A 72,089-nucleotide genomic window follows, 5' to 3' on the forward strand; every position below is an offset into this window, starting at 1 on the left:
TCAAGTTCTCTGAAATTCCATTCAAAACTAAAATTAAAACATTCTAAAATCTGCAGAATCAGATATCTAAAGAATTTATGAGCAAATTCTTCAAAGAAATCTTGATCTCATGTCCTAATTCTCCTGTGCACCAATGTAGCTTCCTTGTCGCCTGTGCGCCCTTCCACCCTGTCCCCTCACTGGTGCAGTGTTTTTTGCTTTTTCTCAAGTGTTAACACTCACATCTCATCCCAGTGTCTTGACCTGAATTTTGCCTCGCATGGCCATTTGTTAATGAAAATGAGCCCTTTCCTCTGACTATCATATTCTCATGAACGGCAGGGTTCAAAGTTGCATGTCCTGTGACTTGGGTTGTTAATGGACATTGATGGGTTTAAATTGGAATAAAACAGCTGACAATCAGTTACCAGCTGGTATATGCTGACCAATCTTCATTCCCTTGGAAGTCAGAAGAAAAGAAACCAAGCATGCTGTTAAATTGTTTCCATTGGCTGAAAAACAAATTTCAGACCTACTGATCAAATCTAGTTTCAAAATTTCACAGGACGATACCATTTAGCCCATCATAATTCAGCCAATTTTTTGAAAGGCCTCCCCAATTAGATTCACTCTTCTGATCTTTCTTCATAGTGCAGTGTAATTTTTCCTTCATTGCCATTTGAAGGCTCCCTTTGCATCTACACTCAGATTGCTTGCTCCTTGTTGTATCAGGAAAATAATCTCTCCTCATCTGAACCCCCTGCCCCCAACGCCCCACTGAATCTTAAATCTGTGCCCAGTTCTGTAACCTACCCCGGTCCCCTCAAAGGTAATACACCTCTTAACTTTTTTCTTTAAATATATGCAGATATTATAGACAGAATGCTTCCAATAATTCACTTTCCGATATTGGACACCATTAATTGAAAACAATAGGCTGTATTAGTTTCTACAAATTTTCTTCCTTAACGTATTTAAAGATTACACTCAGTGCATATTTCATCCCATTTTTCAGTTCCTCTCTGAACTTAGACTGCGTCACCGCATAAGTACAAATGTGAGATTAAAATAATGACCATAAATAATAATTAACATTTAAGCTGCTACTTTCAAACCATTTTATGATAACATTGCATCTGCCAGTTTCACAGTAAAGACTGTTGTGCAGTAAAGAGCTCAATTTACAAAGAGTTGAACAGTAACCATAACAACCTCACAATAAGAGCTGGGAATTTCTCCAGAATTATGAATTTAATGCAAGATGGATGTAAATTTTATGCATAAAAACTCACCAAATGGATTGACAACAGAATGACTTCATCATTTATATTCTGACTGTCAATATCGTTCTCATTACATATGACCATATATACAAAACAGTACCATTGTCTTTATATTAACACAAATGCAGGTTCCAGTGCTTCCAACTAAGCTGAACTTGCAACCTCTTACTGAGGCAATAACGCTTCTGCTGAGCCATTGCTCATGTCCAGATGTTATCAGATATTATTGAGATTGCATTTGAATAGTTTTATATGATTATTGTCACAACTGAGTGATGTTGGTGCTGGCTAGCATAGCACTTTCTACCCCAATACCCAAAAGTAGTATCAAACGTTCCTAGGTCAGGCACAGCAGGGTGAAGGTCCCTCTACTGCAAATATGGTTGTATCTAGTCTACCACAACCAATTTATTGCTGATTCACCTGCCCCTCTCCTCAGTTGGCCTTTTTGACATGATGAAATGAAAACAGCTTTATTCTTGATTATATCATCTCATTAAAACCAAAGGCAGTGAAGTCTGTTGTCTGATCACTAGGAATAATTTGAGTTGTGGATCCTGAGAAGTGACTCATCAGAGCTCGCTCTCCTTGTTCCAAGCAGCTTTACGTCCGTATTGACAGAGAGGGCACAGAATCCAAGTAAAATTATTTTCTCAGAACAAGCACAGGCTAAATGTTAGCCTCCTGGCATGCAGGTTTCTGTGTTTTAATGAAAGTCATGGTACATTGTTGCTGAACATAACTGTTGTATTGGACATGGACTACCCACATTATTTAAATTTAACCCATCCCTCTAATATAATCTTTTACATGTTTCATTTATCAGCTAAGACCATCTTTAGTAAATAGACCAGCAGTTAAACAATCCCTAAACTGACTGCCTGCGATCAAAATAATGGTGCTCAAGTCTGCATGTTTTTATCTAGTGTTGGTCATGCCAATACAAGCTTACAATTTAAAAAGTGGGGATTACTAAATCATCTGCTCTGTGTTGTTTTCCTTAAATTCGAAACCACCTCTTTGTTCCATTAAAAGTTTTTTGTGAGGAATATTTGACACTGAATGATTTAAACACAGAAAGCCTCTGCAGAAGTGATGCAGAATTAGAGTGTGTGCACTTTTATTAACAGTAAAACCATACCTGATCCTTGCATTTACTGGTTGGAAGAGTTCAACAAGTTGGCTTGAGTGCTTTATTAAAAACATTTTTTAAAGTATTTTCTTTCAACCTGTGCAAAGTATCTTAAAGTACTTTTTCCTTTCTGTTTGAATAAATTTGGAGTTCCAGTGTAACTGTTTCATGACAGCAATTGAAAGGTGACAGATCTTGCCATTATTGCCTACACTAATCTAACAGAAATAAACTAGTTGCAAATGATGCTGCAAGTATGGACTATAACCTATCATCTAAGGTTTGTGTTGGGTTTGAGCTGTTTAGTTGCTTGCAAAATATACAGAGCTATAAGATAGGTTAAACAGTCAAATATATATTTTTTTAGCAGATGTTTTTGTGACATTTGAATTTTTAAATTGTGACAATGTTCTGGCGGGAGTACGCTTCTGTAAAGGGCTTTCATTTGACCCTGACGGTCTTCTCCAAACAGAAACTGCCAGCAACAGTGGTCTTTTACTTTTTAAAGTTATTTACATTGCTAATGTTTTTAAATCCTTCAGTTGGGCAATGCAAGTTCAAAGAGAAGTCATCTAACATATCAAGAAATTGGAAATTGTGTCAGAGGGAGATTTCTTTATGAGGAACTGCATTGACACCTGCACAATTGTACAGGGACACTTTAGGAGAGGGTTGGTAGACACAACGACTTTGTTATCTATTTGTCTTTTGGTGTCTTCATCACTAAAGACACTGCAATGATAAGAGATGGTCACCACTCTCACCTTCAGGTTGTGAATATATTTAAATATTTCTAAAACAGGTGATATACTTGATTCTGTATGTATTCAATTATGTTAATTTTATTGGGACATTTTCTAATGTTTTTGTAAATACTTGTGAATAAACAATTGAATTTGGTTATAAATGGATATTATTGTTGTGCTGTCCAGATCTTTGAATGCTTGGTGTTTGAAGGTGTCCACCGTCAGCAATAGAGAAACCAATTAACATTTTAGAAAGAAAATTAAATGTTGCAATTTTTTAATGCCTTTGTTAATTTGCTGTGTTTAATGATAAATTACTCCAAACTTCAAGATCCCGTTGTTCCAAAATGCACCACTTCACAGTTGCCTCTGTGTAGATTCATATTACCTTTGAGCAAATGATGAACCATGAGCCCACCATTAATCTGTCAGACTCCACACCCATTCTTTTGCCAAATGCCCTCAATCCTGACTTAGCCATCATTTCCCCAGTTCTGTTTTCAAATCATAATTCCTGAATCCAACTCATTTTGAGAGTAACAATTACTAAAATAATTAAAACATCTGATTTTGGCAGAATCGAGAGTAAATTTGTCACACATGAATGATCCTGTGATTTTTTTTTTTCCCATCTGCAATCCGCTGGCTGCAGAGATTCCAAGCACACTGATGGCCAACACATCTGACCACCTAGCCATAAACAATGCTGTGGAAGAGAGGCCAACAGGCAAGAATTATACACCCTTTGTTAATCTCCTGTGCTGGAACCATGAATGGCCATTGTGGTCAGACGAAAAGTAGACTTCTACGATAACCCTCCAACATTATTGCATTTATGCCTACACTGAGGCCAAAGATCAGCATAGAAATGATGTAGAGCTGACAATTTAAGAATTGATCCCTCGAGTAGTTTAGCTGGGGCCTGTGTACATTTGGAAACATTTCACATGGAGCCAAAAGCAACGCACTGAAATTTTCAGCCAACACATTAGTAAGCAAACCAAAAACGTTACATAATTTGTTGCTTATCTAGTCCTAAGGCAGTCCCACAGCATTCTCTACCCTTCTCTCTCCCACCTGATTCATCTGGCAATTAACCCTTCTTTACCTGGATCTACCTATCACTTGCCACCCTTCCACCACCCCTTCCCTCCTCTCTCTCTACCTGCTATCTATGAAGAAAAGTCTCTGACCAAAACATCGTCAGCCCATTTCCCAGCACTAACCACTGTTAATCCACCAGCAGTTTGTATTTTGATGCAAAGCCATTTAAGAAGGAGCTGTTGTGATATGTCATCCAGGATCTCGGTTAAAGTGAGGGATTTGGAGGCAGCTGAAGAAATGACTGCCAGTGGAGTTTTTAACCTCAGAAATTACAGGAGTGTGGAGATCAATAAGATCTGTGAGGGCTGGAGAAGCTTATCAAGAGTGGTATTGAGGGAGCTCCCCTTCATTTCATAGCGCTAACTGAAGTCTTACCCATCATTCGCAGGGCAACATAGCCCTTTCACACCTGATTCTGTGTTCAGCTGAACAAAAGTAGCTAAAGCATCGAGTGGAGAAAACAAAATTAAAACAGATGGTACGAGGCCTTTGCATGAAGTGGAGCAAATACTGAAACAGCTTCCTTGTCTACAGCCCTCTCCTTCTGGACTCATTAGACATGATCACCCAGCAGCTGCTGAGAGCTAACAACGTTTTGCCCAATTAAGTCAATGTCTGTGTAAAGGTATTGATGCCTAGGTCAACTCTTCCCTGCCATGAACCAAGACTGGCATAACTATACTAACCACTTAATGCTGCTGTCATCTTTGGAAGTATGATGTTGTGGCGATCAGTGAAACATGGTTGCAGGAGGGCTGTGATTGGAAACTAAATATTCCAGGATTTTGTTGCTTCAGGTGTGATAGAATTGGAGGGGCAAGAGGTGGAGGTGTTGCATTGCTTGTCAGGGAAGATATTACAGCAGTGCTTTGGCAGGATAGTTTAGAGGGCTCGTCTAGGGAGGCTATTTGGGTGGAACTGAGAAATGGGAAAGGTATAGCAACGCTTAAAGTGGTGTATTATAGACCGCCTAATGAGGAGCGAGAATTGGAAGAGCAAATATGTAAGGAGATCGCAGATATTAGTAGTAAGCACAAGGTAGTGATTGTGGGAGATTTCAATTTTCCACATATAGACTGGGAAACACATTCTGTAAATGGGTTGGATAGTTTGGAGTTTGTAAAATGTGTGCAGGATAGTTTTTTGCAGCAATACATAGGGTACCTACTAGAGAAGGGGCAGTGCTGGACCTCCTGTTAGGAAATGAGACGGGTCAGGTGGCGGAGGTATGTGTTGGGGAACACTTTGGGTCCAGTAATCACAATACCATTAGTTTCAATATAATTATGGAGAGGGTCAGAACTGGACCTAGGGTTGAGATTTTTGATTGGAGAAAGGCTAACTTTGAGGAGATGCGAAAGGATTTAAAAAGAGTGAATTGGGACATTTTGTTTGATGGGAAGGATGTGGAGGAGAAATGGAGGACATTTTAAAGTACAGAATCTATATGTCCATGTTCGGTTGAAAGGAAATAGTAAAAAGTGGAAAGAGCCATGGTTTTCAAGGGAAACCATTAGAGAGTCAGAGTGGACAGCTATCTGCAGAGCCAAAAGAGATGGGGGAGGTATTGAACAATTTATTTTCTTCGGTATTCACCAAGGAGAAAGATATTGAATTATGTGAGGTAAGAGAAACAAGTAGAGTAGCTATGGAAACTATGAGATTCAAAGAAGAGGAAGTACTGACACTTTTGAAAAATATAAAAGTGGATAAGTCTCCAGGCCCTGACAGGATATTTCCTCGGACATTGAGGGAAGTTAGTGTAGAAATAGCAGGGGCTATGACAGAAATATTTCAATTGTCATTAGAAACAGGAATAGTGCCGGAGGATTGGCGTACTGCGAATGTTGTTCCATTGTTTAAAAAGGGTTCTCAGAGTAAACCTAGCAATTATAGACCTGTTAGTTTGACGTCAGTGGTGGGCAGATTGATGGAAAGGATACTTAGAGATAATATATATAAGCATCTGGATAAACAGGGTCTGATTAGGAACAGTCAACATGGATTTGTGCCTGGAAGACCATGTTTGACTAATCTTCTTGAATTTTTTGAAGAGGTTACTCGGGGAAATTGATGAGGGTAAAGCAGTGGATGTTGTATATATGGACTTCAGTAAGGCCTTTGACAAGGTTCCTCATGGAAGGTTGGTTAAGAAGGTTCAATTGTTTGGGTATTAATGGTGGAGTAGCAAGATGGATTCAATAGTGGCTGAATGGGAGATGCCAGAAGGTAATGGTGGATGGCTGTTTGTCAGGTTGGTGGCCGGTGACTAGTGGGGTGCCACAGGGATCTGTGTTGGGTCCACTGTTGTTTGTCATGTACTTCAATGATCTGGATGATGGTGTGGTAAATTGGATTAGTAAGTATGCAGATGATACTAAGTGTGAGGTGCTACGTCTTGGCAGGACAAATCAAAATAGGACGTGCATGGTAAATGATAGTGAGTTGAGGAATGCAGTTGAACAGAGGGATCTAGGAATAACTGCACAGTTTCCTGAAGGTGGAATCTCATGTAGATAGGGTGGTAAAGAAACCTTTTGGTGTGCTGGCCTTTATAAATCAGAGCATTGAGTATAGAAGTTGGGATGTAATATTAAAATTGTACAAGGCATTGGTGAGGCCAATTCTGGAATATGGTGTACAGTTTTGGTCGCCTAATTATAGGAAGGATGTCAACAAAATAGAGAGAGTACAGAGAAGACTTACTAGAATGTTGCCTGGGTTTCAGCAACTAAGTTACAGAGAAAGGTTGAACAAGTTAGGTCTTTATTCTTTGGAGCGCAGAAGTTTAAGGGGGGACTTGATAGAGGTATTTAAAATGATGAGAGGGATAGACAGAGTTGACGTGGATATGCTTTTCCCATTGAGAGTAGGGAAGATTCAAACAAGAGGACATGACTTCAGAATTAAGGGACAGAAGTTTAGGGATAACATGAGGGGGAACTTCTTTACTCAGATAGTGGTAGCTGTGTGGAATGAGATTCCAGTGGAAATGGTGGAGGCAGGTTTGATTTTATCATTTAAAAATAAATTGGATAGGTATATGGACAGGAAAGGAATGGAGGGTTATGTTCTGAGTGCAGGTAGATGGGACTAGGGGAGAATAAGTGTTCGGCATGGACTAGAAGGGCCTAGTTGGCCTATTTCCATGCTGTAATGGTTATATGGTTATCTTCCACAGGCAAACAATGAATGGACATATACTTGCTTTTAGATTACATAATTGGTAGACTAAAACTAAATACACCTTAAATATTCAAGTGAAAGTTATCTTTAGAGTTGACACTGAGGCCCCTTCCTTCAGCTGGATCTTTGTGTTATCTGGATGAATTGCAATAAGGATGGCGGCTTGATGGCTTTATAATATTTTCTGCTTGTTTTCCTGAGATTGTATTGTATTCAAATTTATTGGCATTGTCTCAATTTGAGACAACAAAATGAATTTCCCTTACAGGCAGTATCATAAAAAAAAAAATCACAAAAAAATAAATAAATAATAAATAAATAATAAAACATATTAAAAATAAAATTGAAATTGAATTAAAAAAAAGCACAAACACTGAAAGTCCACGACACAACATAACATAAATGGCACCAAGGTGAGTATGGCACCATAGTCCAGCCAGCCTCCCTCCCCTCCGTGTTCATCCGTGGTCGGGGCCTTCCGAGCACCCGCAGTCGCCGCCCCGGGTGGCCCGATGTTCAGGCCCTCACGCCGGGCTGGTGGAACGCCGACACCGCACCCCAACGGTGAGCATCCTGCTCCTCAGCGGCCCGGACCTCCTGATCAGCCGCCTCCCGCTGCCGGTGTCTGCAGCTCCTGAGTCCGCAGGCCGAGCCGGGCAGAGTCGCAGGACCCCGCGCTGTTCATCAGCGCCACCCGCGTTGGGAGCTCCGCAAACCGCAGCTCCAGGATGTCGGTGCAGCAGGTCCAGCACTCCAGGCTCCAGACGGCGACCCCCGGTAAGGCATCGCCAGCCCCGCGATGTTTCAGCGCTGTCCCGCCGCTGCTGGAGCTCCGGTCGATCCCGGCAGGAAAGGCTGCGCCAATCCAGGTAGGTAGGCCGCTGTGGGGGGGGGGGGGGGGAGGTGGGGGGGCGAGGACGCGACTCGAATAATAGTCGCGTCCTCACCAGGAAGCGGCTGAAGGACGGTATCCCTGATCTCTGACGTTGCCCATCAATTCTACATTAGGCAGCTGAAGGTTGAAAGAAGTGTGAAATTCTGGATTTCATCCCTAAACCTTTTTAGCAAAGTAATTTCTTGGTCACCCATCTTAATGTTTTCTGATGCAATGCAGCATGAGTTTTTGTGTTACAAAGCTACATTGTTGTACCATGATGTGCTTTAAAGAAAAAAAGAAATGAACATTTCCATTTAAATAATTTTCTCATTTTTAACACTGATTTCTTTGAATATTTAATGAACCAGGAAAATTAGTTGCAAACTGCCATTTAAGGCTGGCTCAGAAAATGATGATGTTACTTTTGTTTGTGAACCAGTCACCCAGTTGAAGTATTAGTATGTGGGCACTAGATGGCAATGTCTGAGCAAAAAATAATCTGCTGGTGGAACTCATTGGGTCAGGCTGCATGTGTTTCTTTGATTGAAAGCTACAGCATGGAAACAGTCGCCTGAGGCCCATTGAGTGCACGTCAACCATCGATCACCCATTCACACTAGTTCCATGCTATCCCACATTCTTATCCACTCCCTAGAGGCATTTTACCGAGGCCAATTAACCTACAAACCTGAATGCCTCTGGGATGTGGGAGAAAACGGGAGCTACTGGAAGAAACTGGGCTATCACTACTTATCACTACAGACGGGTTCAACGTTTTTGATCTTTGCAAATATTTATGTAGTGAAGCCGCAATTCAGGCTTCAGATGACCTCCGAGAATGCAGCCACTTCTCAGCCTCAAGCCTCCAGATGGTACTAAATGTACTGATGGTACTGAACTCAGATGATATGCTGAGCCTGTTCACTGACCAATGCATGTAACACAAAATAACTGGTCTTGTTACAAAAATAAGTGGATATATTTTCAACTAATAAAAATAATTGTATTCAGTTTTTTTGCAGCCTAAAGGGCCTGTCCCACTTTGCAATTTTTGCCGGTGTCATATCAGTGTCGCCAAAAGATTTTGAACATTTCGAAATCCAATGGCGACAAAACAAAAGTTGCGATACTTGAAAAAACACCGCGAGTCATACGTCATCGCGCCGAGTCGCCGCCGCATCGCGCTGCAAAATTTTCGTTGACCTGATATACGTCAGTCAATGATGCCGGCAGTCGCCGAAAGAATCGCCAAGTGGGACAGGCCCTTAAAAAGCTCTGGCAGCTTCTGCAAAGTGAGGTAGATTTTACTTTGGAGTCACGTGTGTGACTACGTGAAGAAGGCCGTCCAGGCGCACGCGCGTCATCTCGTCAGGCGCATTGCGCTGCGACCGCGGTAGGAGGACGGACCTCCAAGCGGTGAGTGAAAGAAAACCTGAATGCAAGTATTTTCTACTTTTACTTTCAGGCTGCTTTTCTTCGGAGACTGCTTGACACAGACAAGTCTTATGTATGGAGAAAGGTGGGAGGAAGAATAGTAAGCGCACCGCAGTCAGCACTCTATAAGACAAAGTGTCTGAGAGTAGCGGGCGCCCGACTAAAAAGTCGATTGTAAAGAAATAACTATTTTACACGGGGATGGGGGGGGGGGTCCTGTTGAAACTCCCATAGGGAGCAAGGCCATAAAGAAATAACAGGCCTGGAAGACTCTGAGGAGTCTGAAATATAGAATTTACTAGACCAAGTGCAGACCCGTTGGGTTTGCTCCCCCAACGCACCGGTTTCCTACCCATAGCCCCCATGGGAGGCGTGGTCCTCCAACTCAAACCGTTCCCGAATGTAAGATTCCAGCACTCCCCTTGCCTCCCTCAACAGTGCTCTTTAAAAAAAATTCCAATTGCACTTGCCCTGTGTGTTGCAATAGCAATTCGCCCTCCCCCTGCTAGTCTATCCATTGTGACGTCATCAGTTGAAGCTGGTCGGTTTGAAATTCAAGGTATTTTGGGTTTTTTTAACTTTAGTCAGTAATAAGTCGAGAAATAAAGCATAAAATGTTCAGTAAATGTGATCTCTGCTTAGAGGGGAAAAATGTAAATCAGAATATGTAAAGATCTCGTGAAAGTTGGCATTTTTAAAGCTTTAATCACAAATAATGTGTCAAATATAGGATGAAATCTTCACTGAGGCTGTTCACTGCTAGCCTAGCCATCGTGACGTCATCAATTGAAGCTGGTGACTTTTTAATTTTTTAGACTTTTAATCGTAATTTCGAGAATAAATCGAGAAATAAAGCATAAAATGTTCAGATAAGGTGTTCCCGGCCTCGATGGGAAATATGTAAATTGGAATATTCGTAAAAATGTTATCGTTACCGTGTAGTGTTTTCGCAAAGATGTAAAGACAACCACATATACACACACATATACGCACGTACAAGATCAGACTTTTAATATATGATATATATCTATATACTAGGCCAAGTGCAGACCCGTTGGGTCTGTTCCCCCAATGTGCGGTTGTGGGGGGGGGGGGGGGGAGGCGGCATGCAGCGTCACACACACTAACTTTCCCCCACCCCCCTCGCACTCACGCTAATTACCCCCCTTGATATATTAATATTATAAATTTGCTCCTTTTACCCCATAACCACCCTATCTACTGACGCATAGCCCCCAACTTGCAGTCACATCTAGAGAGGGGGGGGAGGCAGCGTTAGAGAGTAAGGGTAGAAAGAGAAGGGGCAGAGACAGAGAGAGAGATACAGGGACACAGAGAGAGGGGCAAGAGAGATAGGGGGGCGGAGAGGAGGAGAAGAAGGAGGGTGGGTGAGGGGGGAAAAGGTGGGGGAGGAGGGGAGGAGAGCGAGAGGGTGAGAGTGAGGTGCAGAGAGAGGGGGTGCTGAGAGGTGCGGTGAGGGGGAAAGAGTGGGGGAGCAGGGATGGAGGGGAGGATGGAGGGAAGAGGGTAGGGGGTGTGGAGGGGAGGGGGTTTAAGGGAGGGAGGGGGGGGTGGGGGAGGGGATGGAGGGGAGATGGGGGGGAGGAGAGAGGGGGGAGGAGAGAGAGGAGGGGGGAGAGAGAGAGAGGGGGGGGGGAGGAGGAGAGAGGGGGGAGGAGAGAGGGGGGGGGAGGGAGGCGAGGGGAGGGGGGGGGGAGGGGGGGGTAGGGGGGGGTGGGGAGGGGGGGGGGAGGGGGAGGGAGAGGGAGGGTGGGTGGGGGGGGGTAGGGGTGTGTGGAGGGGAGGGGGGGGTTTAGGGGAGGGGACGGTGGGGGAGGGGGGGGATGGAGGGGAGGAGGGGGAGGGGGGGAGGGGGAGAGAAAGGGAGGGAGGGAGGGGGGGGGGGGGGAGGGGGGGGGGGGGTGGGGGGGGGGGGGGGGGAGGGGGGGGGGGGGGGGAGGGGGGGAGGGGAGGGGGAGGGGGGGGGGGGGGGGGGGGGGGGGGGGGGGGGGGGGGGGGAGGGGGAGGGGGGGGGGGGGGGGGGAGGAGGAGAGGGGGGAGAGGAGAGGGTGCCTTTTTACTTCAACCCAAACAACCATTTGCAGACAGTGCTTTTTTCCCCTCAAACTAACCATATTTTCATTTTGAAACCACATTATGGGTACTCACAGCTGTGGAGACATTTGTTCAGTGTTATTCAGAGCTCTGATTGAGGCACACCACTTGCAGAGACTGATTGAGGCACACCACTTCCTGGTTTTATAGTCCCTTCCCCTGCCTCCAGCGGGGGCAGCAGAGAGAATGGGGAATTTTGTAAAAACGTTAATATCTCTGTCATTTTTCATCAACGGGAAATATCCTCGGTACACATACGGCGGAGGGGGGCTCTGAGGGAGGAGGCCAAAAATGACGGCCGTAGGTGGCGGCGTTCTCTCAGAAATCGCAGCACAGATGGCCAAAACCGGACAAGAACAGACTTTTAGTAATATAGATAAACTGGAATTCCTCATGGGTAAAACAAAGTCCAGATGGAGTATAAAAGACGCGGGCTTAAAGAGCAACCGCATGGAACACCCAGAAGAGGTTCTGGGAAAGTTGGCCCAGATTTGAGCCAGCGACCGAAATGCCTGATGATTCAGATTCAATTTTAATTCAGATTCAATTTTAATTGTCATTGTCAGTGTACAGTGCAGAGACAACAAAATGCATTTAGCATCTCCCTTGAAGAGCGACATAGCGAAAAATAGATAAAGATGAATATATGGGCTGACCTGACAGGGAGGCAGCACCAGAAATGTCTGAAAGACAATACAGGCGTTGGTCTACAGGAGACCCAGAATATGGAGCAGCACCCAAAAGTGGGCTGCCAATATACAGCTCAATGGAAGAGCTTGATGTAACCCAAAGAGGGACAAAAAAGCGTAGGCCTATCATAGAGCCATCGCATGTAATACCTGATATGAAAATCCAGGTGAAACCCATTATGAGGAGGAATATCCAGAATACTCTGATAACGAATTAGTTGAGGACCAGAGCCAATGCAAAGAAGAAAAGTGCCAGGGCTGGCCCAAAGGTTCTCTAGTCCCAGAAACAAGGGACAACCTCTATCAGAGGAGATAGCAGAGAGTATAAATTACCTGCTTTCCCATCAGTTGGAAGACCAACGATGGATGAAATTGTGAACAAATATAAAATCCTGCGGAACTGTGCTCGGTTAGGAGGTCCAGCTGTTAACAAAGAAGTGTGGAATTATATGGGCACTGCAGTAAGAGCTCAAGAAATGAGATTACAGCGGGTATTAAAATTAATGGGGCCAAGCATTATGGCATTTGCCAGAGATCTGGAAGAAGGAAATGTGACAACGTCACAACAGGATGTGATGGGAATGATGTGTAATGCACATTTTTGGAGTAAGTCTGTGATAAGACCTAACATACATCCTAAGTTCGCAGGGCTTTGTAAACCATCTAATATATAATTGTCACACTTACTCTTTGGAGTGGTGCTTGCCAAAAAACTGAAGGTTCTCAATGAAGAATCAATAACCATTGGGATGATGAAGCCACCGATGTTTGGCAGCACAGCTAGAAGGCAATATCCATACCGAAGGGGAACTGAATAAAACCCCAGGACGTGGAGGACATGGTATTCCCACAAGGGGCAAGGTACAAATAGTGATACTGGTAAACCCTGAGGTAGGTGGTTTTGGTTCTGAAAGAATATCAGATGTGTCCTACTTACAAATTGGGGGTAGGTTACAATTCTTTTAAAAGAATGGAAACTAATAACATCTGATGCATATATACTGTGCAGTATAATGAGGTTTAGAATTGAATTTTAACAGAATGAAATTCCCCTACTCAACATATTCCAAAAAGTGTTCAATTTTCTCTAAAGAAGAGATTATAAAATTCAAATAGAAATTGATATTTTTGAGTAAAAAAGGGATAATAGAGAAAACAATATAAAAAAAAAACCTCACAAATCTCAAACCTTTTTTGTACAGTATAAACATTTCAAAATGGAGATTTTACTAATGCTTTGCAATTAATTTCAACAGAATGCTATATGGCTAGCATACATCTCCAAGATAAAGATCATAGAGATTTCAAATTTGGCTGGATGACTCAATTGTGGCAATTCAAAGCATTGCCTAATGTGTTAACTTCAGCTCCTAGTATTTTTGTGTACCTTCGATTTTCCAGCATCTGCAGTTCCTTCTTAAAAACTCTGTGTGAAGAAAGATAGTCTGATGACAGCCTTGCACACTTGATAACAGAGATGTGGGGTACCGTGTGAGCATGCCACTCGGCAGAGGCTTGTGTTTTGTGACTGTTTTCTGCTGCAATGTGAAATCTTTCCCCTGTGGAGTTTTATAACATGTTCCTTGGTCACAACACACATCGACAAAACAACATGGTTTTGTGAAGTACTTGCTGTGTCTTTCCCAGCTGTGGTAGTTCTTAGAGAAAGATACCGAAGGGACAGGTAGATGGAGTGCTTACAGAACTAACTCCCCAATACGTTTCTCTCTCCCCACATCTCACAATCCCTGTCATGAAGTGGACAGAGCTGTCATTCCTGGACCAGCTTCATTCACACTGACAAACTCCAGAAGCATGAAGGGTAGACCTTTGCATACCTCTGGGGAGCAAAAGGGAGATGTATTGCTACAGCATCTTTCCTGATCAAGGGTCGGACAGCTAAAACCTTGACTGGTTCTCTCATCACGGATGCTGCATGATTGACTGAGTGTTCCCAGCATTTTCTGTTCAGTTTCCAGGATTCCTCAAAGAGCCGGGCAGGTGAAATTCATTTTGTGTTTTAAATCTTTTTACATTTAACAAAAATATGAATGCATGTTAAATCATCCTATGTAAATCCATTACCTGATTCAATACAAATAATATAAAGCACATTGGATTTCTCAGCCAAAGGGAAACATTATACTCTATGATTTACTCATCCCTGAAATTAGAGTCAATTGATGTAGCCAAATCAATACAAACCCTTTGAAAATGCTGGAAACACTTAGCAGGTTCAGACAGCATCTCTGCAAAGTGAAACTGAGTTAATATTTCAGGTTGTACAATCTTTGCTCATTCTGAGGATTTGAGGATTTGCTCATTCAAAAGGATTTGAGTATAGGAGCAGGGAGGTTCTACTGCAGTTGTACAGGGTCTTGGTGAGACCACACCTGGAGTATTGCGTGCAGTTTTGGTCTCCTAATCTGAGGAAGGGCATTCTTGCCATAGAGGGAGTACAGAGAAGGTTCACCAGACTGATTCCTGGGATGTCAGGACTTTCATATGAAGAAAGACTGGATTGACTCGGCTTGTACTCGCTAGAATTTAGAATATTGAGGGGGGATCTTATAGAAACTTACAAAATTCTTAAGGGGTTGGAAAGGCTAGATGCAGGAAGATTGTTCCCGATGTTGGGGAAGTCCAGATCAAGGGGTCACAGTTTAAGGATAAAGGGGAAATCTTTTAGGACTGAGATGAGAAAAACATTTTTTTACATTTTTACACAGAGATAGTCATTGGTAAGAGGGAGTTAGCTGGGGCCCTTGTGGCTGCAGAAAGCAGGTACAGGATTTGGATGATCAGCCATGATCTATGATGGCGCAGGCTCGAAGGCTCCTGCACCTATTTTTCTATGTTTCTATGACGAGTGACTTCAGTCTGAAACATTAACTCTGTTGGAAAATACTGGAGTATCTCATCAGGTTTGGCAGCATCTCTGTAGAGCATGAAAAGGTGACGTTTTTGACCTGACCCATGTTCAGACCAGCACTTTGTGTCCTTGTGTGGATTCATCAGCATTCTGCAGTTCATTGTTTTTACATTAATTCTGTTTCTCCCTCCACAGATGCTGCCTGACCTCTGAGTATAGCCAGCGTTTAAATGGATGTGTTTTATGCACAGCAAGCTCCCTCGGCATGCAGTGCTAAAATGAATATCACTACAGCATACAACGCTGTAAGTGATATTCTCAGGGGATTTCTCAGTGCTGGCACAGACATAGTGGACCAAGACCTAGTGGAGCCTCTGTACCCTCTCACTCCATTAAATTCTTCAAGAACACGCATCAAAAGTTTATTATTTAACACAGTGAGCTCCACCAATATGTATCCATTTAATATAATTCATTAAAAATATTTATTTTGAAATGTGTTATTTAAATAATCATTCTGTAGAAAATCCAATTTGAAAACCGGCAGCCAAAAGTCTTCCTTTTGTAGCAAGTTATTCACAGTTTACAAAACATCATAATCACATGTTAAGCAGTCTTAGTCAATCCAATGCTTGTTTTAATTAAAAAAATACATAGAACATATAAACAGCTTTTGCCAGGGTTGTTTCAGTGAGAGCAGTGTCCTGCACCCTGTGAGTTAGTCTCCGGCGTGTGAATGGATCTCAGCTACCGTCTTGAATCGTCTCTTGCTTTGCCCTGTGTTAGGATCAGCAGAAGCAACAGGCAACTATTGCACATTTTGGAACCAAATCTGCACTTTGAGAAGTGGACCCTTTTGCTGGAAGTTGCCCTTTGTCAGTCCTGCCCAGCGTAGCATTGCTTAAATTAGTTAACAGGGAGTATGTTGAAAGGTTCAAAGGCAAAGTCTAAAAACAGCAATAACTCATTGTGTTCTTTTCCTGGGGCCTCTCTCATTGTAATGTAAAAATCATTCCACTTGATATTTAATATTTATGGCAGCATATTCTGTGTCTTCGTTGTCAACAAACTTCATTGATGGTTTTCTGCTTAACATGGATTCTTTCAGTGAGGCATAGATTATCGTATCTTGCTGAGGTGTGTCGGAGAACTTTGTATTCTCTGTCCGATTCTGAGGTGATTTGCGTTCATTAACAGTCAAAGGATTGGGACTTGATGAGCTGACACCTTCAGAAAATTTATTCATATTTTCGTAGATTGTAGATTTTCCATTCATTTCAGTCATACCCTTAAAGTAAAAAAATAAAATATAGCTTTCAGCGCAGATAATACACAATGCAATGAAATTTAAAGTGAGCATGGCTAATGTCTTAAATCCAAACAGTTCAATTGAAAAGGCATTATTGCATGTTAAAATCAAATTGCTGGATACAGGGGCACGCTAAACGTGTGAGCGAATGCATGCAATGGATCAGTTTGTTGCATTTCTTCCTCGCAGATGGAAGTGGCAAAGGCCATTCAGCCCTTTGAGGCTGTTCTTATAAAAGAACATGCAGGAACCATTCAGCCCCTCTAGTCTGTGACATTGAATGAGAGGAAGCCATTTAGCCCTTTGAGCCTGTTGCCCAAGAGAAGGCGGAGACCAACCAGCCACTGTAGTCTGTGAGGCCATTCAGTCCTTTGCTGCTGTTCCACTGGTAGATGCCATTCATATCTGTGATGTTGAATGAGAGGAGACCCTCATGTCTCCTGAGCCAGCCATACTGGAATGGGAGAGGCTAATCAGCCCTTCAATTCTGCTGTGCCACAGTTGTTCTGTCTTTGAGCTCTATATGCCCACATTGACTTTCTTAGTCCACCACCCAACAGCCACCTCTAGGTAGACATCCAGTTTTAGTGACACCTGTGGCGCTTTTGCCAGATTACTAGCCGTTTCTCTGTCCTGCTGCCGGCCTCATTGTTGGCTCTGATACAAACGCAAACCCATTTATTGGCCAAGACGCCGTGTTTGATGAAGGGCTTTGCCGAAGATGAAGAGGGGTGAGGGTGGAAGCAAGTTAAGTCTCTGTGATAGGACCTGACCTAACAGCCTGGTTCCCACTGAGCCAAGGCAGTCATAAACCATCCAGACTATTACCGCTCATCCACTTAATATCTACAGTCTAATGCCATTCTCCCCTCACTTCCCACACCCTTTAATACCCTGCCTGTTCTAGTCCCATTTCCCCCTTACTCCCTGCACCCTTTAACATCTCACAGTCTAATCTCCCTCTCCCCTCACTTCCCACACTATTTAATATCTTCCAGTCTAATCCCACTCTCCCTTATTCCCTACACCCTTTAATTTCCCCACAGTCTAATCCCATTCTCGCCTCACTCCCTTTAATCTTTAATATCCCCAGTCAATTCCCACTCACCCCTTCATCCCTGCACCCTCTAATATCCCGCCTGGCCTAACACCACATGTCCCTCATTCCCTACATCCAACATATTCCACTGTTGCTTCATTCTTCCCCCTCAATACCGGTATCCCTTTAATGACCTCTCTGTCCTGGGTCTCCTCCATTGCCAGAGTGAGCAACACCGGAGATTGGAGGAACAGCACGTCATATTCCGCCTGGGTAGCCTGCGGCCGGCGGGCATGAACGTTGAATTCTCCCAATTTTGCCAGCCCTTGCTGTCTCCTCCCCTTCCTTAACCCTCGAGCTGTCTCCTTCCATCCCCCCGTCCTCGGGCTCCTCCTCCTCCCCTTTTTTATTCCTCCCCCCACCCCCTATCAGTCTGAAGAAGGGTTTCGGCCCGAAACGTCACCCTATTTCCTTCGCTCCGTAGATGCTGCTGCACCCGCTGAATTTCTCCAGCATTTTTGTGTACCTTCCCTTTAACATCCCATCTTTTCGACCAACCTTCCCTTTTATATCAGAATCCCAACACAGCCATTGTATGTGGCTGAGATATCCACATTCAAACCACATAAGGATAGTTTACCCATTTGTTGGCCTTTCGGTATCATTGTTTTATTGTTTTGATGAAACATAATCTGTAGCTTCATATCTATGGGGAAATCACCATGAAGACTCCCATCAGCTCAGCGCTTAATATTGAACACCACTTCATCACAGCAGGGCGAACATTCTCAGCACTATCTCTACATAAAGTGTTTAAATTGGACATATTGTCTTGAGCTAATCTTATTCATGATTTAGGAAAACAAATAACGCTAACATAAATATCTAAGGCTCTCTTCACTAGGATAAAACACCTGATAGTTGCACTTCCTCATTCTCTGAACTTCTCTCAGTTCTCTACAGATTTACAGCGATGGAACTGGAAACAAATTAAAAAAAAACGTTATTTAATAACTGCACCAATGATCTCCAAGTTTGTAGTGCCCCAGATAGACTCGGGGAGAGATGTAAACAGGTGAGGGAATGGGCTTAGTGGGGTGTATGGGACGAGGTGGTGTGGTATAGGTGGTCGGCAGGGCTGGTGTGATGTGTAGGGGGGATGAGGTGGGTGTGTGTGTGGGAGAGAGCCTGGTGTGGCGTCAATGGCGTGGGGAGTGGGCGGTGTGGTGTGTGTATGGGGGAGGTGGTGGGGATGGTGTGTAGGATAGGCAGTGGTGTGGTATGGGTGGTCGGCAGGGCTGGTGTGATGTATAGGGGGATGTGGTGGGGTGGTGTGTGGGGGAGAGCCTGGTGTGGTGTCAATGGCGTGGGGAGTAGATGGTGTGATGTGAATGGGGGAGATGGTGGTTGTGGTGTGTGTGGGGGGGGTACAGTATGTATGTGCTTTGGAGAGGGGTTCAGTGGTATGTTGGGGGACTGAGGGTAGTGGTGGGGATTGTTGATGGTGTGGGGAAGGGTTGGATGGTGTATGTGACAGGATGTGGGGTGGTGTGATGGTGTAGGGAGGGGTGGGGTGGAATGGTGGGTTTGTGTGGAGTGAAGCTGGATGGTGTGCGAGTGTGAGGACTATGTGTGAGTGTGCAAGTGTGTGAGAGTGTACAAATATGCACGTGAGTGTGCAAGAGTGTGTGAATGTGTGCGGAAGTGTGCGTGTGTGTGAAAGTGTTTGAACATGTGTGTAAGAATGTGTGTGTGTGTGTGTGAGAGTGTGTGCGTTTATGCATGTATGTGGTTTGAGTGATGAGAGCAATGGGGACAGTGCTGGGTCATTGACCTGAAAACATGGTACCGACAAGGGAATCAGCCTCAGATGAGTTGTGGTGTGGGTGGACACTGTGATATTACTGAGGTGGAAATCATGGCTTTGTAGGGAAATTGCATCGAGTCATCTTGAGGAAAAACAGGGAGGATGTCGACATCAGGTCAAAGAGTCATCAGTGGTGTCGAAAACAGGTGAGATGTTAACCGACGGTGGTGTGATATTGTATCTTCAATACTATCATCTAAAGTCAATTTAAAACTACAATCCCCTGAGATTGATTTCTCCTCTTTTTAATATTTAACCTTTAAAAATCTTTGTCCAGCCTATTTGGTTCAGTAGATCCATCCTGAGCCCAGTACTATTGAGGGGGTGTGTATGCCCATTATTGATCATTGAAGATCCTCAAAATGTCCAATGTAAGTGCAATTGTGAGATCCAACAAATATTTTGCAAAGTTTTTCTGAAGTTGACAACCTGGTGCTCAGAAAACAATCTGGCTCTGAACACCAGGAAAACAAAAGAGCTCATTGTCGACTTCAGGAGGCACAGCACCGACTTAGCCCCCCTACACATCAACGGCGAGTGTGTGGAGAGGGTCAATACCTTCCGGTTTCTCGGCGTCCATATCGCTGCTGATATCTCCTGGACGGACAACACGACAGCGGTCATCAAGAAGGCTCAGCAGCGGCTGCACTTCCTGAGGGTCCTCAGGAAGCACAACCTGGACTCTAACCTGCTGCTGACCTTCTACCGCTCGTCCATCGAGAGCCTGCTGACATACTGCATTAAAGCATGGTATGGCAGCTGCACCATGGCAGACAGGGAGAGGCTTCAGAGGGTAACTAGGACAGCGCAGAGGATCATTGGCTGCCCTCTCCCCTCCCTGATGGACATCTACACCTCCCGCTGCCTTAGCAGGGCAAAGAAGATCATCAAGGACAGCTCCCATCCTGCGTTTGGACTGTTCGACCTGCTGCCCTCTGGAAGGTGCTATAGGTGCATCAAATCCAGGACAAATAGACTCAGAAATAGTTGCTTTCCGAGAATTATAACTACTATTAATTCTAATTCACACATGCACTGACTTCACTGCCCAACACCACGGACTTCCATCTGTATATATGTTTATATGTATGTAGCGCCGCAGAAATTGTGCACCTATCCAGTTTATCCAGTAACCAGTAAAAACAATGGAATGTTTTTCTCATCTCGGTCCTAAAAGATTTCCCCCTTACCCTTAAAGGGGTCACAGTTTAAGGATAAGGGGGAAATCTTTTAGGACCGACATTTTTCACACAGAGAGTGGTGAATCCGTGGAATTCTCTGCCACAGAAGGTAGTTGAGGCCAGTTCATTGGCTATATTTAAGAGGGAGTTAGATGTGGCCCTTGTGGCTAAAGGGATCAGGGGATATGGAGAGAAGGCAGGTACAGGATACTGAGTTGGATGATCAGCCATGATCATATTGAATGGCGGTGCAGGCTCGAAGGGCCGAATGGCCTACCCCTGCACCTATTTCTATGTTTCTATGTTTCTATCCCCGCATCCTTTCTGACCAAGGATGTAGCATTTGCAGTTTTAGTCACACACCACCCCTAACCTTTAAGAGTTTGAAGATTATAGAAACATAGAAATTTGCAGCACAAAAATTGGTTCTTCCAGTCCACCTTGTCCATGTTGACCATGATGCCTATCGACTCTGATGCTATTTGCCTACATTAAACCCATATCCCTCAATGCCTTTCCAATCCATGTCCAAACAGCTTTTAAACATGGTAATTGTATCTGCTTTCACCACTTCCTCTGGTAGCACATTCCAGATTTTTACCAACCTCTGACTGATAAACGCACCCTTCAGTTCTCCTTTAAATTTATCTCCTTTCACCTTGAATTGCTGCCCTCTAGTTCCAGACTCCCCTGTCCTGTGAAAAAAAACCTATCTATTTTCCTAATAAATTTAGAAACATTTGTAAGCTCATCTCTCAGCCTCCAATATTGCAATGAGAACAAACCTAGTCTATATAATGTCTCCATATAACTCCAATCCTCCATTCCAAGCAACATGCTGGTGAATCTCTTCTAAAGTTCAGGGGAGGTGGAACAGAGACGTACAAAATCGTGATGTTTATTACTGGAGTAAGTGAGAAGAAACAATTCCAGGTGTGAGGGAGTGCCCGGGGCAATTGGAGTGAAAGGAACTGACAGAAAAACTGGAGGGAAGAGGAGGGGAATGGTTTACACGTTAAATTGTGGCGATCTGGGATGTGGGCAAAATTCTGTGCAAAGTTTCCAAAGGGATTTGGAGAAAGCTTCACATAAGGAAATTCAAAGCCTGCGGGCAGCGGGTTGGGTCTGACTGCAGACTCCTTCAGAGGGCTAGCACAGGCCAGATGGGCCAAACGGCCTCCCGCTGTGGCTGGAGGCGGTGTGACTTTTGAATTCAGTGGGAGAAGCCTTGCAGAAGAGGTAGGAATCCCCAGACCTAATTTCAAATCTACACCCTCGTTAAGTCAGTGGAATACAGACTCACATGACATTGGCTTCCTTGACAGCTATTCCTGGGCTCGACTGTCTCCAGGGGTTCTGGAAAAGATGTGGAAAAGTCTGGTTACACATTAAGTTTGAAAGGAAACGCGCGGGGAAAAGAAAGGCAACGTTGCCGAGCCGTGCACTCACCCTGAAAGTTTCTGATACAGAAGTACGTCATCATTACAAGGAAGACAACCGCACCCACGATCCCCACGAGAATAACACCGTAAAAAATCCAGAGAGGGGTACTGTCAGGATTTGGAACTGTCATTGTGGCATTTGTTGGAGTCACTGCAAAATACACATGTACAGGGTCAAGAGCAGGCATCACGTGCAGAGCTGGGCAGATGGGAACATTAAAATAAAAGTTATGCCCCTGTCCCACTTAGGAAACCTGAACGGAAACCTCTGGAGACTTTGCGCCCCACCCAAGGTTTCCGTGCGGTTCCCGGAGGTTCCAGGAGGTTTTTGTCAGTCTCCCTACCTGCTTCCACCACCTGCAACCTCCGGCAACCACCTGCAACCTCCGGGAACCGCACGGAAACCTTGGGTGGGGCGCAAAGTCTCCAGAGGTGTCCGTTCAGGTTTCCTAAGTGGGACAGGGGCATTACACGTTCCTGCAACAGCCTCAGAACTTAAGGAATTGGACAGGCTAGATGCAGGAAAAATGTTCTCCATGTTGGGGGAGTCCAGAATCAGGGGTCACATAATAAGGGGTAGGCCATTAAGGTCTGAGATGAGGAAAAACATTTTCAGCCAGAGTTGTGAATCTGTGAAATTCTCCGCCACAGAAGGCAGTGGAGGCCAATTCACTGGATGTATTCAAGGGAGAGTTAGATATAGCTCTTAGGGGTAACGGAATCAAGGGATATGGGGAGAAAGCAGGAACAGGGTCCTGATTCTGGATGATCAGACATGATCATATTGAATGGTGGTGCTGGCTTGTGTTCAAACTGAGCAAACTTATACATGAAGCCCAGCAGTTAATATGTGCACAACAAGATTTAACAATCATAATACATTGATGAGATGATGAGCAAATCATTTGCTTTGGGCACTAATTATGGAATGAATATTGGCTGGGTCCTCTCCTAGCGCAAGGCTGACTCGGTACTGCCCATCCCATAGTGCGCTGCTCGGAGGTGCGGGTACTGGAGCTCTTGCGAAAACACGCAATTTCATTGTTTGAAACATCTTTGAGACTTCAGAGGAGATACAGCGGAATTTATAAACATGGACTGTACATCTGTGTCCGGAACAACCCCCTCCTTACTGCCTCGTCGTTACTGACCAGGCGGGATCTCACCATCTTCTGGACGTCGGAGTGCCCAAGGTGCCATGCCTGAAAGGAAGTGGGACATATTCGGAGGAATTGCCCCAAATCCTGGGCGGAGGCCTCTGCCTCTGGTGTCATTAACTCCCACCTCCCCCCACTTTCACTCCCCCTGTAATTCAGTCAGGGAACCCTGAGGTTGCGGAGAGGGTGGGGCTGGGGAGGATCAAAAAGAGGGGGGGGGGGGGGGGGGGCAATGTGGTCAAGAAGGTTAAGCACCGAGAGAACCAGCCTCCTGAGGTCCGCAAGGTTCCACCTGTCCCTTCACCTCCCAATAGGGAGTCGGCAAGCCCCGTTATCTAGCCAGGGGTTGACTCGGTCGTGAGAGGGTCCTCCAATGGGGGTCTCTCTAGGCAGGGATTCTCTCCCTCTACATCGGGGACCTGGGGTGGAGGGTATTGCACCGAGGAGTCCTTTGCAACCTGTTTCTCTCGCGGTGCACAGACTCGCCATGCGCCTGCCACTGTTGCGGGCTGGAAGAGCCTGTGTTCCACGTGTACATGGAGTGTGTGAGGTTGCAGCCCCTGTTCCAATATCTAAAGGGGCTGCTCCTTGCCTTCTGGCTGCATTTCTCAGCCACCATCCTCATAGAAACATAGAAACATAGAAATTAGGTGCAGGAGTAGGCCATTCGGCCCTTCGAGCCTGCACCGCCATTCAATATGATCATCCAACTCAGTATCCCGTACCTGCCTTCTCTCCATACCCTCTGATCCCCTTAGCCAGAAGGGCCACATCTAACTCCCTCTTAAATATAGCCAATGAACTGGCCTCAACTACCCTCTGTGGCAGAGAGTTCCAGAGATTTACCACTCTGTGTGAAAAACGTTCTTCTCATCTCGGTTTTAAATGATTTCCCTCTTATCCTTAAGCTGTGACCCCTTGTCCTTGACTTCCCCAACATCGGGAGCAATCTTCCTGCATCAAGCCTGTCCAACCCCTTAAGAATTTTGTAAGTTTCTATAAGATCCCCTCTCAATCTCCTAAATTCTAGAGAGTATAAACCAAGTCTATCCAGTCTTTCTTCATAAGACAGTCCTTACATCCCAGGAATCAGTCTGGTGAACCGTCTCTGCATTCCCTCTATGGCAATAATGTCCTTCCTCTTTGGACACCCTGTGCGTAGGGAAGACGGTAGGGCTGAAGATGTCCTAGTTGGGTTGCTCCTGGGTCTGGCCAAGCTGGCCATCCGTGAGTTACAGCGACAGGCGGATGTGGGCTCTGCCTGAGTGAGCTGCCTGCCCCTTTACCGGGGTTACGTCTGCACCCGGGTGGTATTGGAAAGGAACTACACGCTGTCCATGGGCTCCATGGGGGATTTCCGGGACCATTGGGCACCACGTGGGGTGGAGGGCATCCTCGATAAGGATGGGGAAATAGTAATATAATATTTAAGAATATATGTTTATTTTGTATTATGGTGGTGGGCTTGTTTGTAATTTTGTGTGTATTTTTCGTAAATAATAAATTTAAATTATTTTTAGAAAAAAAAATGTAAACTGTGTGGTGCTCCCTCAGTACTGCCCCTTCCACAGTGCTCCTCTCTTCATTGACATTGAACGTGAGGGGAGAGTACAGAAAGCCAATTGGTGCCTGTGGTTGGAGTGGAAGGGTGAATGGTGCGGTGTAAGTTGCACGGTGTAAATTGTCCAATTTGTCAGCATGATTGGTAACGATTCATTTGGTAATGATTCTGATGGGCTGAAAGGTCAGCAGATTTTCAGGGTGAACTCTGCACTGGATGCTCCTGGTGTCCGTGTCCCCAGACTGGGAGCACCATCTATAGTTCCAGGACCACATCATGGATCAGAGCAGAGGAAGAGACCAGGGGTGCTCCTGTCCAGTTTTATAGACTAGTGTACTTCTTCCTGAGGAATCTGGACTTAGGGCTCAGAGAGACCTGGAAATGCAGCACTACCTCCACCATGGGGCAACGTTTCCTTCAGGGCCCTTCTAACACCTTGATCTCGCGTGAAGCTTGTGTATTGTTGCACTTCCCTTTGTTCTGCGCTAAGGTCCCACAGCAACACTGGAGTGCAGTCTTAAACCCCTCAGATCTTATTTCTTTATCTCTTTACTAGTGCTCTTTATCTCAGCACTGGTCTCCACTTTGGTTTCACAGCACAAACTCAATAGAAATCTCAGTTGTTCCACTCTCCATAGGCCCCGAGTGACTTTGAGGACAGGGATTCAGGTCCCCATCTCTGTGTGCAGGGAAGAGCTTCCCAGCATCACTCTGAATGAGCTTCATGGATATTAAACATACACCAATAGAAGGGTCTGAAGAAGGGTTTTGGCCTGAAAAGTTGCCTATTTCCTTCGCTCCATAGATGCTGCTGCACCCGCTGAGTTTCTCCAGCATTTTTGTGTACATACAACAAGCACAGGAATAGGCCCTCCTGCTCACATGTCTGTGTCAAATATGATGCCAAGTTAAACTAATCTCACTGTCGCTCACATCTTCATAAATTCATATGTTAGGGGAGCAGAATTAGGCCTTTTGGCCCATCAAGTCCACTCATCTGATAGATCATGTCTGATCTATCTTTCCCTCACAACCTCATTCTCCTGCCTTCTACCCATAACCCTTGACACCCATACTAATCAAGAATATGTTAATCTCAATGTCAATGTTAATCTTAAAAATGTCCATTGACTTGGTCTCCACAGCCATCTGTGGTAATGAATTCCACAGATACACCACCCTCTGACTAAAAAAATTCCTCCTCATCTCCATCCTCTTTAAACTATGCCTTCTAGTCATTGACATTTCCACCCGAGGAAAAGGTTCTGGCTGTCTATGTGTGGCTCATAATTATATAAACTTCTTTCAGGTCTCCCTCGGCCTCGCACGATTCAGAGAAAGCAATCTAAGTTTGTCCAAAGGTACACAAAAATGCTGGAGAAACTCAACGGGTGCAGCAGCATCTATGGAGCGAAGGAAATAGGCAATGTTTCGGGCCGAAACTCTTCTTCATACTTTCAGAGTTTCTCCAGCATTTTTGTGTACCTTCGATTTTGCAGCATCTGCAGTTCCTTCTTAAACACAATAGTGGCAGGACCTGATGCCGATCAGAATGGACTGAGATAATTGATGGTCTCATTTCAGAAGAATCTTGGTCGTTTATGCGAGGAGGGGTGAACTGGGATGAGAAACAGGGTGGTGGTGGTGAGAACTGCCTGAGGAGATAGTTGAGGCAGAAATTATAGTAACATTTAAAGAGATTTGAACAGGTATATATGCATAGAAAAGGGTTTGAGGGATATGGGTCAATTGCGGGCAGGTGGGACTAGTATAGATGGGGCACCTTGGTCAGCATGGGGAAACTGGGACGAAGGGCCTGTTTCCATGCTGTATGACATGCTGTATAACAGTTTACCAACATCATCCAGGAAATGTGAGAACAGGAAAGCAAAGTCACGCATGAATTTGCCAAAGATTGTAGATTCAGACTCACCAGTCGTAGAGGTCTCATAAGAATCTGGCTTCACACCTTGGAAATGAGATAAATGTAATTTAAAAAAAAATACTTTGACTTTTAAGTTATGATAATCTTGCATTTTATATCCACAGGTCTGGATTCTGGTCCTGAACTCAAATCTTGGTCAAAGCAACGCAGATACAGAGCCACGACCACTGGGAGTCACCCGAATTGAGGGTACCTGCCTGTGATAATAACCAGATGATACTAGTTGTGAAGTCTCTGTACAATCGCAGTTCAACCACTTCCTCTGTCAGTCGCTCCACCAACAACACACAATGGGTTGCAGTGTGCACCATCTATAAAACACACTGCAGTTACTCTCCTGGGCAACTCGAACATCGCTTCCTAATCAACAACACGAGCAGGAGATGTAACTGGAACACCATCTTTCAGGTCTACAATCAACTCCCACACCACCCTAACTTGGCAATATACTACCATTGTTTCCTCTTTATTGGGTTTAATTCCTGGAACTCCCTCTCCATCAGCACAGTGGGATCGCTTGCACCAGATAGAACGGCAGTGGTTGGAGGGGGTGGTTCATCCCCCACCTTCTCTGGGGCAGTTAGGGATGGGCAGTAAATGCTGGCCTTGCCAATGTGGCATATGGATCCCATACACTGATCAAAGAGAAACAATCTCACCTGCACCCCAGAATACCTGGCCACAATACAATGTGGATGTGGCTGTGGAATTAAAACATTGACTCTAGCATTTAAGGATCCAAATTTGAGATCCTTTGCTGAGAGGCCTGAACCTTTCACAATGTGAATGAATCTGAACCCTTCTCCATCTCACTTTCATATTGTGTGCATGGGGCTGGTTATCACGAAGGGCGGCCCTGATTGTGATATCACCTGGATTAGCATCATCAAGAGAATCCATTCTGATGTAACAATAAAGGAATTTATGGGTAGAGGGAGGGAAGAGAAGTGAGGAAAGGTTAATTTAACAACAGCGCCCATTGAAATGGAACTGTAACCAAGTGCTGGATGAAACCATTTTAGATCTTTGGGCCCGGATGGAATTGGAGACTTTTCTGTTTTTATTTAGCAGGCACCTGGAGGCTTTCCAAAGTCTAGCTACAGTTCCATAGTGAATTTCTTTAGTTAGTCAGGAGATCTTTTTACACAAAGGGTGGTGGGTGTATGGAACGAGCTGTCGGAGGAGGTAGTTGAGGCAGGTACTGTTGCAATGTTTAATAAATATTTGAACAGGTACATGGAAAGGACAGGTTTAGATGGATATGGGGCCAAATGCAGTGTAGATGGGGCATGTTGGTCGATGTGGGCAAGTTGGGTCAAAGGGCCTGTTTCCATGCAGTATCACTCTATGACTCTATCTGGGCATTGCAGGCAAGGCCAGCATTTATTACCCATCCGAGTGCGGAGGTCGGAGGCCCAAGTCCTCAGGCCGCCAAAGACAAAGGGAGATCCGTGTGGGTGGGCCGCCGTGAATTAAGGGGGAGACCATTGGGGCAAGAAAGGGTACTTGGTGCCCTGTACGTGCCGACTCTTTGTATGCCTAAGTATGCAAAACAAGTTATTTCAGTATGACTTGCGGCAATAAAAGTATCTCATCTCATCTCATCTCATCTCACCTTAATTGTCATTTGAAGGCTGGTGGAACTGCCACAAGTCTGTTGGAAGGGAGTCCCAGGATTTAGACTCAATGAAGAAGTGGCGATATATTTCCAAGGTGGGATTGCAGAGGAGCTGCAGTGGGTGGTGTAACTTGTATTGGCTGCCTTGGCCTTTGTGGTAGAGATTGTTGATTTACGAGGTGCCGTAGGAGTAGCCCAGTGAGTAACTGCAATGCCATTCAGGTGGAATTTATTGTCATACTAGACCAAGTGCAGACCCGTTGGGTCTGTTCCCGCAAAGCGCGGTTGCGATGGGAGGGGGCGGCCTGAGGCGTCACACACACACTAACCAACCTCTCACACACACACTAACCAGCCCCATTGATATTATATTAATTAAGAAGGGAGGGAGGAGAGGGGTAGGGCCGCCCAGCAGCCGTCGGCCTCAGAGTGAGCCTCAGCTCCATGGCCTCGCATCCTCGACGCTTCAGACAGGAGCAGAACAAAGCCATTCGGCCCATCTAATCTACTCCGCCATTCAATCGTGGCTAATCTATCATTCCCTCCTAACCCCTTTTTCCTGCCTTCTCCCCATAACCCCTGACACCCATACTAATCACAAATCTATCTATCTCTGCGTTAAAAATATCCATGCCTCCACAGCCTTCCGTGACAATGAATTCCACAGGTTTGATACCCTCTGACTGCAGATGATAAGGGAACATTAGCAGCAACACAGGCACATACACTCAGACAGCGCATAAAAACATCTTATACTTAAATTATACATAATTTATGCATCAATTGTAGGACAGTGAAATTAACGTCCTTGTGCTAAAAACAATAAATGAGTGCAAAATGACACAATTAGAGAACAAATGCATGGTAGTGTAATGATTGTCTGTAGCGTTCCATTGTTGAGGTCAGATTAACGTTGTGCAGATTGGTTCAAGAATCTGGCGAAGTGGGACTTCACCCCCTGTCCAATGGTGAAAAGAGGGAACGGCTCTGATGACAGGGATTCTTGAATCTAGCTGCACCTGCTCGAGGCAGTGCTTCATTAGATGCTTGTGATGGACTGGACTGAGTGGATTTTAGAGGGTACATACTGTGGTGCACTGGTGGTGGCGGGAGTACCTGTTGAAGGTGGTGCATGGGGTATCAATCAAATGGGCTGATTTGAACTGGATAGTCTAGAACTTCTTGAGAGTTGTTGGGAGTTTCACTCCCCTAGGCAGCTGGAGAGTGTTCCATCACTCTCCTGACATGCCTTCTGTGGGCGAGGGGGTGTCAGGAGGTGAGTCACTCATCACAGGATACTTGCTACTCACAGGATATTTCAGCATGTGAGCATGATCTATTTTGGTTTGGTTTAGTTTAGAGCTACATCGCGGAAACCTTCAGCCCACCTAGTCCGTGTCGACCAGTGATCTCCGTACATTAACACTATCTTACACACCCGAGGGACAATTTACAATTATACCGAGCCAATTAACCTACAAAACTGTACATCTTTGGATAGTGGGAGATCCCGGAGAAAACCCTCGCAGGTCACATGGAGAACGTACAAACTCCATACAGACAGCACCCGTAGGCAGGATCGAGCCCGGGTCTCTGGTGCTGTACAGCAGAAACTGTGTCACTGTTTCCGCCCCATATTAACGGGACACATGCAGTTAAACTCTGGTCAATGGCTCTGCCGTGGTAAAGTCATTAAATAACCATGGTTGGTGGGGAGACTCCCCTGAGATGGTCACAGCTTGACCTGATCAAGTATGTATTTATTTATTTATTTATGAAGGTGCAGTTTCTTTATTGTATATTTATCTGTCCCATTGTTGTGCTAATCGGCAGCAAGTAAGAATTTAATTGTTCCATTCTCAGTGCATATCGCAATGCCTTGACTCTCATGACTCTTGGCTCTTGGCTCTTGACCTCCAACGACCACAACCATCTTCTGTTGTGTGTATTTTGACTCCACCCACCTGAGTGCTTCCCTTTGATGCCCATTGATTACAGTTTTAACAAGGCTCCTTGAAATCAAACATGGGCACATGCGGTCTTGATGTCACGGGCCCTCCCCTCTGCAATTCAGTTCTTTCCTCCACCTTTGACCAAGGCTGCGATGAGGCCCAGAGCCGAGGGGTCCTGGTGAAACCCTAATGCCCCTGTCCCACTTAGGAAACCTGAACGAAAACCTCTGGAGACTTTGCGCCCCGCCCAAGGTTGCTGTGCTGTTCCCAGAGGTTTTTGTCAGTCTCCCTACCTGCTTCCACTACCTGCAACCTCCGGCAACCACCTGCAACCTCCGGGAACCGCATGGAAACCTCGGGTGGGGCGCAAAGTCTCCAGAGGTTTCCGTTCAGGTTTCCTAAGTGGGACAGGGGCATAACTGGGCAACGGCGAGCAGATTATTGGTGAGTGAGTGCCGCCTGATGGCAGTGTCAACCACACTCCCCCCCCCCAGTCAGTTTGGATGGTGAGACTGGGCAAGGTGTGGTTCAGCACCATCAACACACCCAGATCATACCTGGTCAGTTTAAATTTTATTCAATACAAAGATGTTTCAGTCAATAACTTTCCACAGTTAAGAATCACAGTACTCACCATGTACGTTGACAGTGATAATGTGCCCCTGTGCGATTCGAAGACCTTGTGCAGCTATACATTGATACTTGCCACTGTCAGTCAGGTTAACAGACGAGACTGTGTAAGCCACAAATATCACCGAGCTGGAATTTATCACGTTTTTCACATCTATTTTTTCAGAATTGTTTGCACTCATCTTATACCAAGTTATGGAATTTGGTATTAATTTACAAAGCTGTACTGAACAATTTAAAACTAGAGTGTCTCCAATGGAATAGTTGTATGTAGCTTTAGGATAAACCACAGAGGGAAGGCAAGTTTTGTTTCCTGCAAATGAAAAAAATGAGATAATTAGAAAGGCAGTTACAAATAGTGGCCTAGACATCTAATCAGTTTTGTTTCCTTCGAGTTCAATGACTGCTATTTGTACTTATTTTACTACATCATGTGCTACTGGAGGGGTCTTTTGTGTCCAAATCGCTCATTACAACTGGGCAGAGCTCAGCTGCAGTTTGGAAATATGAGCCACAGGTAAGTCATAGATCTAAGCTAGGAAACAGAGTTCCATGACAATAACGTGCAAGATCCTCTAATACTGAATCACATTTACTGTGTGTCACAATTATACCAATACCTGTATGCTTGATGTAGGCTGCAGTGTTTACAAGTCGACTATTAAGTTCACCTGCATTTCCCCCAACCTCATCTATTGCATCCGCTGCTCTAGATGTCAGCTGATCTATATCGGTGAGACCAAGCGGAGGCTGGGCGATCGTTTCGCCGAACACCTCCGCTCGGTCCACAATAACCAACCTGACCTCCCGGTGGCTCAGCACTTCAACTCCCCCTCCCATTCCATATCCGACCTCTCTGTCCTGGGTCTCCTCCATGGCCAGAGCGAGCAACACCGGAAATTGGAGGAACAGCACCTCATATTCCGCTTGGGGAGTCTGCATCCTGGGGGCATGAACATTGAATTCTCCCAATTTTGTTAGCCCTTGCTGTCTCCTCCCCTTCCTCAGCCCTCAGACTGTCTCCTCCCATCCCTCAGCCCTTGGGCTCCTCCTCCTTTTTCCTTTCTTCTCCCTGCCACCCCCCCCCCCATCAGTCTGAAGAAGGGTTTTGGGTCGAAACGTTGCCTATTTCCTTCACTCCATAGATGCTGCTGCACCCGCTGAGTTTCTCCAGCATTTTTGTGTACCATCGATTTTCCAGCATCTGCAGTTCCTTCTTAAAGGCTATTAAGTTCATGTTGTCAATGCAACATTGGCATAAATATATGTAGAAACATGTAAAGGGCAGAGATATCCACAGAGCTGTAGAGGGGTAATGAGTGGATGGTTGGAGAGTATTTTCAAGAGCTAGCATAGACTCGATGGGCTGAACATTCGTGTTCCGTGTTAATTTAATCTATGAGTTTGTACCTGTTATCCAAAGAACACAGTGGATTTTATTTGCACAAGTTCCTCTGAGAGAAAAACAATTAAATGAATGGTTTCCACATTTGACAATGGAACGCCGCAGCATGTCATATCTTCAATGCAATTGTTTTTTGTCAATGCAAGAAATGACCAACATTTTACTTTCAGTATTAATCTTTATGTGTTAAATCCTATGTCAATCTCCTGTCTGGGGCTTGACCTGTGAAGTGTATTTTCCAGAGGTTTGCATTGTGCTCTTTACCCCGACTTTACAGAACAGGATGTGAGTCAGTGAAGCTCATGAGTTCCTCCAAAACAACCACCTACCAGCCCTGGTTTCACCAAACCTTTCTGTTCTCTCTCTCCACCAAAGTTTCCACTCTGGTTCTTACAAGCTACATCTATGCTGGTCTCAAGTCATTGCAACCCTGCAAATGATTTGCAAAAGGTTATACCCACTAAACCTCTCTGGATTTAATTTTTGGATATATTTGTACAAAAACACTTTAAAAATTGTTTCCTGCATAAAACTTCATAAATTCTGGTGCGATATTTTTGATATATTTACAAAATTATTGAAGATAAAAATGGAGCCTAACACTGAAATTATTATACTTGGTGATGGGAATAAATTAAACACATTTCAAATTTCAATTTTTAATTATGGGTTAATAATAGCAAAAAAACTTATACTCAAATTTTGGAAAATTACACCCATACCAACGCTTAAAATGTGGATTATAAATATGTTGGATACAGCACATCTTGAAGAAATGCAATTCATCCTAATAGATAAACCAGACCAATTCTTAACAAGTTGGTCTCCATTTAAGTCCATTTGACTTCATGGATTTTTAGTGCCTTCCCTCACAGTGAATTCTGCTGTGGGGGGACGTTTCTTGTTGATTTCTATAGTGTACTGTTCTGTGTCTTTTTTTCTTTTTCTTTTTTATTTTGTATGGATTTATTGACATTTCATCTGTTCAATTAGTTTAATCAATCTCTGTAAAGCACTTTGGTTCAAATTGATTTTGTTGAAAAGTGCTATATAAATAAACATTATTATACATGTGGTGCAACTGAATCGTAAAAAAAAACTGTTTCAGGTCTCGGTGAAAGATGGTCAAGAATACAAATACTCATCTCCTATCTCCTATTTTCTACTCTTTCTCTGTCTCTTTTTTCTTTTCTACTTTTCTCCCTCACACTCTCTCTCTTTGCGTTTTGTTTTTCTTTTCACACACTACGCGTTTTCAGCTCTCTATTATCTATTTTCTTTTTCTCTCTCTCATTTCTAAAAAAAAATTAAAAATGAAGCTGTACATAAAATGAAACATGTCAACATATATTTGGCACCTGAAAAAAGGTACCACTGTATTGTATAACCATATAACCATATAACCATATAACAATTACAGCACAGAAACAGGCCATCTCGGCCCTACAAGTCCGTGCCGAACAAATTTTTTTTTTCCCCCTTAGTCCCACCTGCCTGCACTCATACCATAACCCTCCATCCCCTTCTCATCCACATGCCTATCCAATTTATTTTTAAATGATACCAATGAACCTGCCTCCACCACTTCCACGGGAAGCTCATTCCACACCGCTACCACTCTCTGAGTAAAGAAGTTCCCCCTCATATTACCCCTAAACTTCTGTCCCTTAATTCTGAAGTCATGTCCTCTTGTTTGAATCTTCCCTATTCTCAAAGGGAAAAGCTTGTCCACATCAACTCTGTCTATCCCTCTCATCATTTTAAAGACCTCTATCAGGTCCCCCCTTAACCTTCTGCGCTCCAGAGAATAAAGACCTAACTTATTCAACCTATCTCTGTAACTTTGTACTTACTTCTAATAAATTAAAAAAACAAAAAAACAAAAACACTTAAAAAAAAACATGAAAATCATAATGCAAATACAGACGGACTCCCGTAGATGTACAGGGTGTAAGCGTGAACCTCAGGGTTGGGACAGAAGGAGAATGGACGATAGTCGTGTTTCATGGACAGGCAATTGTGTGTGAGGAGCAGGAGAGAAAGGAAGAGAGAAGAAAAAAAGGAAGTGTGTGAGAGAGCGTGCGGGAGTGTAAGAGCGAGAGAGAGGGATAGAGAGAGGGATAGAGAGAGGGATAGAGAGAGGGATAGAGAGAAAGGTGGGTAGAAAAAGGAAAAAATAAAAAGAAGGAAAGTAAATTGATTTTGAAGAAAGAAAATGTGAAGAGAGAGTTAGAGTTAAATAAGGAGAAGGAAAACTAAATCTGAAAGTGAACGGATGAGTCAGTGACAGACGTTAGGCATAAAAGGAGTAAGAAGTTAGAGAGTGAGTGAAGTGGGTGTAGGAAGGAACTGCAGATGCTGGTTTAAGCTGAAGATAGTCACAAAAAACTGGAGTAACTTAGTTGGTCAAACAGCAACTCAGGAGAAAAAGAATAGGTGATGTTTTGGGTCATAGAAACAGAAATATAGAATATCAATCAATCAATCAAATATGCAAGCAACAGGTGTAGGACGAGGCCGTTTGGCCCTTCGAGACAGCACCACCATTCATTGTGATCATGGCTGATAATCCACAATCAGTAGCTCGTTCCTGCCTTCTCCCCGTACCCCATGATTCCACTAGACCCAAGAACTCTATCTAACTCTCTTTTAAATTCACCCAGTGAATTGGCCTCCACTGCTTTCTGTGGCAGAGTATTCCACATGAAAAAGTTTATTCTCATCTCAGTTTTAAATGGCCTCCCCTTTATTCTTAGACTGTGGCCCCTGGTTCTGGACTCCCCCAACATTGGGAACATTTTTCCTGCATCGATCTAGTCCAGCCCTCTTATAATTTTATCTGTTTCCATAAGGTATCCTCTCATCCTTCTAAACTCCAGTGAATACAAGTCCAGGGGAAAGAGAAATGAGAGATGTAGACGGTGATATAGACATATATAAAACAAATGAATGAAAGATATGTGAAGAGGCATCTCTCACACTGTTGTGAGCTTCCTGACAGGGATTTAGTGCATACTGTGATCATGGCTGATCATCCCCAATCATTACCCTGTTCCTGCCTTCTCCTCATATCCCCTGACTCCGCTATCTTTAAGAACTCTATCGAGATGATCCTCTAGCTTCAGTCTCCTGTTCCTGCTTTCTCCCCCCATGCAGTCATCTTTGTGGCAAGTAGATTAACACTCACTGAGTCTTGAACCTAATTAATGATTTGGACTCCACCGCTCCCTGTCGTGGGGAATTCTACCGGCTCGCCACTCATTGTAAGTAGGTTTTCCTCATCCTTGTCCTAAACCTCTTGGATAACACACAGGTCACTGACTCCGTGCTGACAGAGATGGTCCTTAGACTGCGATGCCTGGTCCCAGACTCCTGGTCATCTGAAACATCTTCCTGCATCCAGTCTGTCAGTAATATTTAGATTTTGTAGCCTTATGAGTTCAAAGTTCAAAGTTCAAAGTAACTTTATTGTCAATTCAATTATGCAACAGTAGTTACACATAGGATCGAAATTACGTTTCCCCATACTCCAAATGTACAGTAATATTAAAAACACAGACAGACAACATACCAATAAAAATAGACAATAGACATACATTATTTAAAATATTAAAATATTCACAGTATGCCAAATGTAGCAAAAACTTTGAGGTATTTTAAACAGGGTGCACCAATGAAAAGTGCAATATAGAAAAAAGTGCAAATTTCGTACTGGAGACATTGAGCCAAAGTTATTTTTCACAGTTTGTTGTCTTTGTTTGGGCACTGTTCATGGAATTTTCTTAAGTGTGTTGAGTAGTCTGATGGCCTGAGGGAAAAAGCTGTTTTTGAATCTGGTGGTTTTGCTCCGCATGCTGCGGTAGCATGCTGCGGTAGCATGCTGCGGGACATCGAGATCCCCCCTCATTCATCTAAACTCTGGTGGGCCGAGTCGACCCATCAGACCTGCCATCCCTGGAATCAGCTGACTGTCCTCCTAACACAGGAGGACTGTCCTTCCCCAAGGAAGGAGAGACCAAAACTACACACGGTACCCCCAGGTGGAACATCACTGTTACACCTTTCTGAATGCCGAGGTCTTGAAAAGAACTGGTTTAAGTGCTGAAATCTGTATGAACGGGTGGTGTGTGAAATAGACACAAAAAGCTGAAGTAACAGCAAATCAGGCAGAATCTCATGAAGAAAATAACTAGTCGACGTTTTGGGTAACGAGACCCTTCTTCACACTGAGAGTCGGGAGAGGGGGAAACTGGGAGATATGAAAAGGACTTAGAACAAAAGAATGAAAGATATGCAAAAAAAAATTGCAAAACCAGCAACGATGATCAAGGAAATGTGGAGCCCACAATGGTCCGTTGTTGGGTGCTAATGCTAATAATACATGTTTCAATTTTGAGCTGAACGCCTTATTTCTGGGCAAGTTCTAACGGAATGTATAAGATATCCCTGCATATCCATGTTCCCCTCTAAAAGCCTCTTAAACCCCTCTATCATATCCATTGATAGGACAGCCGTAGATTGCAGCAGAGTGGTAGAGAGGGGCTTGAGGATGTCGTTGCTGCAGCTGGTCGAGGTGTATTTTCCAGTCTGCGACACATTCCATGTCACTCTGAGTCAGTGGGCCTGTGGTTAAACCACCTCCGTCAGCCTGAGTCTATCACCCGTGCCCTACCCTCTCCCTCAGCCGGTGAAACTCAGGTGACTCAGTGGATGAATCCAAAGTTAGATGTGAACAAACAGAGAGAGGTTGGCTTTCTCCTATTCACCCATCACTCACTTTCAGGCTCATCACATCAACTGCGACTTGACTCATTTAAAAACTCTGAGATGAGTTCATACGTTCATAAGTTCATAGGAGCAGAATTAAGCCACTCGGCCCACTGAGTCAACTCCGCCATTCAACCCTGGATGATCTATCTTTCCCTCTCAACCCCATTCTCCTGCCTTCACCCCCATAACCCCTGACACCCGCACTAATCAGACCTTCTTTTGTCTCCAGCTGTGGCTGTTGTCCTGGGGAGTTCGGCACTGTGAGAGGGTCAATGCCGAGGGAGTGCTGCACTGCAGGAGGGCAGTTCAGAGGGAGAGCTGCACTAAGGAGGGGCAGCACTGGGGGAGTGCTGCACAATGGGACGTTCAAAACCCAGGGGGAGTTGCACAGTTTTTTTTGTTTTTTTATCAAAATTTATTAAATTATTTAAAAAATAATATTGACACTACATTGAAACAAGCCAGAACCCACCACCGTTATACAATACAAACATATATCCATATTAAACTACTGTACAACTATGTTACAATCCTTGGTACACAAAAATGCTGGAGAAACTCAGCGGGTGCAGCAGCATCTATGGAGCGAAGGAAATAGGCAACGTTTCGGGCCGAAACCCTTCTTCAGACTCACAATCGTATGTTACAATCCTTATTGAGGATACATTCAAGTGTTGTACTTCCGGTGGAGCTGGTGCCAGCAGCCTCCACCTACAGCCCGGTATCTTTTTGTTTTTTTTGTTTATTTAGTTATGTAAAAGTGTGTTTTTTTGTGTTTTTTGGTGTCTTTATGTGGGGGAAGAGGGCACGGTGCGGGGGATACCGTCCTTCAGCCGCTTCCTGGTGAGGACGCGACTATTATTCGAGTTGCGTCCTCGCCTCCCCCTCCCCCCACAGCGGCCTACCTACCTGGATTGGCGCGGCCTTTCCTGCCGGGATCGACCGGAGCTCCAGCAGTGGCGGGACAGCGCTGGAACATCGCGGGGCTGGCGATGCCTTACCAGGGGGTTGCCGTCTGGAGCCCACAGAGTGCTGGAGGGTGCTGCACTGACATCCCCTGGAGCTGCGGTTTGTGGACCTCCCAACGCGGGGCGGCGCTGATAGACAGCGTGGGGTCCTGCAACTCTGCCCGGCTCGGCCTGCGGACTCAGGAGCTGCAGACTCCGGCAGCGGGAGGCGGCTGATCAGGAGGTCCGGGCCGCTGAGGAGGAGGATGCTCACCGTCGGGGTTCTGCGTCGGCGTTCCACCAGTCCAGCGTGCGGGCCTGAACATCGGGCCACCCGGGGCGGCGACTGCGGGTGCTCGGAAGGCCCCGACCACGGATGAACACGGAGGGGAGGCTGGCTGGACTATGGTGCCATCCTCACCTTGGTGCCATTTATGTTATGTTGTGTCGTGAACTTTCTGTGTTTGTGCTTTTTTTAAATTCAATTTCAATTTTATTTTTAATATGTTTTATTATTTATTATTTATTTCTATTTTTTTGTGATTTTTTTAATGATACTGCCTGTAAGGGAAATTCATTTCGTTGAGATGAAATTGAGACAATGACAATAAATTTGAATACAATACAATACAATACAACACCCTGCGGTCCCGGAACTCCCCCCAGGGTGCCCGTGGACAGGGTGTATTCCCTTTCTAATCCCACCCGGGCATGGACGTAACCCCGGAAAAGGGGCAGGCAGCTGGCCCGGGTAGAGCCCTCCACCGCCTGGCGACTTGACTCGCGGATGGCCAGCTTGGCCAGGCCCAGGAGCAACCGAACCAGGACATCGAGAATTGCACTGTTGGAGGGTCAGCACTAAGGAAGCACCGCACTGTAGGGGGGTCAATACCGAGCGAGCACCACATTACTGAGTGGGAGATCTGAGGGAAAGCCACACTGTAGGATTTTCAGTACTGGGGGCCCACAGAGCCATCGAGGGTCAGTCCTCAGATCCCCTTTAGTCTATGGGTGGTGAACCAATGGAATTCATTGCCACAGATGTCTGTAGAGAGCAAGGCAATGGATATTATTAAGTCGGAGTTTGACAAATTCTTGATTGGTAAGGGTGTCAAGGAGTTGGGGAGCAGGAGAAAGGGGTGAGAGGGAAACATAGAAACATAGAAAATAGGTGCAGGAGTAGGTCATTCGGCCCTTCGAGCCTGCACCGCCATTCAATATGATCATGGCTGATCATCCAACTCAGTATCCTGTACCTGCCTTCTCTCCATACCTCCCGATCCCTTTAGCCACAAGGGCCACATCTAACTCCCTCTTAAATATAGCCAATGAACTGGCCTCAACTACCTTCTGTGGCAGAGAATTCCAGAGATTCACCACTGTGTGAAAAATGTTTTCAACATATTAAAGTTGGTACAATAGTTCTTGACATTCTCAAAGAAAAAAATCCAAAGCAAACATGTATTTGTATTTTCCCCAAATACTAAACATTTATAAGCATGAAAAGAAAAAGTATAATGCATAGTGAATACACATGGCCTTTTAATAACCCTGAAGTGTTACCTCCCAAAGTCAGGGATAGAGATACAGCATGTAATTCAGCCCACTGAGTCCATACTATCAAACATCCATTTTTACATGAATCTGACTCTAACCCATTTTATTCTCCCCATTAATCCCAAAGACACACAAGTGTGCAGGTTAATTAGCTTCGGTAAGAATTGTAAATTGCCCCTCATGTGTAGGGTAGCGTTAGTGTTAGTGTAAGGGTTGGCACGGTCTCGGTGGGCCGAAGGGCCTTTTATCTCTCGACTGAACTAAACTCAGTTGGGTATAAATGATCCTGCAGTATTATTTATCGGCAGTGGACAACTTCTGCCTGGCACTCTGGATGATATCTGGTATTGGTATTAGTTTATTACTATCATGTGTACCAAGATATTGTGGAAAACTGCTCCCCATGCAGATCATTTCATTCATAAGTACATCAGATAGTGCAAAGGAGAAAATAAACAGAGTGCTGAATATAATGTTATACTCAAAGCGTAGATTAAAAAAATCGCAATGGGTGCAATAGATTGGGATATCAATAATCTATATCTATCTATCTATATTTAAAACTGTGTGTGTGTGTGTGTGTGTGTTTCTGCCTGTCTTGTGGCTGCCAGCCTTTGATTTGTTGCTACGCCAACACCACACGCAGAAACGCTGAGATTTTTTCCATTTCGGTAGAGATTTCACTTTTCATTCCAAGTATCCACTCCTGATTAAATTTTGTCGTGTTTATGTACACTTTTTTAATAAAATCCTTCTCCCCCCACCCCCACTCACTCATTTTGTCGCCTCCTGCTGGCCAGCGACCATAACGGCTGCTGGCGCCCGCCTCTCGCCTCAAAGACGCCATTTAAAAACAGCCGCACTGCTGAGTGCTGCAATCTTACGTTCGGGAACGGCTTGATTTGGAGGACCACGTCTCCCGTGGGGGCTACGGGTAGGGAACGGCTGCGTTGGGGGAGCAGACCCAACGGGTCTGAACTTAGCCTAGTTAACATATAAAAGAGGTCCGATAACGAGTCAGATAACAGCAGGGGAGAAGCTGTTTCTGGATCTAGTGGCTCTTGCTTTCAAGCTTTTGTATTTTCCATCTGATGGGAGAGGAGAAAAGAGAGGATGACTGGGGTGAGAGTGATCCTTGATAATGTTGGCTGCTGACACAAGGCAATGTGAAGTGTTGATGCAGGAGTCTGGTTTGGATGATGAACTGGGCTGCGTCCACAACTCTCTGCAAATTCTTGCGATCTTGGGCTATCTACGGCAGATTTTCCAACTGTGTGTTTGAGGGATCTTGATGTGAAAATCTGTACCCGTGTTTTCTACATAAGGCCATGGGAACCAGAGTAGGCCCTTTGGTCGCATCACACCTGCCATTGTTCATTGAGATCATGCTGATGTCCTACCTCAACACCATGCTCTGACCTAATCCCATAACCCTTGCTTTACCAGGAATTTCTCCTTATCCTCTGCCCCTGAAGTTACAACTCTCACTGGCAAAGAAGCACTCTGCAATGTTTGGAGGTCATGAAGGATGCAAGTGTCTTTTTCCGAAACGGTGAGGTTGAATTTTTTTCCCCTCACTTCTCTATAAATGCCATCAGGTAATTTAAGGGAGGAATTGAAATCACAGTTCAACAAAATTGTGTCAAAAAGTGAAGTATGACAGGAAGTCATGTTACACGATACTTCCTCAATATCAACCCCGACCACAGATGCATGGAGTGATAACAGAATAGAATGCCATTTATTGTCATTCAAATATACAAGGTTCAAACGAAATTTCGTTCCTGCAGTCATAACGGCAAAAAAACCCGAAAAACACACAATTAACACAATTCCACACAAACATCCAACACAATGAATTTCCAAACACCTCCTTGGAAGGCAAAAGTCTTATCTCTTCCCTGTTCTCTGTTCTTTATTCTTCTTCCGCAGTCAGGCATTCAAACTGCTGCATCGATCTAATCAAGGCTCTTGATGTTAGAGCCCCCGGTGGGCGATGGTAAGTCGTGCCGGGCGATGTAAGGCCCTGCTCCGGGTCGATTTAAACCCCTTGGTTCAGGCGGCAGAAGTTGCCGTTGCGGTCTCCCACCAGGTACCCACGAGCTCCCGATGTTACCGTCCACAGGCCTGCAGCCGAAGCCTCCGAGCTCCGAAGTCGGGTCGCAGCCGCCCGCCACCACAACGCTCCGCGCCCCGCGCCCCGCGCTCCGAAATCAGCCAGCTCCGCGATGGTGAGTCTGCAGGCTCTGCGACTGGAGCCCCCAGGTCGATTCCAGTTGGAGGCCGCCGGCTCCACGATGTCAGGCCTAACGACAACGGAGACTTGACAGGGAAAAGGTCGAGTCCCCGTACGAGGAAGAGATTTAAAAGTTCCCCCCGCCCCCCCCCACATATACACAGCTGAAAATAAAATAAAACTAAAACCAAAAACACACACCTAACAGGACCAAAAGAAAGAAAAGACAGACGGACTGCAGTCGAGCCATTGCCACAAGGTGCCGCCACACCGAACCAATTAGAATGGCCACGCTTGGATCAATTCTCTCTCAACTGTTACTGGGGTTATTTTAAGACAGATCATTTGTGTGATCAAACTGTCTTTCATTCATTGTATTTGACTGGAAAAGTAGAAGACTAACCAGGTATAGAAGTAAACTCGACCAGAATACAGACTGAACACAACTAATACAAACCCAAATGACGTTATTGCTGCGTCCATATATCCTGAAGGCATATATAGAGAAGTGAGAAAAAAAACTTGCAATGTTGCCAATGCGTTCCCAGTGTTCAAACACGGAGGACATAGATAGGACAGTCTGAAGAAGGGTTTCGACCCGAAACGTTGCCTATTTCCTTCGCTCCATAGATGCTGCCTCACCCGCTGAGTTTCTCCAGCGGGTGAGACTTTTTGTCTACCTTGGATAGGACAGGTTTGGAGGGATATGGACCAAACGCAAGCAGGTGGGACTAGTGTAGCAGGGGCATGTGGGAGAAGGGCCTGTTTCCACACTGTATCACTCTATGACTATATGACATACGTAGAGTTCCAAGCAAATGTTTTAGCCAAATATTTATCTGACCAAGACAGGATTCTGAGAGCATTATCTTCTTTTTCAGACGTTTTGGTCTTTTCTGTTTGATGCAGTTATGGAGTCATACAGTCATAACATCATAGAGCACAGAAAAAAAACCCTTTGGCTCAACTCTTCCGGGCCGACTAATGTGCCCCATCAAAGTCAGTCCCATTTGTCTGCATTTGATCCATATCCTTCCAAACGTTTCCTATTCATACACCTGTCCACATCATTTTAAATACTGTTAATGTACTCCATCCTCTGGCAATTAGTTCCATATACCCACCAGCCTCTGCGTGAAAGAAAATGCCCCTTAGGTGTCTATTAAATCTATACCCTCTAGTTCTTGATTTTCCAAAAGACTGTGTGCATTCAACTTAGTTATGCCCCTCATGATTTTATACATGTCTATAATATTAACCCTCAGTGTCCTGTGCTCCAGGAACAAAATCCAAACCCGTTCAACATCTTTTTATAATTCAGGCCCTTGAGTCCTGGCAACATCTTTGTAAATCTTCTCTGCACGCTTTCCAACTTATAGGCATCTTTCTTATAACAGGGCAATAAAACTGCACACAGTACTTCAAGTGTGGCCTGACCATCGTCTTGGACAGCTATATAACATCCCAACTTCTTCACTCAAATCCCCGATCAATGAATGTCAGCATGCCAAAAGCCTTCTTTATCACCCTGTCTACCTGTAACACCACTTTCAGGAATCTATGTACTTGTACTCCTTGAAGTGGAAACAAGGAACCAGGGATTCCTTGGGATGTCAGGACTTTCATATGAAGAAAGACTGGATAGACTCGGCTTGTACTCGCTAGAATTTAGGAGATTGAGGGGGGAATCTTATAGAAACTTACAAAATTCTTAAGGGGTTGGACAGGCTAGATGCAGGAAGATTGTTCCCGATGTTGGGGAAGTCCAGAACAAGGGGTCACAGTTTAAGGATAAGGGGGAAATCTTTTAGGAGTGAGATGAGAAAAACATTTTTCACACAGACAGTGGTGAATCCCTGGAATTCTCTGCCACAGACTGTAGTTGAGGCCAGTTCATTGGCTATATTTAAGAGGGAGTTAGATGTGGCCCTTGTGGCTAAAGGGATCAAGGGGTATGGAGAGAAGGCAGGTACGGGATAATGAGTGGATGATCAGCCATGATCATATTGTATTGATACCGACTGGCAGTTCTTACATAAATAAATCCCTAAAGTCGAAAATGACTATCAAATATTGATCTGTTGTAAAAATAGAACAGCCTGGGATCCCGTTGAGTGACCATATTTGTCCATGAGCCGCATGGTTTGCAGTATGATGCTCAGGTTTGTGGTCAGATACTTTCAGTGGTGTCTGTGTGGAGATCACTCACGCACACAGAGGCCTTCCTCTGCTATACCTTGGTCATAAAGTGAACGGCATTTACTGTTTGATTATAGTTACCAGTACATGCGACCCAGAACCCGACTAATTATGACTTTCAAAGGACATTTGAATAGATATATGTATAGGAAGGGTTGAGTCTAGGTCAAATGCAGGCAAATGGTACTAGCTCAGAATGCCAACTTGGTCGGCATGGACCAGTTGGGCCAAATGGCCTGCTTCTGCCCTACAGCTTTATGACTCTACAACCCCTCCCCAGCTGGACAATGGAAGTGGCTTCAACAAGAAATTTCAAGAGATGAATACCTGAAAAGAAGAAATAAATTGCCATTTGGCCCTTTGAGCCAGCACCGCCATTCAATGTGATCATGGCTGATCATCCACAATCAGCACCCCATTCCTGCCTTCTCCCCATACCCCTTGATTCCGCTAGCCCTAAGAGCTCTATCTAACTCTCTTTTGAATGCATCCAGTGAATCGGTCCCCACTGCCTTCTGAGGCAGAGAATTCCACAAATTCACAACTCTCTGGGTGAAAAAGTTTTCCTCATCTCAATTCTTAATGGACTACCCCTTATCCTTAAACTGTGGCCCCTGGTTCTGGACTCCCCCAACATCGGGAACATGTTTCCTGCATCTAGCATGTCAAATCCCTTAATAATTTTATATGTTTCTATAAGATCCCCTCTCATTCTTCTAAACTCCAGTGAATACAAGCCCAGTCGATCCATTCTTTCCTCATATGACAGTCCCACCATCCCGGGAATTAACCTTGTGAACCTATGCTGAACTCCCTCAATAGCAAGAATGTCCTTCCTCAAATTAGGATACCAAAACTGCACACAATACTCCAGGTGTGGTCTTACCAGGGCCCTGTACAACTGCAGAAGGACATCTTTGCTCCTATACTCAGCTCCTCTAGTTATGAAGGCCAACATGCCCATTAGCTTTCTTCACTGCCTGTTGCACCTGTCAGCTTATTTCAGGCACATGCTGCACTGGCACGTAGGCACTGAGCACTAGGCAGTCAGTCGACTTTTAAAAATTGTACAAATCCGCGCATGCACAGAAAATCGTGAAAACCGTGCATGCGCAGATCGATCCTGTAAACAGTCAGACGACTTTAAAAAAATCTTTTCAAACCACGCATGCACAGTTTGGTTTCCACTCCTGTAGGCATGCACAGCACCCTGCGCGCAGTCACACGGTGCAAAGGCAGAATTTCAGCTGCCTTTATTGCCCATTGTAAGTGAAGGCTTGAAGCAGTGTCCACGGCACGCGAGTTGAACATAGTTACGTGTATTACGCGTACTGCGGATGAAAGGCACGGGAGAATTATGTCTACTTAAGATCGATTATTGAAATAATAACCATTTAATAATAAATACAGAATTTAGTAAATTAATTGGGAAATTTTTACTATTTATATTTAATAATTACCTTTTTATAATTTTAGTTAGGATAAGCACTGCCTACCTTGCCTACCCAGACGGCACATGCCTGGCATACTCTCAGTGACTGATGTACTAGGACACCCGGGTCTCATTGTACTTCCCCTTTTCCTAACCAGACACCATGCAGATAATAATCTGCCTTCCCGTTCTTGCCACCAAAGTGGATAACCTCACATTTATCCACATTATACTGCATCTGCCATCCATCTGCCTACTCACCCAACCTGTCCAAGTCCCTGCATCCTCATAGCATCCTCTTCACAGTTCACACTGTCACCCAGCTTTGTGTCATCTGCAAATTTGCTAATGTTACTTTTAATTCCTTCATCTAAATCATTAATGTCTATTGTAAATAGCTGCAGTCTCAGCACCGAGCCTTGCGGGGCCCCACTAGTCACTGCGTGCCATTCTGAAAGGGACCTGTTAATCCCTACTCTTTGTTTGTTGTCTGCCAACCAATTTTCTATCCATGTCAATACCTTACCTCCAATACCATGTGCATTAATTTTGCCCACTAATCTCCTATGTGGGACCTTATCAAAGGATTTCTGAAAGTCCAGTTACACTATATCCACTGGCTCTCCCTTGTCCATTTTAATTGTTACATCCTCAACAAATTCCAGAAGGTTAGTCAAGCATGATTTCCCCTTCATACTATAAATCCATGTTGACTTGGACCGATCCTGTTACTGCTATCCAAATGTGATGCTATTACATCCTTGATAATCAACACCAGCATCTTCCCCCCCCACCGATGTCAGGCTTACTGGTCTATAATTCCCTGCTTTCTCTCTCCCTCCTTTCTTGAAAAGTGGAATAACATTAGCAATCCACAGGAACTGATCCTGAATCTATAGAACATTGGAAAATGATCACCAATACGTCAACAATTTCTGGGGCCACCTCCTTGAGTACCCTGGGATGCAGACCATCAGGCCCTGGGGATTTATCAGCCTTCAGTCCCATCAGTCTACCCAACACCATTTCCTGACTAAAGTGAATTTCGTTCAGTTCCTCCGTCACCCTAGGTCCTCTGTCCCCCAGTACATCTGGGGTATTATTTGTGTCTTCCTTAGTGAAGACAGAACCAAAGTGCCTGTTCAACTCATCTTCATCTGATCTGAAGTGCCTGTTCACTCTCAGCAAACCCTCATGGCTGGACACTGGTCAGAAATCACTTCGCATCTGGCCCCATTCCCTCGTGCCCTCAGTGTTCCACCCTCTGCATGGCGGAAGGAATGGCATGGCCTTGATTGACCACTCCTCCTGCATGTTGTTCAGCTGCAGCACAGGCCCCCAGTCACTGGGAACATTGAGGTGGGGCACTAACCTGAGGATTCACCTATTATAGACACAAAATGTTGGAGTAACTCAGCAGGTCAAGCAACATCTCTGGGGGAAAGGAATTTTGGGTTGAGACCTTTCTTCAGACTGAGAGTCGGGGGTGTTTAGAGATACAGTGTGTAAACAGGCCCCTTGGCCCACTGAGTCTGCGCCGACCAGCGATCCCCGTACACCTACATTATCCTACACACACAAGGGATAATTTACAATCTTTACGGAAGCCAATTCACCTACAAACTTGTACGTCTTTGGAGTGTGGAAGACAGTACCTGCCATTCTGAAAGGGACACATTAATCCCTACTCTTTGTTTCCTGTCTGCCAACCAATTTTCTATCCATGTCAATACCCTATCCCCAATACCATGTGCTCTAATTTTGCCCACTAATCCCCTGTGAGGGACCTTATTATAGGCTCCCTGAAAGTCCAGCTACACTACATCCACTTGCACTCCCTTGACCATTTTATTTGTTACATCCTCAAAAGAATCCAGAAGATTTGTCAAGCATGATTTCCCTTCATAAATCCATGCTGACTCGGACTGATCCTATTACTGCTATCAAAATGTGCCGCTATTACATCTTTGATAATCGACTCCAGCATCTTCCCCACCACCGATGTCAGGCTAACTGGTCTATAATTCCCTGCTTTATCTCTCCCTCCTTTCTTGAAAAGTGGGATAACTTTAGCTACCCTCCAATCCACAGGAACTGATCCAGAATCTATAGAACATTGGAAAATGATCACCAATGCGTCCATAATTTCTGGAGCCATCTCCTTGAGTTCCCTGGGATGCAGACCAGCGATCCTCGTACACCTACACTATCCTACACACACAAGGGATAATTTACAATCTTTACGGAAGCCAATTCGCCTACAATTTCCAGAAGATTTGTCAAGCGTGATATTCCTTCGTAAATCCATGCTGACTCGGACCGATCCTGTTACTACTATCCAAATGTGCCGCTATTACATCTGTGGGATTTATCAGCCTTCAGTCCCATCAGTCTATCCAACACCATTTATTGACTAATGTGAATGTCCTTCAGTTCCTCTGTCACCCTAGGTCCTCTGTGTCCTAGTATAGGTCCCTTGCAGTCAGAAACAGGTGAATTGATCATGGGGAACAAGGACATCGCAGACCAATTGAATAACTACTTTGGTTCTGTCTTCACTAAGGAAGACATAAATAATCGGCCGGAAATAGCAGGGGACCGGGGGTCAAATGAGATGGAGGAACTGAGTGAAATCCAGGTTAGCCGGGAAGTGGTGTTAGGTAAATTGAATGGATTAAAGGCCGATAAATCCCCAGGGCCAGATAGGCTGCATCCCAGAGTACTTAAGGAAGTAGCCCCAGAAATAGTGGATGCATTAGTGACAATTTTTCAAAACTCTTTAGATTTTGGAGTTTTTCCTGAGGATTGGAGGGTAGCTAATGTAACCCCATTTTTTAAAAAGGGAGGGAGAGAGAAAACGGGGAATTACAGACCAGTTAGTCTAACGTCGGTAGTGGGGAAACTGCTAGAATCAGTTATTAAAGATGGGATAGCAGCACATTTGGAAAGTGGTGAAATCATTGGACAAAGTCAGCATGGATTTAGGAAAGGTAAATCATGTCTGACGAATCTTATAGAATTTTTCGAGGATGTAACTAGTAGAGTGGATAACGGAGAACCAGTGGATGTGTTATATCTGGACTTTCAGAAGGCTTTCGACAAGGTCCCACATAAGAGATTACTATACAAACTTAAAGCACACGGTATTGGGGGTTCAGTATTGATGTGGATAGAGAACTGGCAGGAAGCAAAGAGTAGGAGTAAACGGGTCCATTTCACAATGGCAGGCAGTGACTAGTGGGGTACCGCAAGGCTCAATGCTGGGACCCCAGCTATTTACGATATAGATTCATGATTTGGACGAGGGAATTGAATGCAACATGTTCAAGTTTGCGGATGACACAAAGCTGGGGGGCAGTGTTAGCTGTATGGAGGATGCTAGGAGGCTGCAAGGTGACTTGGATAGGCTGGGTGAGTGGGCAAATGCATAGCAGATGCAGTATAATGTGGATAAATGTGAGGTTATCCACTTTGGTGGCAAAAACAGGAAAGTAGACTATTACCTGAATGGTGGCCGATTAGGAAAAGGAGAGATGCAACGAGACCTGGGTGGCATGGTACACCAGTGATTAAAAGTAGGCATGCAGATGCAGCAGGCAGTGAAGAAGGCGAATGGTAGGTTAGCTTTCATAGCAAAAGGATTTGAGTATAGGAGCAGGGAGGTTCTACTGCAGTTGTACAGGGTCTTGGTGAGACCACACCTGGAGTATTGCGTACAATTTTGGTCTCCTAATCTGAGGAAATACATTCTTGCCGTAGAGGGAGTACAGAGAAGATTCACAAGACTGATTCCTGGGATGTCAGGACTTTCATATGAAGAAAGACTGGATAGACTCGATTTGTACTCGCTACAATTTAGAAGATTGAGGGGGGATCTTATAGAAACGTACAACATTCTTAAGAGGTTGGACAGGCTAGATGCAGGAAGATTGTTCCCGATGTTGGGGAAGTCCAGAACAAGGGGTCACAGTTTAAGGATAAGGGGGAAATCTTTTTGGACCGAGATGAGGAAAATATATTTCACACAGAGTGGTGAATCTCTGGAATTCTCTGCCACAGAAGGTAGTTGAGGCCAGTTCATTGGCTATATTTAAGAGGGAGTTAGATGTGGCCCATGTGGCTAAAGGGATCAGGGGGTATGGAGGGAAGGCAGGTACAGGATACTGAGTTGGATGATGTGCCATGATCATATTGAATGGCGGTGCAGGCTCGAAGGGCTGAATGGCCTCCTCATGCACCTATTTTCTATGTTTCTATGTCTATGTTTCTATGTATATCTGACAGATTATTTGTATCTTCCTTAGTGAAGACAGAACCAAAGTACCTGTTCAACTCCTCTGAATCTGATCTGATTGACTGCAATGTGGCTCCAAAATGAGGAACGGTCACAGGCGGAGAGACTGGGAAATGATTTTGCACACTTTATGCATTTTAACCACCACTTTACCCACACATTTAAATGTCATGTAATGAACAAGGGGAAGGAGACAATTGGAAAAATAATTTGCTTCTGCATTTCACACGAGATCATTATGTTCACTCTCAGCAAACCCTCATGGCTGGACACTGGTCTGAAATCACTTCGCATCTGGCCCCATCCCCTCGTTCCACCCTCTGCATGGCGGAAGGAATGGCATGGCCTTGATTGACCACTCCTCCTCCATGTTGTTCAGCTGCAGCACAGGCCCCCAGTCACTGGGAAAATTCAAGTGGGGCACTACCCTGAGGATTCACCTATTATAGACTCAAATGCTGTAGTAACTCAGCAGGTCAAGCAACATCTCTAGAGAAAATGGATTTTGGGTTGAGACCTTTCTTCAGACTGAGAGTCGGGGGTGTTTCGAGATACAGTGTGTAAACAGGCCCCTTGGCCCACTGAGTCCGCGCCGACCAGCGATCCCCGTACACCTACACTATCCTACACACACAAGGGATAATTTACAATCTTTACGGAAGCCAATTCACCTACAAACTTGTACGTCTTTGGAGTGTGGACGTCACTACCTGCCATTCTGAAAGGGACACATTAATCCCTACTCTTTGTTTCCTGTCTGCCAACCAATTTTCTAACCATGTCAATACCCTATCCCCAATACCATGTGCTCTAATTTTGCCCACTAATCTCCTCTGTGGGACCTTATTATAGGCTCTCTGAAAGTCCAGCTACACTACATCCACTTGCACTCCCTTGACCATTTTACTTGTTATATCCTCAAAAAAATCCAGAAGATTTGTCAAGCATGATCTTCCTTCGTAAATCCATGCTGACTCGGACCGATCCTGTTTCTGCTATCCAAATGTGCCGCTATTACATCTTTGATAATCAACTCCAGCATCTTCCCCACCACCGATGTCAGGCTAACTGGTCTATAATTCCCTGCTTTATCTCTCCCTCCTTTCTTGAATAGTGGGATAACATTAGCTACCCTCCAACCCACAGGAACTAATCCAGAATCTATGGAACATTGAAAAATGATCACCAATGCGTCCACAATTTCTGGAGCCACCTCCTTGAGTACCCTGGGATGCAGACCATCAGGCCACTGGGATTTATCAGCCTTCAGTCCCATCAGTCTATCCAACACCCTTTACTGACTAATGTGAATTTCCTTCAGTTCCTCTGTCACCCTAGGTCCTCTGTCCCCAGTACATCTGGGGTATTATTTGTGGCTTCCTTAATGAAGACAGAACCAAAGTACCTGTTCAACTCATCTACATGTGATCTGAAGGACTGCAATGTGGCTCCAGAATGAGGAACGGTCACAGGCGGAGAGACTGGGAAATGATTTTGCACACGTTATGCATTTTAACCACTACTTTAACCACACATTTAAATATTGCGTGATGAACAAGGGGGAGGAGACAAATGGAAAAATAATTCGCTTCTGCATTTCACACGAGATCATTATGTTCACTCTCAGCAAACCCTCAAGGCTGGACACTGGCCAGAAATCACTTCGCATCTGGCCCCATCCCCCCGTGCGCTCAGTGTTCCACCCTCTGCATGGCGGAAGGAATGGCATGGCCTTGATTTACCACTCCTCCTGCATGTTGTTCAGCTACAGCACAGGCCCCCTGTCACTGGGAGCATTGAGGTGGGGCACTAACCTGAGGATTCACCTATTATAGACACAAAATGCTGGAGTAACTCAGCAGGTCAAGCAACATCTCTGGGGAAAAGGCATTTTGGGTTGAGACCTTTCTTCAGACTGAGACCGGATTCGGAATCGGAGGGGGAGTTGAAGTGCTGAGCCACCGGGAGATCAGGTTGGTTAATGCGGACCGAGTGGAGGTCCGCATTCCTTTCTCCTTTCTTCTCCCACTCTTCCTTTCTCCTTTCTTCCCCCATTCCGAATCCGACCTCTCTGTCCTGGGCCTCCTCCATGGCCAGAGTGAGCACCACCGGAAATTGGAGCAGCACCACCTCATATTCCGCTTGGGCAGTCTGCACCCTAGCGGCATAAACATTGACTTCTCCAAAATTCAGTAGTCCTTGCTGTCTCCTCCGCTTCTCAGCTCTCCCTCAGCCCTCGGGCTCCTCCTCTTCCAGTCTCCTTTCTTCTCCCCGCCCACACCCCCACCCTACATCCACCTCCTCAGTACTCCTACCGTTGTGTTGAAAACTGTCCAAGCGAAATATGAGGTGCTGTTCCTCCAACTTGTATGTGGCCTCACTTTGCTCAAGCTTCACCCATTTCTGACACCTGAGCCCAGCTTCCCCTGAACGAGTTACCCTAGTGATCTGGACTGGTACGTATTCCCCAACATCAGTAAAAATATCTAATCAATGCAGGCAGTGAAGAAAGCTAATGGCATGTCGGCCTTCATTGCGAGAGGATTTGACTTTAGGAGCAAGGAGGTCCTAACTGAGGGATGAGGAGGGGAGTATCTTTACGCAGCGAGTTAATGTGATCTTGGATGGATGGTGGAAGTGGATTCAATGGGAACTTTCAGGAGGGAACTGGGGAGATGCTGAAAAGGGGAGGAATACTGGGGAAAGAGCAGATACAAGGAACTGCAAATGCTGGATTACAAAATAAGACACAAAGTGCTGGAGTAACTCAGTGGGTCGGGCTGCATCTCTGGAGAACATGGATAGATGACATTTCAGGTCGGGACCCTTTGTCACTTATCCCTGATTCCAGAGATGCTGCTCTAACCACTGCATTACTCCAGCACCTTGTGTCATTTTTGGGGGGGGGGGGGGGGGGGGGGGGAAGAGCAGGTATGAGCCACTTTCAGTGAAGGTGGCAGGGCAGGTTCTGTTAGACCAGTGCTTATTATTCTGCAAGGGTGTGAAGAGTCCATAGGCCTCTGCAAATGGAACAAACAGCTTTTTAACAAAAAAACAAAGGTCCCACGCAGAGAGAGCTTCACAGGTTCCATCACACCCGGCCCAATCCCTTTGTGTTCTCATAGTCTTCACACTCACCCACGGCACCCACTGAACCAAGAGCTACAAACTGTCCTGGTTGCACCATGGACTTTGGGATTTTGCTTTGTTTCCCCACTAATATTGGGGTATTTTATTAGTCCTCTTGTTTTGTCTGCTTATTAAGTTATCTATTAAGTACTGTGTTTGCAGACCTGCTGTGCTGATGCAAGGAAGCATTTTATGGTTCAGTTTGGTACACCTGACACTTTGACCACTACATCTCACTGCTCACTGCCCCCACCTGCACCAAAGCCCAGGTAGCTCTATCAACTCAGGCAATTGACGAAGTTGTCAGAGCAAGCAGTCACCACATCATATTTTCTCAGAACCTTCGTAAGACTGAACCCCTCAATTAAATCTCCCTGAAATTTGCTGCTCTAATGAGAACAGGAACCCTCTCCGCAAAGCTGAAGACTCTAATCCTTGATCCCATTCTGGAAAACCTACGGCTTTATATTTTGGGAAGTGTGCAGCCTAGAATTGGACACGCTGCTCCTGATGGGGTCAAATTCTGAATTTTTTTAATAATAGTATTGCAGTTATTAGTTTATTGATTATTTTTATTCAAAACATATCTGTTTGTATTGAGTTTACAGGCCCTTTATGCTGCTGCAAGTAGGAATTTTATTGTTCCGTTGTAGCTACACACATCAATTAAACACTCTTGATTCTCATTTTCAGTTTAATAATAATAATAATAATAATAATTTTATTTATAGAGCACTTTAAAAACAAACATAGCTGCAACAAAGTGCTGTACATCACTAATCATTGACAAAAAAGTTAATACACACCAAAAATAACAATCAAAAGAAATAGTAGGAAAAGACACGTAAAATAAAGAAACATCAAAAACACCACAAACAGAAGCAAAGTCTCAGGCATGGTCAAAAGCCAGGGAGTACAAATGTGTTTTAACACTGGATTTGAAGATGGACAGTGAGGGGGCCTGTCTGATGTGCAACGGCAGGGTGTTCCAGAGTGCCGGAGCAGCAACAGAGAAGGCTCTATCCCCTCTGAGTCTCTGACTAGACCTCGGTACCTCCAGGAGCAGCTGACCAGCTGACCTGAGGGACCGGGCAGTAGCGTATGGGTGGAGCAACTCAGAGAGGTAAGGCGGGGCGAGCCCATTCAGAGATTTAAAAACAAATAACAGTATCTTAAAATGAACTCGAAAATGCACCGGGAGCCAGTGTAGGGAGGCCAGAATTGGCGATATGTGCTCCCTCTTTCGAGTCCCTGTTAAAAGGCGAGCAGCAGCATTCTGAACCAACTGGAGACGAGCCAGTGAAGAACGAGCAACACCAAAATAGAGCGCGTTACAGTAATCCAACCTAGATGTAATCCAGCCTAGTTTAGTCTCGTTTAGCGTGGAAACAGGCCCTTCGGCCCAACGAGTCTGCTCTAACCAGCAAACCCCGTACACATGCACTATCCTACACGATATGGACAATTTACAATTTACTGAAGTCAATTAACCTACAAACCTGTACGTGTTTGGAATGTGGGAGGAAACTGGAGAACCCGGAGAAAACCCACGCGGTTACGGGGAAAACGTACAATCGCTGTACAAGAGAGCACCTGCAGTCAGGATCGAATCTGGGTCTCTGGCGCTGTAAGGCAGCAACTCTACTGTCCTGCCACTGTGTCTCCCATAACCATGCGTTTACACTTTAACAGAACTTCCTTGCTTCGGTGAAGAATGCTTCTGTTTCCAGTAACACAGATTCTGCAAACTCTCTTAACCACTTCATCACGTCTTATCTACCTCCAAAACCAGTCGAATAATAAAAGGCCCAGATAGAGTGGAGAGGACACAGCTTCAGGATAAAAGGTCACACCTTTAGAATGGAGATTAGGAGGGATTTTGTTAGCTAGAAGGTGGTGAATCTGTGGAATTAATTGCCAGAGATGGCTGTGGAGGCCGACATTGGGTATTTTTAAAGCCGAGATATATAGGTTCTTGATTGGGCGGGGCGTCAAAGGTTACGGGGTAAAGGCAGAATAACGGGGTTGAGGGAGAAAAAATAGATCAGCTATGGTTGAATGTTGGAGTAGACTCGATGGGTCGAATGGCTTAATTCTGGTCCAATGTCTTATGAACTTACAAACCTCAAGAATTTGATCAGTCTCGTTTTAAACTGTTTGTCTGTGATAAGTAAACAATGGGAATGGCAATTGCTGAAAGACTTCCCATTGATATAGTTAGTAACATAGAAACATACAAAATAGATGCAGGAGTAGCCCATTCGGCCCTTTGAGCCTGCACCGCCATTCAATATGATCATGGCTGATCATCCAACTCAGTACCCTGTACCTGCCTTCTCTCCATACCCCCTGACCCCTTTAGTCACAAGGGCCACATCTAACTCCCTCTTAAATATAGCCAATGAACTGGCCTCAACTACCTTCTGTGGCAGAGAATTCCAGAGATTCACCACTCTCTGTGTGAAAAATGTTTTTCTCATCTTGGTCCTAAAAGATTTCCCCCTTATCCTTAAACTGTGACCCCTTGTTCTGGACTTCCCCAACATCGGGAACAATCTTTTTATTTAGGAAGGAACTGCAGATGTTAGAAAATCGAAGGTACACAAAAAAGCTGGAGAAACTCAGCGGATGCAGCAGCATCTATGGAGCGAAGGAAATAGGTGACGTTTTGGGCCGAAATCCTTCTTCATAGAAGCCCGAAATGTTGCCTATTTCATTCGCTCCATAGATGCTGCTGCACCCGCTGAGTTTCTCCAGCTTTTTTGTGTACCATCGGGAACAATCTTCCTGCATCTAGCCTGTCCAACCCCTTAAGAATTTTGTAAGTTTCTACAAGATCCCCCCTCAATCTTCTAAATTCTATAGAGTACAAGCCGAGTCTATCCAGTCTTTCTTCATATGAAAGTCCTGACATCCCAGGAATCAGTCTGGCGAACCTTCTCTGTACTCCCTCTATGGCAAGAATGTCTTTCCTCAGATTAGGAGACCAAAACTGTACGCAATACTCCAGGCGTGGTCTCGCCAATACCTTGTACAACCGCAGTAGAACCTCCCTGCTCCTGTTGATGCTGACTACATGTTTGTCGTAGTTGCACTAACTGTGTCGAGTCACGAAACATATTGTTTGTGTTAACATCAGCTAAAACATTTACTGCAAGTCACCTGGACTAAGACTAAATCTAAACTAGTTTTCAGAATTGAAAGGAACAAGAGTCCTCCTGCAAGATTGCAAAGTCTGCAACATATAACAACAATTACAGCACGGAAACAGGCCATCTCGGCCCTACAATGTCTTTGCTCTCAATGTAGAAATCAACGTTAAAGTTGAACTGCAGAAATTCCCAGACAACCAAATAGGGTCTGACTAGATTTTGAAATCTGAAGATCCTTTGGTGGTCGAAGTCAAGATGTTTTCAGCAGATAGATTCACTGTGTCATGCGGTTGTACAGCACAAAAACGGGCCCTATGGCCAAATGTGCCCTGTGGACCAAGATACCTCATCTACGCTAGTCCCACCTTCCCCTATTTGGGCCATTAGACTATGAGCCAAATGCCAGCGAGTGGTACTAGTATTTTCTATCCATGTACCTGTCCAAATGTCTATTAAATGTTATAGTAACTTAAATGTTGCTATAGTATTTACCTCAGAGATGCTTTGAAAGGAGATTGTGCCTCACTAGATCATACCTCACTATTTCTACGTTCAGTATCAGTGGGCGATATTCAGCATCTGACGGAATTGACCATGGTGTTTAAAAGGAGATTCTAAATGCTCAGCGAATCAAATAAATTACAGCAAGTCCGAAGGTTGTTCAGTCCCATTTGTATGTTCTTTAAATGAATCTGGGAACTTGAATCCCTTTCCTAATCACACTACAGGTGTCAGAGGTTATGGGGAGAAGGCAGGAGAATGGGGTTAGGAGGGAGAGATAGATCAGCCGTGATTAAAATGCGGTGCAGACTTGATGGGCCGAATGGCCTAATTCTACTCATATCACTTGACCTTATGACATTCCGCCTCAAATATTGATCAAACATATATTTGATTTAAGCCACAGTTTCTTGGCCCAGTGTTATGAGCCCTCTTTCTGAAACTAGTCCCTCCTTTCCTCTGCTGCTGGTAACTCAGACTGATTTTAGAAGATTGTATTTTCTTCTCTTGTTACCAGCAATCGCTAAGTGTTTAGAACTTTTGTTTGAGGGTGTTCGCGACTTTTATCAGGGTGGTTCTGGAGGTGGGTTTCTTCAGTTCAGGGAAGGTTAAGGGGAGATTTATTGGAAGTGTTCAAAACCAGGAAGGGTTTTGATCGTAAATAAGAAGAAACCGTCTTCAGGGGCAGGAGGGTGGGTGACTGGAGGACACAGAGTGAAAGTGATTCGCAGAAGAACCAGAGGGAAGAGGAGGGGAAAGATGAATTGCTGTTATACCAGGTATTAGCATGTATTGCCAGGAAGGGAGTTTAAAGTGGCTTTAAAAGGAACTTTCACAAAGAGTACTGATGAATACAAAAAAGGAGAAATTCATATATCCCCATGGAGAGTCAATCCGAGAGCAAACTGACGAGGAGATTCTTTCATCAAAGAGCCGTCCCTGGGTTGATGGGCCGAGTGGCCTTGCAATGATTCCAAAAGCAGTGAACAATTTTATGAACCATCAGCTCTCTGCCAGATCCACGATGGCAAAAAGCTTGTTTGTGCCGACTTTTTAAACATAACTCAGCCTGACTATAAATACACAACTGCATCCATGCCCCTCTCTCAATAACTCAGTTCTGTAGATAATGAGTTAATATTGATAGGTACTGAACTGTAACTTGTCAACGTGAGGACACAGCACGAGATGTTGGAAATTAGAATGGGCTCTGGGGAAGCTCAATGTGCTGTAAACCTTTGTAAAACCAGCCCCTCAGAGGGTTAAAGACATCTGCAACATTAAATTTATCAACCCGAACAGCCAAATCTTTCTCTGATATCGTACCTGCATGTTAAGACTTTTGTTATCTAGGATTACTGAATGAGTTGCGCCTGATGGCCTCGATTTATCCGTAACATTTCTGCAACATTCCTTGTTAATCAGGCTGGCAATATATATATTGGCCACCACAAAAACGTTTCTTACCTTGTAAATGCACAGTGAAGGGGAGCAAAGAAACGAGGAGGAAATGTTTCAAAGTCTTCGCAAACCACATTGTTCTTCGATAAACCATCATTCACCCATTAGACAGGTGTCCCGGGACCCAGATGCGAATGAAACTCTCTCCACACCGATTATTGCAGGCTGCTCGAGAGATCCAGTAGTACCTCTGTGTCCTAACATTGTACAACACCCCACTGCCAGTAACATGTGAGCAAGTTGCTCATCCCCACACCAGAAGTGACGTAACTCTGTGGTTACTTATGTAAATTGATATGCCTTGGGTGCCTGCGATTAAAATGATATTTGCAATCAGATTGTTTATTGTGATTAAAAATGCGTTTATTAATGATTTGGGAAACTCTCTTCATTGCCAGAACTAATTCTGTCTGTCAGTGAGATTGTGTAGCAACAAGGAACTGAAAATGCTAGTTATATCACAGAAGGACACGAAGTGCTGGAGTAACTCAGCGGGTCAGGCAGCAAGTCTGGAGAACATGGATGGGTGGTGTTTTGGGTTGAGACCGCTCTTCAGACTGAGATTGTGAAAGTTCTGACTGCCCTCTCCCTTTTAGCTCCATGTTCTCATCTCAGTATCTAAAGCCATTGGTCCACCTCAGAATCACTGCCTCTTGTCAGAGGTCCACTACTCTTCTGATTTTCTTGGCGTTAAAAAAGGGGCAAACCCTGACATGAATGTTCCTTCATGTTCAAGTATGGATAGTATTAGGCGTGATGGTTCACATAGACACGATGGGCCGAAAGCCTGTTTCTATGCTGCATAGCTCTGGGAAACCGCTCATGTTCTACTGGGAAAATACTTTCATTCATCCAATCAGTTCTTTTCAGAATTCTATTCCTGAAAGAGCCTGTGTTAGTAAAGGGGGAATGACCAATGTAACAGAGCAGATGACAATGCGAGACTTGTATCCTTTTGCAAACACACAGTTAAACACACATGTGTGTGTGTGTGTGTGGTGTGTGTGTGTGTGTGTGTGTGTGTGTGTGTTTCTGTGTGTGTGTGTGTGTGTGTGTGTGTGTGTGTGTGTGTGTGTGTGTGTGTGTGTGTGTGTGTGTGTGTGTGTGTGTGTGTGTGTGTGTGTGTGTGTGTGTGTGTGTGTGTGTGTGTGTGTCGCTGTGTGTGTGGTGTGTTGAATGTGTCGGAATGTGTCGGAAGGAACTGCGGATGCTGGTTTACACCGAAGATAAGTCTGAAGTCAAGAAGGGTCTTGACCCGAACAGCCACCCATTTCTTCTCTCTGGAGATGCTGCCTGTCCACTGAGTTACTCCAGCATTTTGTGTCCATTTGTTTTGTGTGTTAAAACTTGTGCACTGGTGTCTATGTTCGTGCAGGGATTGAGTATATTTGTTAGAGTGTGGGTATATATCAACAATTTGGATGAGAATGTACAAGGCATGATTAATACATTTGCAGGTGACACTAAAGAGAGTGGTATCGTAAATAACAAAGATGGTTATCAAAAATTACAGCAGCATCTTGATCAGTTGTACAAGTGGACTGTGGAACGGTTAATGGAGTTGAGGCAGATAAATGTGAAGTGTTCCATTTTGGGAAGTGAAAACAGGCAGGATCTTCACTGTAAAGGGCAAGGCACTGGGGTGTGTTGTGGAGCAAAGGGATTTAGGAGTCCTTGAAAGTGGTATCACAGATAGATAGAATGGTTTAGAAGCCTTTCTGGACATTGGACTACATGTCAGGCGTTTGAGTATAGAAGTTGGCATATCACAGTTATACAACACATTGGTGAGGCCTCATTTGGTGCATTGTGGTCACCCTGCTATAGAATGAATGTTGTCAGAAGAAAAGGATATTGCCAGAGAAGATTTACAAGGATATTGCCAGGACTATTGCTATTGAGGGAGTGCAGCGTAGGTTAATTCCTGGGATGGCGGGTCTGTCATATGTTGACAGAATGGAGCGGCTAGGCTAGTATACTCTGGAATTTAGAAGGATGAGAGGGGATCTTATTGAAACATATAAGATTATTAAGGGATTGGACATGCTAGAGGCAAGAAACATGTTCCCGATGTTGGCGGAGTCCAGAACCAGGGCCACAGTTTAAGAATAAGGGGTAAGCCATTTAGAACGGAGATGAGGAAAAACTTTTTTACCCAGAGAGTTGTGAATCTGTGGAATTCTCTGCCTCAGTGGAGGCCAATTCTCTGGATGCTTTCAAGAGAGAGTTAGATAGAGTTCTTAAATATAGCGGAGTCAGGGGATATGGTGAGAAGGCAGGAACGGGGTACTGAATGTGGATGATCAGCCATGATCACAGTGAATAGTGGTGCTGACTCGTAGAGTCGGGTGGCCTACTCCTGCACCTTTTGTCTATTGTCTATTGAGGGCCTGAACTATAGGGAGAGGTTGGGCAGACTAGGGCTTTATTCCTTGGAAAGCAGGAGACTTAGGGATGATCTTGTAGAGATGTATAAGAATAGGCAGTGCAAAAGCAGAGTCTTATAATCAGAGTAGGGAATCAATAGCCAGAGGATATAGGTTTAAGGTGAGATAGAAAATAACTAATAGGAAACTGAGTGACAACTTCTTCACAGAGAAGATGTTTGGTATACGGAACAAATGGCCAGAGGAGGTAGTATACCAACATTTAAAAGACATTTGGACAGGTACATGGATATGAAAGGTTTAGAGAGATATGGGCCAAACACGGGCAGGTGGGACTAGATGGAGCATTATGGCTGGAATGGACGAGTTGGGCCGAAGGGCCTGTTTCCATGCTGCATTACTTTATGACTCTGTTTCCCAATAATGTTAGATTGATGAGTTCAAATCAGACTCAATAAAAATCCTTATCATTATTTGATTAAAAGTGAAACGGGTTCAAAATGTTTGTAAATACAATTTGACAGGGAGAGCAGATTGTGTTGCAGGCTATACTAAGTTTGAGAAGTGGTAATGTTTCAAACGCACCTCTGTGCTGAATTGCCTCTGCCCAGGTACTTGAGTAACACCAAGAGCTGGCTGTTCACACATTGATACTAACCATCCTGGGTTTAGAACCTCCCACACATTTTCCACCTCAGCTCACAGCAGGGAAAGTTGCACTAACACAATGCACAGTATAACCACAAACGGTGGCATCCAACACACACGCTGAAAGCTGTTGCAGTCAACAATGGCCTTTCCCTCAAAAACAGATGCACAGAGGTACACACAGATACACACGGACCACTCACATGAACAAACATATAGTGCATCATACAAACACACATGAACAGATAAACGCATGTTCAGATATGCACAAATCTATGCAGGTATACAGATATTTTATAACATAACACACATTCAGGAATGTACGCACACAGGCACAGATATAATATTGATGCACAGATATGTACACTTGCAGACATAACACGTGCATGGATATACAGATCTGAACGTCAGTCTGAAGAAGGGTCTCGACCCGAAACATCACCTATTCCATTTCTCCAGAGATGCTGTCTGTCCCGCTGAGTTACTCCGGCTTTTTGTGTTTATCTATACATACATGGATTCAGATATACACATGTGCATGTAGTTATGCTCCTTTGTATACAGACATACAGTAGGATTCAGTTAATCCGGCACGCTCGGTACATTGGTGGTGAACACGTTTTAATCAGGTACCCCTGCTTCAACACACGTTCAATTCATTTAAAAAAGAGATTTTAATCAATAGAATAATAAATAGGCATGATCTAGAGGCTGAAACTGTACCGAGATCTCATGGGATTGCTGTGGCTGGCAGTGGTGACAGGGACCTGGGATAACAGGTGGATTTTAAATCAAGGATGGCAGCTTTAAGGTAGGGTTACTGATTGAGGGATAGGGGCATAGGCGAACCTCGGTCTAGGTCAGGGTAGGGCAGCAGGTGATTAAAACAAGGGTGAATGAGGCACTTTAAAGCCATGAAGGTTTGAGAAGACAGCAATAAAACACTTGAGCTTTGATCATGGAGATTACATAAGTGGTCAGAAGTCCCTGATAAGGTCTTTCTGCTGGTGATAGACACAAAAAGCTGGAGTAACTCAGCGGGGCAGGCAGCATCTCTGGAGAGAAGGAATGGGTGACGTTTTGGGTGGAGACGCTTCTTCAGATGCTGCCTGAGTTAATCCAGCTTTTTGTGTCTATCGTTGGTTTAAACTAGTATCTACAGTTCCTTCCCACATCATTCTGCTGGCATTAACAATGGAGTGAAGATTGTACTGAGATTGTTGATCATCAATCAATCTAACGATTTAACCCAATTCTGGTGAATGGAATGTGATATAGTACAATTTACCAAACTGAAACTTCCTAGAATACTAACTGAGTAAAATGTTAAAATATCGCAGTAAACAAACATGTCTAGTTGGGAATCAGGGGAAAATCCTCTGACTTACTGCTTCCCCCCCCACTCTTTCCAATATGGGAGATAAATGTAAAATGTGCCCCTTAATGAGATAGGGAGTACAGAGTTGACTGAGGAAGCTACGCAGTGGGAGAGGCAGTACTAAGGATGTGCTGCAAGGTGTGAGAATCAGTAGTGAGCAGTTGGCGCTCTGTTGGAGGGGCTTGACTGAGTGAGTGATTCACTCTGGGAGGGGCAGTACTGAGAGCGCGCTATGTGGTGGCAGGGGCATTACTGTTGGCAGACCTCCTCTCATCAACATCTTAATGCCAGTTCCCAAAGGAGTTCCCATCCACCCAAGCTTTCAATCACTGCCATCAATGAAGGCTGTCACACCCTCCCAATGCCACTGCAAAACACTGCCAGGTGTACTTTTACCGAGCAGCAAACAAGCTATCGGCTGAGCCTCTCCATAAACATCCCCGACCATTTTACAGGGAGACCGCAGCCTCTGTTAATGTTCTTGTGAGTGAAGGGATTAGTGAGTTGTATAAGGTATAATCTGAAGGTCACACCTCCCACAGTGCGGCCTCTCACGTAATGTAGAGCTACCTCAGTTTTACCCCTCATGTAGTATGATGCTCCCTCAACACTGCCCCTCCCACAGTGCGGTACTCCAACATCACTCCCATGCTGTAGGGCGGCGCTCTCTCTATACCCCCCCTGCCTGAGGCACTGTGTCAGTGACTGGTCCTCACCCTGTCACGGTGGGTGTCGAGAAGTGGCGTGTGCGTGGAGCGATTCCCACCGAGCTTACCTCTGCTCCATCAGAATTGCTCATAGGACCCAAGGCTTGGCCCGTTGCCCCAGGCAACATGAGCCGCCTTTCTGAGATGCCCAGCGTGGCGTTCCGTGACGCGGAGAGACGTGACGCGGAGAGACGCGTGCTGTACAGGCTGCTCCTGCACACTCTACACTTCCTCGCCCTCGTCTTCCGTCCGGGCACGCCCTGGCGATCCGCGTTACCACCTGACGGCGGGAGCGGCCCCCAGTGGAGGTCTCCCTATGAGGGAGTCCTCCCCCTTAACATCGGGGACCTGGGCTGGAGAGGGTTGCACAGAGCTGTGGCATGCAACAGATATTTAAGTCGGTTCACAGACTCGCCAGCCGCCTGTCACTACTGCGGCGAGGAAGAGACCGTGTTCATTATGTATATGGAGTGTGAGAGGCTGCAGCTCCTGTACGACTGTCTGAAGGGGCTGTTCCTCAAGTTTTGGCTGCACTTTCGCCCCACGCTCCTGATATTTGAAGGTCGAGTGTATTGTAGATAAGGTTGATAATATTTTAATTTGATTTTATTACTACTCTGTAATTGTGTTTGTATGACTAAAAGCATCTTGTATTTCTAAAAGGGACTGTGTGCCTGGATCTGTTGCTGTCCCATCCACGGAGAGAAGTCTGTACTGGAGCTCAGCTTTTGGGCAACGATCAGCCTGTCCTGCACTAGGCTCTGTGATCAGTGCAAAGCCACCCATTGTAATTGTAATTGTAATTAATTTATTGGCCAAGTATGTAAACATACAAGGAGTTTGATTTGCCAACAGTCATACAAAAAAGCAACACGACACATGACCACATAAAAATTAAACATAGACTTAAACAGCCACCATAGTGGGGTGTGAGAATCCCCAGATCACACAGCATAAATGGAGACCCACATCCATCAGTTCAATGTCCGGGCCACACACACACGCTCCTTCACCGTGATGTGACCAGAGTTGTACCGAGCGCTGTCACTCTCTCTGCAGTCCCTGTCCGCCTGAACAGTCAGAAAGCCGCCCACACTCTCACAGGAGTCCGGGATGTCCTCATGGAACCATGTCCCCGCAAAACACCGAGATCACGGCACTCACGGCACTCCCTCCGAGTCCTCACCAGCGCAAGCAACACGGCCATCGTGCTTTTTCGGCGACCTCACATTCCCCACTGTGACGGAAGGCAAATAACTTATACCTTTTTTTCCTCCTTTTCTCCCGCGGTCGGGGCAATCAAAGCTCCCGCAGTCGGCGGTCGAAGCTCTTGCGGTTGGAGCTCCTACAGTCGATCCCTAACAAAGGGACCGCCAGCTCCATGATGTTAAATCCGTAGAACGGACATGGAGTCGGGGCCTAACATCGCCCGGCGTGGCTTAAACGGCCTCAGGACTTACCATCGCCCACCTGGGGCTTTAACATCGGAGCCCCAGTTCGCCCCGACACTGCAGTTGGACTGCTGGACCACGGGAGAAGGAACAAAGGGAAGAGATAAAGACTTTGCCTTCCATCACAGTGAGGAGATGTTGGAGACTCACTGTGATGGATGTTTATGTAAACTGTGTTAAGTGTGGGTCTTGGATTGTGTTTGTAATGTACAAAACTGCAGAAATTGAATTTCGTTCAAACCCAGGTTTGAATGACAATAAATAGCATTCTATTCTATTCTATTCTATTCAGACGGAGATGAGATGAAAAAGTCACATCTCTGTCGAGGAAAGAGATAAAAAAGATTTTCCCCAACCCCCCACCCCAACATAATTCAAAAACTAAAGGTACACTAAAAACATACGAGTAAACGCTGTAAACACAGACAAAAACAGCAAACGAGAGAGGCTGTTGCCGTGGCTGTCATGTAAGGCACCACCTAGAGCATTGTCACGTGGTTTGCCACAGGCCTATAATTAGCAGCAGCAGTGCCACAACCTACAATCTCCGACAGTAGGGTTTCAGCAGCTGGGGTTATTATAGATGATGACTACTGAGTTCCAATGTGCACCCACTGAGTAATCTGTCGTATTTTCCGCTGTTGTGGCTCCATTTGCGGGTCTTTATTGGTCATATCGACTGCTGTGTTTCATAACTTCTGCTTCTTCAAAGTTCAATGACTCAATAATAATAATAATACATTTTATTTATGGGCGCCTTTCAAGAGTCTCAAGGACACCTTACAAAATTTAGCAAATAGAGTAAAAACATGTAAGCGGAATGAAATAAATAGTAAAGACATCACCAGTACACAAATTAAAGACAGAATTCAATCCAAAGACAAAAATCAAAAACACGATATGAAGAGAGAGCAGCGGCAGCTAAAGCGCGCCCTTCCGGCAGCCATCTTGGACACAGAATAAACTAATCATTTACACACAAAAAAACATCCCCCACAATGGTTAGCACTGTGGGGGAAGGCACAATGTCCAGTCCCCATCCCCAGTTCTCCCATAGTCAGGCCTATTGAGGCCTCCACAGTTGCCACTACGGAGGCCCGATGTTCCTGGCCGTTCTCGCCGGGTGGTGTTGCTCCGGCGTCGGGAGAGTCCTCACAGCGTCTGGGACGGCTGGAACGGCCGATTCCCTACCGGAGTCCGTGGCTTCCGAAGCCGACAGGGCCGCGTCGGTTGGTGCTCCGAGGCTCCCGATGTTAAAGTCGGCGCCGCCGCCCGCGGCTGGCCGCTCCACAGTCCCGCAGCTCGACGGTGTTGATCACGGCGGTCTCAGCATACCGGAGCTCCAGCGCGATGACCCAGGCAAGGCATCGCCCGCTCCGCTCCGCGATAGCGCTCCAGCGCTGTGCCGCCACCGAAGCTGAAGGTGCTGGGCGGTCCCCGCCAGGAAAACGCCGCTCCACTCCCGCTGGTAGGCCGCAAGGACGGGTCGACGGTGCAGCCCGGGGGAAAAAGCTGCCTCACCGACCAGGTAGGGACCTAGAAAATAGTTTCCCCCTTCCCCCCCACATAAAAAAGTCAAATTCCCCAACAAACAAGGGACAAAATTCACTAAAAACTAATACAAACAAGTGAATTGAACGGACAGCTGCTGGTTAGCAGCCGTTCCCCAAGATGGCTCCTCCCCCCACACCTGGACTTGGACTGTTGTTCTGCTTGTATCCTAAGAACTAGGATGTAGAAACAGGCCATTCAACCCTATTCCACACCAGCCTCCTCTCCATCTCCCCAGTCACCTTCCCTCTATCCAGAGATGCTGCCTGTCCCACTGAGTTACTCCAGCATTGTGTGTCTATCCCTCCCTCCTTCGTGTCTTTAGCTAGCTTCTCCTCAAACCCATCCCGGCTCCTCATCTCCACCCTTCTCCGCAGGTGAGGGTGCAATGTTCTTTGGTGCAGTTCTTTGGTGCATTTAACCAGGTCACCTTGATGTGACCTGGCCAGGCCATTGTGGGAGCCACAGGTTCCAACCCAGTTGGGGCAAGGAGGTGGTTTGGGAGTTGGTGAGCTTCTTCCACTGATTACTCCACTGGACTGGAGGGCGGCAGCTTCAGTGGCTTCGACCACCCCGGGCCGCGGAGTTTGAACCGGCCAGTTCGCAACGCTCGGATTCAGACGCGGGACTGACATCGCAGTGAGGAGGTGCCTGGTGAACTCACTGTGGTGGATGTAAATTTGTGTTTATTGTGTGTTTTTGTCATTTTTATTATATGTATGACTGCAAGGCAACGACATTTCGTTCAGCCTGAAAGGTCTGAATGACAAAAAATAAAATTAATTTCAAAAAATTCAATTCAATTCACAAAATTCTCTGGATGTTCCCAATTTCTGGCATTAGTTCCACCTTGAACTGTGGGTCAGGGTCAGGAAAGGCACAACCCTGTATGCAGCTGTCAAAAGCCTACAGATGTTGGAGACTGGAGCAATAAAATAATTGCTGGAGTAACTCAGCGGATCAGGCAGCATCTGTGGAGGAAAATGGACAGATGACGTTGCATTTGGAAGACCACCTTGACCACCACTCTGTCTTTGCCATTAGGGCCCTTGAGTCCATTCCATGGCAGACCATCCAGTCCAACCTTGACTTCATTCCAGATGATAGGGGGTCAAAGACAACAGGCCAAATGAGAAACAGAAAGGCCTCAGGAGCAGACGGAATGCCTGCTGAAGGTCTGAATGTTGACGGAGAGAAGAATTCACAGCCTCATCTTCTGAAGCTGGGAAAAGTAGGATGTGCCTGGGATTTCAGAGATGCCACAATGGTGACCACCTTCATAAAAAGAAAACAATTCCAATCTGTGGTCGTCTGAAGAAGGGTTCCGATCCGAAACGTCACCTATCCCTTTTCTCCAGAGATGCTGCCTGGCCATCTATGGTAACTAGAGGGAGGTCTCCTGCTGCCATTCAGGGGGAAGTGATTGAAAGGTCCTCCACATACACCATGTCCCACGGGCTGGAGCTGCTCCCTAAACCACAACATGGATTCCATTCACCCAGAGCACAATGGACATGGCCTTTACCACTCAACACCTCCAGGAGAAACACAGGGAACCATTCTACACGGTTATATCAATGTTATATCTTTGCACTAAATGTTGTAACCTTTATCCTTTACCTGTGCACTGTGGACTGATTGATTATATTCATGTATAGTCTTTGCTTTGACTGGATAACATGCAAACAAAAGCTTTTCATTGTATCTCTGTGCATGTGTCATAAGGTCATAAATGCTAAGGGTGATAATTGATTAGGCCAATCGGCCCATCAAGTCTGCTCCACCATCCAATCATGGCTGATCTATCTCTCCCTCCTAACCCCATTCTTCTGCCTTCTGCCCTTAACCCCTGAAACCTATGATGTGTCAATGTTCATTGGCTAAATTAAACTCAGCTCAACTGAACCAAACAAGGATAGACTCAAATTGCTGATCAGCGGGTCAGGCAGAATCTCTAGAGATAAAGGTGGACCCTTGTGGCAAAAAGGGGATCACCTTGGGGGTTTGATTAATTCTGCAAAGAAAAGGCAGGTAATGGGATAAAATGTGACAGTTTTTGGAAATGAGCCACCCGTTTGCTTTTCACTTCATATTGAATGTCGTTCAGGTGAAAGACAGGCTCAGTGAAGGGCTGCGAAATGTTTGTTACCACTAGCGGAGTGCCTGCACCTAATTTCTGAAAGTTACTTTTAAAGACTACAGTAATCCAAAGCCATGGAGGGATGGGGCTGTGGTTTAAACAGAAGTAACTAAACTAAACTCAAGCAGCCAAACTCAGCTCATTGTATTTACTCAACTCCAAACAAGGATAGACTGAAAGTGTGCTGATGCTAAACAGTTCACAGCAAGGTCCCACAGTCAGCAATCTCTGGATAAAAAGGTTGGGTGACGTTTCGACTGGAAATACTTTGGCCACAAAAGAGATAAAAATCTCTTCACCTTGTTCAGTGTCAGATTTTATTTGATTAATTCTGCAAAACTCCTTGGCCACTTAAATTCAGGTTGTCATTGATAATGGAGACAAAAAATGAAATGTGACAGTTTTGCCTTCTCGGAAACCAGTCACCTCGTTTGCTTTTCACTTACAAATATTCAAATCCCAATGTCGTTCAGCGAGAAAGACAGTTATGCTCAGAGAGTGGCTGCGAAAGGTGTTTGTTACCACAGGCAGCGGAGTGCAGTGATGGGGCTGCATTGTACACAGGAAACTGTTGGAACAAAGGCATGAAAGTTACTTTATTAAAGACTGAAACAGTCACAGTCTCCACTCTTCCTGTTTGCAAAGCCATGGAAGGATGGGGCTGTGGTTTAATGACAGAAGTACAGGGGCTGATTACTTGTTTAAAACCTCAAGCAGCCAGCAGGTTGCCAGCAGGTGTGAGGAAAGAATATATTGTATTTATGTCACACTCTTCACAACACTGGGACGGCCCGAACTGTGAAGTGATTTTTGAAGTGTAGCAAACACAGGTGCTAAACAGTTCACAGCAAGCTCCCACAGTCAGCAATGTGACGGTGGATAAATAAGTTGCAGCAGATGATAGATTTCTGAAATAAAACTGGAAATACTTTGCAAACAAGTGGAAGGAGAGATGGGGAGAAAAATTCATTGTGGGAGTGATTAGAATGGAGTGCTGGCTTGAAGGGCTGATTGGCCTACTCCTTATAGAATTGTCTATTGTCTATATAAGGTCAAATGATATACTAATGGACTGGACAAGCATTTTCTATTGATGTTTGGAATTTGAGCTAATTCTGGGAAAAATGTTCCCTATCAGTAATTTTTCAGTGCGAGTCCACTCTGAACCAGGGTCCAGCTCAGTCTGTGAATAAAGGGGAGGTCACCTTTTAAGATCTCCACTGACAGTGAGGTTCCAAAAAATCACAAATGTGTTTGTGCTTCTTCCGTTGCCTCTAAATTCCATTAATTACATTAATTAATTCCATTTAAGTTCTTTGCTGCGAGACCAGATCTGGCAGAAATTCAATGTGAATCATCAGTGGGCACCCGGTGTCAGAAGTTCACACTTGAGCTACAGTGGTGGAGTGGCACGGTGGTGCAGCGGTAGTTGATGCCTTATGCCCCTGTCCCACTTAGGAAACCTGAACGGAAACCTCTGGAGACTTTGCGCCCCACCCAAGGTTTCCGTGCGGTTCCGGGAGGTTGCAGGTGGTTGCCGGAGGTTGCAGGGAGTGGAAGCAGGTAGGGAGACTGACAAAAACCTCCGGGCACCGCACGGAAACCTTGTGTGGGGCGCAAAGTCTCCAGAGGTTTCCGTTCAGGTTTCCTAAGTGGGACAGGGGCATTACAGCACCAGAGACTCGGGTTCAAGCTTGACTGTACGGGTTTTTTATGTTCACCCTGTGGACATAAAACCCCTGCATGGGTTTTCTCCAGGTGCTCTGGTTTCCTCCCACACTCCAAAGACGGACAGATTTGAAGGCTAATTGGTTTCAGTAAACATTGGAAATAGTCCCCAGTGTGTGTAGGATAGTGTTCGTGTACAGGGATTACTGGTTGGCGTGGACTCGGTGGGCTGAAGGACCTGTTTCTACACTGTATCTCTAAACTAAACTAAACTAAACTAAACTAAACTAAACTAAACTAAACTAAACTAAACTAAACTAAACTAAACTAATCTAAACTAAACTAAACTGACCTAAACTAATCTAAACTAGTCACAGAAGAATATTTAATATATGAGTACACTATGGACTACATGAATGGTCAGCATTGCTGCACACGCTGACTAGCACATAATACTCAAATATCTAACGCTGATGGATTCCTCGGCCTCTCATCTGTCTGCTCGAGGCTCAGGCCTCTACTTTTAATTGAGGACATGTTTCATTTTCTTTTACTTTGAACGTGTCACCCACAACCAACCTGCCTGAACTTTATACTCAATATCACAGCCAATCACACTGATTAATTGAGAATAATCAGCAAATTTCAACTATGTTCTGTATATTGATTTATCACACTTCAGGTAGCCCCAGCATTCCCTCTTTCTCCATCTCTCCCCCACACTAACTTCTCATTTTCACCCTAAAAACAGTTGACAATGGCCTGTTTCCTTTACCATCGTTACTTTTTTGCATATCTTTCATTCATTGTTCTTTATCTCTCCACATCACCCACTATATCTCTCGTTTCCCTTATCCCTAACCAGTCTGAAGAAGGGTCTCGACCTGAAACGTCACCCATTCCTTCTCTCCAGAGATGCTGCCTGTCCCGTTGAGTTACTCCAGCTTTTGTGTCTATATTCGGTTTAAACAGCATCTGCAGTTCCTTCTTACAAATTTCAGGTAATGTTCTGCCAAAACAAATAATAACACTCGACTTAAAGCTAAATATGTTTCACAACCGCTGCAGATATAAAAGACTTCCTCAGATGGCCATTAATAGCACTATCTGGGTTAAATCAGTGTTTCAGAAGAGCTGGTTTGTCTGACACCTGCAAATAGCCACACACACTTCCCTATATTTTGAGCTGAATGCTTTCCGCTGGCCTCAGCCTCATAGTTCTGGCAACAACTAGAAATCGGTTGCAAGCTGATCCTGCAGCTTGCAAACACAATAGTAAGATTAAACGAGAACTTACCAGTTTGAAATTTGATCGTTATTTTATTAGGAGTAATGTTGAGGGAATACGTGAAGAAGCCCGCCAGGACGCATGCGTGTCATTCTTCAAAGCAGCAGTGTGAAATCACAGATAACTGTAATGACTAAACACAGTAAGATTAGAGAAGAGATTTAAGTTGAGTATATGATCAAGGGTGGGAGTGGAGGGCACGTATTCCCTCACCGTTACTCCTCATAAAATAACGATCAAACTTCAAACTGGTAAGTTCTCGTTTAATCTTACTATTTTATACGAGTCACGTGAGTAACTACGTGAAGATTTTAAAGCTCTGTGATTTCATGCCGTGGAAACGAGTCCATGCATCACATCTGCCTTGATTATGGGGAGAATAGAGTTAATATCATTAGACATCAATACGATATTGAAACCCAACGATAAAAATACTAACACCAATTATTGCCCCTATTTATGGGGTAAATTATATTACAGAACTTTAATTTTGTTTCGGCAAATATACCAGGTTCAATGACTGGATTGTTATAAAGTCATTGGGAAGTTTCCTCCGTTGACCATCCTGCAGTCTAGAGGATTTGGTCCATAGGAACGTCCAACTTCATAGCTGCCGATGTAGCTGCAGCCCTGGTGGAGTGAGATTTAAAAATGTTAGTGTCTACTCCAG

At 44.9% G+C, this 72,089-nt stretch overlaps 1 protein-coding gene across 1 annotated transcript; it reads right to left on the reverse strand.

Annotated features, from left to right (window-relative positions):
* Window positions 1-15,365: 15,365 nt before the first annotated feature.
* Window positions 15,366-58,732, reverse strand: si:ch211-214p13.8 (uncharacterized). The gene is made up of 6 exons (XM_055636641.1): window positions 58,208-58,732; window positions 31,123-31,431; window positions 26,907-26,942; window positions 22,263-22,406; window positions 22,117-22,169; window positions 15,366-16,705 (listed from the first exon to the last, which is right to left on the reverse strand). Exons 1-6 carry the CDS (start codon window positions 58,296-58,298, stop codon window positions 16,427-16,429), a joined length of 912 nt encoding a protein of 303 aa, XP_055492616.1. The 5' UTR covers window positions 58,299-58,732; the 3' UTR covers window positions 15,366-16,426.
* Between the last annotated feature and the right edge of the window lie 13,357 nt (window positions 58,733-72,089).

This window comes from Leucoraja erinacea, chromosome 6, assembly GCF_028641065.1.
Source record: "Leucoraja erinacea ecotype New England chromosome 6, Leri_hhj_1, whole genome shotgun sequence".
NCBI classification, from domain to species: domain Eukaryota; kingdom Metazoa; phylum Chordata; class Chondrichthyes; order Rajiformes; family Rajidae; genus Leucoraja; species Leucoraja erinaceus.

What these genes read in the sequence shown, in the direction of transcription:
- si:ch211-214p13.8 (XM_055636641.1), bottom strand. Translation starts at nt 58,298, where the DNA reads ATGATGGTTTATCGAAGAACAATGTGGTTTGCGAAGACTTTGAAACAT. An exon ending in CTTCACTGTGCATTTACAAG is followed by an intron (nt 31,432 to 58,207) that starts GTAAGAAACGTT and finishes TTTCATTTGCAG; the next exon opens with GAAACAAAACTTGCCTTCCC. An exon ending in TTATGAGACCTCTACGACTG is followed by an intron (nt 22,407 to 26,906) that starts GTGAGTCTGAAT and finishes TGTATTTTGCAG; the next exon opens with TGACTCCAACAAATGCCACA.